The 51,526-nt window shown below is 35.2% G+C and overlaps 1 pseudogene across 1 annotated transcript; it reads left to right on the forward strand.

The window, feature by feature from the left end:
- The first annotated feature begins 13,796 nt into the window (after positions 1-13,796).
- LOC148939599 (uncharacterized) lies at positions 13,797-27,139 on the forward strand (annotated as a pseudogene). The gene is made up of 2 exons (XR_016143524.1): positions 13,797-13,878; positions 25,972-27,139. The product of XR_016143524.1 is annotated as an uncharacterized LOC148939599 (transcript).
- Positions 27,140-51,526: the final 24,387 nt, after the last annotated feature.

Raw genomic sequence — 51,526 nt, forward strand, 5'->3', positions numbered from 1 at the left:
CTATGGCCTTATTTTTATACAGAATAATTTCTGTTCGTTTTAAGTTTTAGTGTTGCTCCTTAGTTTCAGTTGAAAATTTGGTTATTTATATAATTTCTAATCACCTCTAATCTAGGAAAGATAAGACACCTCAACGAGCTGAACTAAGAGCCCGTACATGAATTGAAGGAAAAAATAAGTTTAGAATGAAAACAAAAATCCAAACATAGAGTTGTTTCTTTTTGTAAAAAAAAAAATAGATCTTTAATTCTTTGTTTAAAAAATTAAATTTAGCAACAGCCAGCAGCACTCCTAGGTTGAAATAGCAGCCTATCACGAAGTCTTCTTTGATAATTTCTTCACAAGCCACAATCTTCTCACACAGCTTCACTCACAAGGATTTAGTGCCACAGGGACTGTGCGTGAAAATTGCTTGAAGGGGTCTTGTCTCGAAAAAACCAAAGTTATGGAAAAGAAGGAACGCAGTTATTATGACTATAGGTGAGATGGAGTGGTTTTGACTGTCAAGTGTAAAGATAGCAAGGCCCTTTGTGTAGCAATCAACTACGACTCCATAGAACCGCTTCACCAGGCAAAAAAGTACTCAGTGGCGGAGTGCAAAAGTGTTCCAATTGGACAGCCAAGCCTTATTATAAATTAAAATCAGGGATTGGGAGGCGATGGCCTAGTCAATAGTCCTTTTCGGCATACAGGCCAATTTCGCAAGGAAAAAAGTGGTATTAAATCATAATCCAAAATCTTCTATGCACGCTCACGGTCGCAGCTTGGCGGTTCTACAGCTTGATTTTCTCCGTAAAGTAGTTCAGGGTCTTTTCATCAATGAAACCTACCGTCTAGGTCATGGTGGGAGCTCAGGATCTCTGAGGATCTACCCTAAGAAATCAACCGCTCATGTACTGGTGACAGCAGAGAAGCAGAGTCGATGCCAAGTATGCAAAAAAATGCACGGCTAGTTTGCAGAGAGTGTTGCGTCACCTTGGTTACACCGTTGGTGCGAAAAAATATTTGGCACCACAAAATCTTTAAGTTAGAACTCTATTTCACTGCACTAAAGCAAGCACCGCATAATTTTACCGTTAACTGGTCTTTGGCGTTAATGGGTTAAACTAAATCAAATTCACTATGTACATCCAAAATTTTCCAAAGAGCCTCTCTGTGATATCTCAGAAATATCTAGAGAACAATTCAGAGGAGCGCATAGAACAGTGATGCGAAAATACTTTATAGGCCGGAATGTCAGATAACTAGCCATCGAAATATACACCATTATTTAACTTACTAAATTTACTAACAGCTCAAATCTCTTTTTGGCTCCCAATATGACGTCTTGATTCCTTTTTTTAAGGTGAAAAAAAAAAAAAAAAACAGAAGAGAAGCTCAAAATGTAACCAAACGTTGATTATTATTTTGGCATGTACAGATTTTTCATCACAAATACTATAAGTAAGAGCAATCATATTTTTGGAAAAATTAAACACAAATACCCAACATCACAACCAAAAAAAAGAAGAATTTTTTAGTTAAGTTTATTGTTCAACGTATTTGAGGCATATATATTCTACATATAAATACATTATGTTTTAAACTAGATTGTACTTTGTCCTCGATCCTGTATGCCCCAATCTCCTAAGGATTCCCACGGAAAATTTATCTGCTGTAATTTCTGGTTGCATTTCAAAACCCATCAACTCCCATCTATAAATACCACGCCTCATGATCCCATTGAACACATTCACAACTACGCTAGGATGGTGTACAAGCTATTCTTAAATCGAAACGAGTTGCTGTTGTCGTTTTTGCTTGTTAAAAAAAAAATTCTTCCTTGTGCTAAAATTTTTCTTTCTTAGAAAATTATTCCTTTTTAGAAACTTACTTTAACACAATTTTCTAACTACACTTCAGTTAAAAATAAACACAGGAATTATAGAAGGGCAACTTCCCTTCCCCAATGGGCGTGCTGGAAAATGGACCCCAATTCACTAAACTAATGGAAATAGTTTAAGTTAAGAAAAAAATTAATTAGGTTATAGAGAAAAAAGGTCTTCATTTAGCAAAGATATAAGGTAAATAGTAAACACCAACGAAAAAAAGATATCTTATTAAATCGGTTGATTAATAACTTCAATTTTACAGAATCAATTTGAGGCTGAGTCCCTCGAAAAAGCTAAAAGCAATCCACTGTAAGCCAGGTCAAGTAGTTGATGATGAGGCTCGTCCTTTTCGAGTGAAATTGCAATACCATAGAACTTGTATGTATTTAAGTTTGTACACTTTTAAGCGCAAATAACGCAGTAGACTCTACACTTTTACAGTTAAGGAAGGGGGCAGAAGCCAACCATTTGCTTGTAGTGATTGTTTTTTATTTGATTTGCATATTCCATTTAAATTTTACTCGTTTTAAAGTTTATTTATTCATTTATATGGTACCTGTTGTACGTTTGTTTGTTTGCTATGATTGTTTTTTAATTTCTTTTTGTTTTGATTTTCATTTATTCTTTAATAGTAATTTCTGGTCGTTTTGAGTTTGAATTATTATGGATTTTTATTTATGCTGACTCATTTATCATTTCCCCAAACACCTCCAATCAAAATTTCGATACATCCATTTTGTTCAGCCTATCAGAAAGGCCTGGAAATTATTTCTTTGAGGATAACAAATCCCCACAGCCCTCAGGGCAAGGGTTGTAAGTTATGCCCTGGGGACATACAGGGTTTTTATACAAAGTGTGGTCACATAAACTTCAAAGGGGGCTCATTGAATTGGTAATCAGACGCTCTAGTGCTCTTTTTAAGAGTCGAATTGATCAGAGGGCAGCTACCCTCTACCCTCTACACATACGTCATATTGTCCTGAATTAGGTCTAATAGAAATTTTGAGATAGCCATTCTATTCAACATAGTCTAAATATCATATAACAAGACTTATGGGGCTGAAACAAACCCCAGATATTAGGGGCAATGGTTGTAAATTATGCCCGGGGGGTATTACAGGTTTTTATGGAAGGGATGGTTGTTTAACTTCAGAAGAGGCTCAGTCTTTCTCCCTGAAATATACTATGTCAACATAAAACGAACAGATATTAATCAAAAAATATTTTGCACAAAATAAATTTTTCAAAAAGAAAGTAAAGAACTCCATTAAACCAAAAATGAACAAAATTAGAATAAAATAATCTACCAAGCATACAACAACCACAAATCGGTATCAATAAATAAATGAAACCCAAAACAAACAGAAATTAAAATAAGTCTAACTCAAAACGAGCAGAAATTAATCTGAATAGGGTTCTAAACCCTATGCTTTCTAAAAGCCAGAATATAATTTGTACTTTACTGAAAAAAATTCTTTTATATGCTTTCACTTTTATAACTTTAAGAAAACAAAAATTAATTAAGATTTTAAGGAATAAATATCAGCATATGTATATTAAACTGACAATACACTTTTTTTCAGTAAATTCATTTGAATTTGTTTCAGTAAAGTACAAATTATATTCTGGCTTTTAGAAAGCATAGGGTTTAGAACTCTACTCAGATTAATTTCTGCTCGTTTTAAGTTTGACTTATTTTAATTTCTGTTTGTTTTGGGTTTCATTTATTTTTTTTTACTGATTTATGGTAGTTGTATGCTTGGTGGATTATTTGATTCTAATTTTGTTCATTTTTGGTTTAATGGATTTCTTTACTTTCTTTTGAAAAAATTATTTCGTGCAAAATTTTCTTTGATTAATCACGCTTACGGATGGTAGAATTAATAAAAATCACGTAGATATGAGTAATAGCTTTCAAATGAACCATTAAACGTCACTCTAAAAAGTTCTGGTAGCACAGTAGCCCTAGCTTTTCCGCTTAAGACAAGGAACCCAAAACGCCGTTTATTATTGCCATTTGGAACTTGCTGATGGTGAAATTTATAGGAAGCAAGGACGTATTATTGAGCAATATCTTTTATATGAGCTACAAAAATTTGTCTAAGATACAGCTGCGAAAAATAGTATGATAATTATCATATTATAATATGAGCTCATAAAATAATATGAGCTGCGAAAAACTCACCGGTAGGCCTACTTCCCCCCCTCCCCTAAACCCCAAAAAATAACAGTTTAAATATCGTATACGCAATGAAAACCAGGCTATGATTCCATTACTTTATAGCCGTGTTTTGAATTAACTCGTCAAAAACGGGATTTTCGTGACTGGTTTCCTTGTAACTGCCCATATAATGCCCAAGTACCTAAATTACTTAGTGAGAAGCACCATAGAAATTAATTTAAAAAACACTTCCCTAAAAAGTAGTTTTTCTAAGAAAAGTAAAAGATATATTAAAATTAAGATAAGAAGAAATAAAAATCTATAATAATTCAAAATCGAAACGACCAGAAATTACTTCTAAAGAATAAATGAAACCCAAAACGAACAGAAATTAACAAACAATCATAGAAAACAAACAAACGTACAACAGGTACCATATAAATGAATAAATAAACTTTAAAACGAGTAAAATTTAAATGGAATATGCAAATCAAATAAAAAACAATCACTACAAGCAAATGGTTGGCTTCTGCCCCCTTCCTTAACTGTAAAAGTGTAGAGTCTACTGCGTTATTTGCGCTTAAAAGTGTACAAACTTAAAAACATACAAGTTCTATGGTATTGCAATTTCACTCGAGTTTAAAAGGACGAGCCTCATCATTAACTACTTGACCTGGCTTACAGTGGATTGCTTTTAGCTTTTTCGAGGGACTCAGCCTCAAATTGATTCTGTAAAATTGAAGTTATTAATCAACCGATTTAATAAGATATCTTTTTTTCGTTGGTGTTTACTATTTACCTTATATCTTTGCAAAATGAAGACCTTGTTTCTCTATAACCTAATTAATTTTTTTCTTAACTTAAACTATTTCCATTAGTTTAGTGAATTGGGATCCATTTTCCAGCACGCCCATTGGGGAAGGGAAGTTGCCCTTCTATAATTCCTGCGTTTATTTTTAACTGAAGTGTAGTTAGAAAATTGTGTTCAAGTAAGTTTCTAAAAAGGACTAATTTTCTAAGAAAGAAAAATTTTAGCACAAGGAATAATTTTTTTTTTCAACAAGCAAAAACGACAACAGCAACTCGTTTCGATTTAAGAATAGCTTGTACACCATCCTAGCGTAGTTGTGAATGTGTTCAATGGGATCATGAGGCGTGGTATTATAGATGGGAGTTGATGGGTTTTGAAATGCGACCAGAAATTAAAGCAGATAAATTTTCCATGGGAATCCTTAGGAGATTGGGGCATACAGGATCGAGGACAAAGTACAATCTAGTTTAAAACATAATTTATTTATATGTAGAATATATATGCCTCAAATACGTTGAACAATAAACTTGAACTAAAAAATTCTTCTTTTTTTTTGGTTGTGATGTTGGGTATTTGTGTTTAATTTTTCCAAAAATATGATTGCTCTTACTTATAGTCTTTGTGATGAAAAAGCTGTACATGCCAAAATAATAATCAACGTTTGGTGACATTTTGAGCTTCTCTTCTGTTTTTTTTTTTCACCTTAAAAAAAGGAATCAAGACGTCAAATTGGGAGCCAAAAAGAGATTTGAGCTGTTAGTAAATTTAGTAAGTTAAATAATGGTGTATATTTCGATGGCTAGTTATCTGACATTCCGGCCTATAAAGTTTTTTCGCATCACTGTTCTATGCGCTCCTCTGAATTGCACTCTAGATATTTCTGAGATATCACAGAGAGGCTCTTTGGAAAATTTTGGATGTACATAGTGAATTTGATTTAGTTTAACCCATTAACGCCCAAGACCAGTTACCGGTAAAATTTTGCGGTGCTTGCTTTAGTGCAGTGAAATAGGATTCTAACATAAAGATTTGAGGTGCCAAATATTTTTTCGCACCAACGGTGTAACCATGGTGACGCAACACTCTCTGCAAACTAGCCGTGCATTTATTTTGCATACTTGGCATCGACTCTGCTTCTCTGCTGTCACCAGTACATGAGCGGTTGATTTCTTAGGGTACATCCTCAGAGATCTTGAGCTCCCACCATGACCTGGACGGTAGGTTTCATTGTTGAAAAGACCCTGAACTACTTTACGGAGGAATTCAAGCTGTGGGATCTTTCCAGCCACGTCACCATCATGCAAATGACGGTAAAACCGCCAAGCTGCGACCGTGAGCGTGCATAGAAGATTTTGTATTATGATTTAATACCACTTTTTTCCTTGCGAAATTGGCCTGTATGCCGAAAAGGATTATCAACTAGGCCAACGCCTCCCATTCCCTGATTTTAATTTATAATAAGGCTTGGCTGTCCAATTGGAACACCTTTGCACTCCGCCACTGAGTACTTTTTTGCCTGGTGAAGCGGTTCTATGGAGTCGTAGTTGATTGCTACACAAAGGGCCTTGCTATTTTTACACTTGACAGCCAAAACCACTCCATCTCACCTATAGTCATAATAACTGCGTTCCTTCTTTTCCATAACTTTGGTTTTTTCGAGACAAGACCCCTTCAAGCAATTTTCACGCACAGTCCCTGTGGCACAAAATCCTTGTGAGTGAAGCTGTGTGAGAAGATTGTGGCTTGTGAAGAAATTATCAAAGAAGACTTCGTGATGGGCTGCTATTTCAACAACAGACAATAGGTTTGTGACCACCCATGTACCTAGGAGTGCTGCTGGCAGTTGCTCACTTCTCCCGCAGTAAAGATCTATTTTGTAGGGATATCTAGGAGAACAATTTAGCACCCATGCTTTGTATTGAAATCGAATCGGTTTTCCCCGGATAAATAGTTTGCAGCTGTGACGACCAAGGAAAGGTATAATTTGTTTACCCACGGAAAGCTTCTGACGGACCATCCCATATTGCTGAAGTTTGGTGTTCACGGCATCTACAAGTGGCCCCACTTTAGTCATCTTGTCACTTTCCTGGAGCTCATTATTATTTGGAAAGTGCATGTTCTTCTTTATCTTCAGAAATCTGATGTGGCTTATGACTTTTCCAACTATAGGAACGACTAGATCGTCTAACCTGGACCAGTACATTCCCTCACCGGGAAGGCGATGATATCATGATACTAGCACAGTTCCCGAAAAATTGTCAAGTTCTTCAAAGCTCAATGTGAAGCTCATGCATTCCTGAGAATTATATCTGGTTGTTTCCCGTGTGGTCATAGCGTGAACTATTTCGTCATAAAACTGACAAAGAAAATTGAATTCAGACATGTTTATAATGTGACTGACCTTTTCTCCCAGTCTAGGTAGTGATTCTGATGGAAGATCTCTAGATTGTGTTCTTTTTTTCCATTTTGGCATATCCCTTTGGGTTTTTTTCGTAGGTACACATTTTTTAAAGGCGGGTTTTGAAGACTGTCCGTGCGATACTGTTGGGGCTGTTTTTCTATGGCGGCTTAGTGGGACGTCGTCTAAATAATCAGTATCCAAAGTAGAAGTGGCAGGAAGCCCGGATGTTATATCTCCAGCTAAATCCTCTGTTACGGAAGTATGGGTGATATCAAGCTCTATCGTCCCTGCAACATCACTTGGAAGATCATTCAAAAACTCTGTGTTGTCCTCGTCCCCTTCTTTTTCGTCGCTTACTACCCCCACATTAGGGTGAATTATGACCATATCAATCTCTTCCTCGTCATCAGTTAATTCGTCTAGTATAGCTACAGCTTCTATCACAGATGCACACCGTTTGGGAGCCATCTGCAAAATAAAATATACCGCCAGTTGCAGAACCGTAAAACCTTTTGTGGGGCCAAAACGCCCAACGCTCCCAATTGGGAACACTTTTGGTTATCCAATACTGCTTCCTTTCGCTGTGGTTATTTTAGTATAAGCACTCCATAGATTCTAAGGTTGGTGAGTACAGAGTTCTAAAACACCAAAACAAGATATTTCAGACACTCATCTTTGCTGGCATTTCGCCCGAAAGTGCTGGTTCCCAAAAACTGACTTTTAGCTAGATTTCAGAAAATCCTGAAAAGTCCCCTGATTCCAATTCAAGGCACAGAAAATTCGAGGAAGTTGCTGGTTAGCCTTAGATTTCTATGGTAAGCTTAAAACTTGCCCGAGCTGCTACCTTGTGGGAAAAAAAATAAAAATGAGACGTTCCCAAATGGGAACGTTGAGTGCTAATGGGTTAATAGCCCTAAAATTATACCGTGAAGTTTCAAAGTAATGCTTTTACTTTTACCTGGGATACAGCACAGACACCCTTTTGACAATCTAGATACACATCTAGGCCCACAACTAGATACACAAGTTAATCACCTTAGCCATCCCTGAGATATCACAGATATGGCCTTTGGACAAAATTGGATATACATGGTGCCTTTTAATTTAGTTTAACATAGCCAAAAACATTCCCAGAAGTTCCAACGTAATACTTTGACTTTTTCCTGGGATATAGACACGACACCCTTTTACAATCTAGATACACATAATTTATTCTGACTTAGTGTTACATCCCCTACAACTTTGCCGGAAAGTTTTGATTGAATACCTTATTTCATTTCTAATATATTCTATCTGAGTCATCTTGACAACCCGGACGCACATAAACTCTTTTAATTTAGCTAAATAGTAGTCGTAGCAGTAGTAGTGGCAGTAGTAGTAGTATTAATAGTAGTAATAGTAGCAGTAATCGTATTAGCAGTGGTAGCAATCACAAGCTAACCACAGTTGCAGTTACGAGTGTTCCAAAAATATTCGTGGTTCCAAACAGTCGCAGTAGCAGTAAAAAGTAGTTCCAGTCGCAAGTAGTCACACTTCCCGCTTCAAGCATTTGCAGTCAGAGTCGCAAATATTTGCAGTCAGAATCATAAGTACCTGTGGACATAAGAATATGTTGCAATTAAAGCCACTTGTAGTCACAATCGCTGTTCCAAGTAGTCACAGGTACAAGTAATAAGAGTCGCAGTCACCAGATGTGGGATCTGCAATTTATCACGTTCACAAATAGTCGCAGTCACAAGTGCAAATAGTCACATCGGTTAGACTAGTAAAAAGTGTCAATAGTAATATTGGTGATTGCTTTAGCAATAGACGAAGCAGTAGTAGCTGCCCTGAAAGGTTCAACTTAATACCCTCTGTCGTTTCTGAGATATTGCTCATATGAAATTTCGACAACCTGCATGCATATTGTGGGTTTGCCAAATATCTCGTCATCATGCCGAGAAAGTTTCAACTTAATAACTATATTTTTTCCTAAGATATCGCAAATACGCCCAAATAGTAAACTGGGATGAACAAAGAGTTTTTTGATTTAATTCATCAACCCAACAATATACTCTAAAGGATCCAATGTAACACCCCTAACTGGCATGTTCATACATGCCCTTTTGACAATCTGAGTAGAAAAAGAACGTTTTGTTTTATTTTTATATCTGCCCTGAACTTTTTCTGAAAAATCAAACTTATCATGTATCCTCAAAATATCCTTTTCTGTTTTTCGAGACATTGTATCATTGACAATCTGGATGCACTTAAGACTTTTTGGTTTTATTCAATAGTAGTGGTAGCAGTAGTAGTGGCAGTAATAATAGCTATTGCTTGAAAAATATCTTGTAATTTTTCTTGGAAAAGTAGTAACTGTAGGAGCAGTAGTCCTTGTAGCAATAGTAGCAATTACAACCAGTCACAGTAACAGTCAAAATAGTTTTAGTCTCATGTAGCCGCAGTCGCAGTTCCAAATAGTCACGGTTGCAGTCCAAAGGAGTCACAGTAGAAAGTAGTCACACTCACTGCGTCAAGTCAGAGTCGTAAATAGTTGCAGACGTAATCATGAGTAGCTGTGGATACATAAGTGTAGCTGTTGCAGTTAAAGTCGATTGTAGCCCCAATCCCTAGCAGTCATCAGTCGCAGTCGTCTCTGTCGACACAGAGTCGCAATCTGTATAGATACTATATGTTTTGTTTTATTTTTACATCCATCCTGAACATTTCCTAAAAATCAAACTTGTCCTATATCCTGAAAATATCCTATTGGGTTTCTGAGATATTGTACCAATACCATTTTGAGAACCTGAATGCACTTAAACCCTTTCGGTTTTGTCCAATAGTAGTGGTATCAGTAGTAGTGGTAGTAGAAATAGTAGTTGTTCGGAAAATTTCCACTGGATATGCTCAGCCTCTCTTAAGATTTTGCTGATGATTCCCTCTGAGAACCAGCATGAAGACACAGCCATTGGATTTAGTTTTAGAGCAACACCCACTTTCTCTGAAAGTTTCTATTTTATACCCTTTTACTGTCCTAACATATATCGTCTATGCCATTTTTACAACCTGATTGCACTTAAACTATTTTGATTTACGTCAATAGTAAGAGAAGTAGCAAAAGTGATGGTAATATGAGTAGTCCTGAAAAACTTAGCTTAATAGTCTTAAGGTGTTTTTTTATATAACCCATTGACAACCTGCGTGTACATAGTGTGTTTTGATTTAATTCAACACCCTCCTTTAAATAACTTTAAAGCTGCAACTAAATATTCTAAGCGCAACGAGATCAACACTCTATGATTGGGTCAATCTCATTCAGGGTTGCCACCCTGAGTGATTAATCGCTATTTCTAGTGATTTTTTTTCATTGCCTCGTGATTTTTTTGCTAGTGATTTCTTTCAAAAGCTAGAAACATTTTCCTGAACCCATGACGAGATTAAATTTAAAAAATATGTTTTTTCAACTGAAAGTAAGGAGCAACTTTAAAACTTAAAATTAACAGAAATTATTACGTATATGAGAGGGTTGCTCCCTTGTCAATGCCATGCTCTGTAGGCTTAAGTTCGAACTGTGTCCCAATTCCTTGAGAATAACACCTGAATCAAAAAGGCTGTTTAAATAGAATAAATAGCTCTTTTAAAAGTACTAGAAAAAAACTTTAGCGTCAAGAGGGAGTTATTGACCAGGGGGTAACCCCCTCACAAGCGTAATAATTTCTGTTAATTTTAAGTTTTAAAGTTGCTCCTTACTTTCCATTAAAAAAGAGCTTTTTATCTAACTTCTAATTGTTTTTTTAAATAATACTGGAAAATCCTGCTCCGCATCCATAGAAAATCCCCATACCCCATGAAAAACTCTTTTATGGAAAGATCCTCCCACGCAACCCCCCCCTGACTCCTTTGCCAGAAAATGTCTGTATTCTTCTCAATAACCAATACTAAATGCAAACAATGAGAAAAGTTCAAAACTTGCAGCCCTTCCCCTGGGGCCGGGGGGGGGGGGGTTGGGTGGGTTAAGTCATCCTCAAAGACAGAGTTATTATATTTTTCGACTATGCTGAATAAAATCGCTATCTCAAAATTTGATCGGGTAGTTTTGGGGAAAAATGAGCGTGGGAGGGTGCTAGCTGCCCTCCATCATTTTTGGTCACTCAAAAACTGCATTAGAACTTATGATTTCCGATCAAATGAGCGATGATCACTGGTTTGATATGATTACCAATGGAAAAAAAGAAAAAAAAACAACTAAGCACGAATTCGTGATCTATCTTCTGGCAAAAATACAAAATTCCACATTTTGTACATTTGAGCTTGAAACTTCTACAGCAGGGGTTACAGGTATCTGAATCTTATGGATTGATTTTTATTAAGATCACTTGATACTTTGGGGGAGTTTCCTCCTTTTTCAAAAATTAGACAAATATTCTTAGGATTGTAACTTTTGATGGGTACCATTAAATGTGATGAACTAGAAATATTTTGAATAAGCATCAAAATTCAATTCTTTTGATGTATTTATTGTTAGCAAGACGTATTCTTTCAGTTTCGGTCACTATTGATCCGCATCGCTCATTACTTACCGTTGGTTTCCACGAACTGTTCTACAATCAAAAGAATCTGAATCTGAACCAAATGACAAATAATATAAAGACTATTCTCTTTTTTTGAAAAAAAAGAAACCATATTCAATCGAAAATACATTAATCAAGTTTTACAAAGCCTTATTTTATGTGATTCTAGAAACCAATTTGCATTAAGCAGTATTTCTCAATTTTGTAAAGTAAAATTGCTAAGTAAGCATAACAAGGCAGATAATTAGCTACTTTACTTATGAACATTTCAATTGAATAGTCATTGATTAATATGCGTTAGTATTTATCTTTCTCTTTTTATTAGTATTCTCTTAATGAAAGTTCAATTAAAGTTTTGACACTTTATGGTCAACTTATTGGTGATTTAAACTGGGCCATTCGTAAAGTAGTTTTTTTTTTCATTTGCCTTTTATTCATTTTCCCAACGTTCACTTTCTCTCTGTTTCTTTGATTCTGATCTTCTTTACTCACTGGGTTTGTTGGAAACACGGAAAAAATTTACAGTTTACGATTTTGCAATTTACAAATGCATCTTATGCGTAGGTAATGTCCCTTATTTGGCTTTTTAGTGTTGTCTTCGCATATTTGCAAAAAACTAAGTGAAAACTGCACAAAAGCAAACTGCATCTACACAAAGAGGAGGTGCAATCCTCCTTCTCTACTCAATTCCTGAACTCGTGACAGCTTCAGTAGTACTTAAAGATCTTAAACTATTAAGCTTTGTGTAAAATCTATAGAAATAAGCTTTTTTGAAATCTTTTTTTGAAAAAAAGAGAGATTTGGGCTACCATCTTGTTAGTCTGAACAATAATTTTGTCTAAATCATTGGTGGTTAATTTTGGTTTATTTGAGTTATTTCTGGTCAACTGAATCCAATTATTGTGGGATGACATATCCCCAAGAGCACTTGCAGAGAGGGCTGCAAGTCTCGCAATTTGCATATTGTTTAAATACATTATTTGCTATTGGGAATTATAATAAAATCTTTCCAGAGAGAATTTTCAGCCGGGGGAGGGGGTCTATTTTCCATGGGGAGAGTTTTCTGTCGGGACGACAGTTCCTGGAGAGATTTTCTGGAATTCGTATGTGAAAAGCTTATTGATTGCCTTGCTTTCTCCTTTACTAATCAGTCTTTAATGTGGAGAAAATACAAACATTCTTTCAAAAGAAAATAAGGATAACATTCAAGGAGGAATTGTTAGGGGATTTTTTGGAGAGAAAGGATATTTGAAGGAGAATTTTCTAGGGGGAATGTATGCGGGAAAATTGTCGAAACGGAGAGTTTCTACACTAGAAAATTTTGTGAGGGAAGTTTTTTTAAGGGGGAATATATTTCACGGGGAAGGGGAGGTGTACTTTCCGTCATCATTTAAAGAAAGATCAGATATAAAAAAAACAAATTTTTTCAACTGACAGTTCGAAGCAGCTATAAACATTTTAAGCATTTTTATAGCACTAAAAACTGTAACGTAAAGAGGAAGGGACTGAGGAAGGGTCTTCCTCCTCATATACTGAGTAATTGCTGTTCGTCCTAACTTTTAATGTTGTTCCTTACGTTTAAGTAAAAAACTTGTTTATCCAAGTAATTTACAATCCTTAAATTAAAAAAAAAAATTTTAATCCTCAGTATTAGTATAGATGACAAACCCGAGTATTTCTACCATTTTTTATGAATTAGCACCACTGATACCTGTAGTTTCTATTCATAAATCTACACAATGGCGTCCATTAACGAAATTTTGAAGAGAAAAATCTTGGGAAGGCTGAGCATAGAATATCACCTTTGGAATGAATATACTTTAAAAATCTAAAAATTTTGGTGGCACCCTGAGTACAACCAAGTGGTATTTGACGTTGCACTTGTCTCATAAAAAGGACCAAAACATGGAACAACACTAACTAGTGAAATTCCCTTACTTTGTTTAAATCTGTCCTGCCATCTAAAAGAATTAGAAAACCTGGGTGATTTAGAATGAAAGGAAGATAAGCTAAATTTTCCCTTAGGATATTCTATTATCTATTAGGGCTTTTGAATTGTTTGCTGCTATTTACTTCAGACAGTAGGTATTGCAACTATTTGGTCGAACACACCGGTTTTTATATTACGTTCCAATGCTAATGGGACTCAATTCTTGGTGAAGGTCAAGGCTACATTAAGTGCCTAGACTAGCCTGCTAGAAATTAGTCTAGGCATAGTTATGTTAGTTTTTTGAAATTTGGTATACCAAAAAAACTGGTAAAATTCTACTTTACTTGTGGCTATTTCGGATAGAAGTTGAACGATTAAAATGAAACTTACAGGAATAGATATGCTTTCTATAGTTTGCCCTGGGACGGCCCTTTGACTACCCTACCTCCCCGCATCCCCCACCTCTATTGACTTCTCAATTTCTGAACCTTATTCGATTTTTGTCAATCATATTTGATCCTTTATTACTCTAATAAATATAAATCACTGCTGTAAAGTATCTTCCTGATTTAAATTGAGTTAATAGATTAGTCTAGCTGCCAATATTTTTGTTGCAACACAGCTTTGTCACGGAAACCAAGAGATTTCTTTGAATATAGGTTTAACGAGTGTTGTGAAGGGTGAAAGGATTCCTAGAACATATTGATTGATAAACCTGTAGAAAGACAAGTTTATGTTTGTGTGTTTAACCCTTAGATAGGGTGATTTGAGCGTGTGCATTGTACGTGATAAGTATTTATGGCTTTGATATAAATAAAGACTGTTTATATGAAACATATATGGACTTGAATATCTAGCTCTACAAAATGGTATATTAGTTTGTAAACACCATTGAATGGACTCGCCCAACTCTTGAAAAATAAAAAAAAAGCTTACAACATGGTGTCAGAAGTGCTGTAATTTTTCGAGCCCAGTCCATCCACAGCAGAGCCAGTCCGATGCCATTTTTTCTAAACAAACGCCTGAAATAAACAAGATCCTGGCCAGTCATATTGTTACACAGGGTCGTCTCAACTTCTAAATGTTTCTCAACCGACGCAGTTTTATCAAACTGAAGGTGACCGAAGCCTACCAATCTACGCACATCTCCTGTCGTGAAATCTCCAGCCGTTTAAGAAGAAACCTTGGAGGGATCTGCATCCAGTGAAAAACATAAAGAGTAAGTGTGAGCCCTAAAGTTTTGTGCGCATAGGAAAAAGTTAGGAGTGCATAGGCTAGCTATTTTCTTGTATCAATTTTTAGTTTTTTTTTAACCATGAATATCCCAGAATTAAATCCTGAAAATTATAATTTTGATGAAGTAAAAGCGAAAGCCTTCCTTGCACAGCAAGAATTACGAAACATAGAAATACCCCCTACCTTTGATCCAAGTAGCGATGATTATGACGAAGAAATAGTCACTAAGTTTTATTCTGACATAAGTCTCTGGGAAACAGCAGCACTGGCCCAGTATCTAAAAATTTCATCTAATCCCCAAAGTAAAAATTCACAGCAACCACATCCAACAAATAATCCCCCGTCAAGTGATAACCTTTCAATCAGAGCAACAACAGATTTAGGTTCCTTAATAACACCATTAACAGAAGTCTCACAGATAAATTAATTTATTAGTCAATTGAAAAGAATTCAAGATACCTTAACGTGGTCGGAAAAGCAAGTGGTTGCCACGAGCAGGCAAGCTAATGAAAGGGGAATTTTCTATTTTTTTTGATGATTTAAATAAGGGGAATTTAACACTTGATACATTATGGAAAAATCTGTTGGAGGCTTTTGTTCCTCAACGCAGCCCCGGGCAAATCTTACAAGACCTTGTGGGATGTAAACAATTTCCGGATGAAACAGTATATCAGTTCTTAAAACGAGTTGAAAGAGCCGCTAAGTCTTACGCGAATTCAATGGGCTATTGGGATGGGCTAAGAAACCCGGCAGTTCAACCATTGGCACTAAACACTTTTAGGGAAGGTGCATGCATAACTTTTAAAAGGGTACTGATGGAACAAGAGGATCAAATAGCAAACCTAGAAGATGCTTTTAAAATTGCGACCAAGTATGAAAAAATTGATATTGCGACTAAACCGGCGGATGAGTTTTTTTCGGCTGCCGTGTCAATTGAAAATAGGTTCCGCCTCCCCCAGAGAAAGACATGCTACGTTTGCGGTAACCGAAACCACGATAGTTCCGAATGCTGGTATAGAAAAGACCCAGACTCTGAACAAGTATCGGAAAACTAAATAGCCAGTCTAGACAGAGGGCTCCGACTGGTACAGAAAAAGAAAACCCTCAATCTTAAACTAAGTATATTAGCATTAACAGCAACATGGGAGAAGATAGAGTATCATTAATACGAAAAGATAGGGATGAGATGCCTGGTGAAAATTTGAAAGTGCTGGACATTTCTATGATACCACATGATACCACACAAAGTGTACCTGTGTTGAAGAGGCATCTACAGAATTAGCCTCACGTGATGGTAAGTGGGCCAGGTACAGAGGTGCCCAGCAGTTTGTTCCGCGAAGTGCAATGAGATCTGCTAATCCGGGGGACGTAGCTCGGTTTTATGTGGAACGGTTAAAGGAATACAGGGACGGGGCGATAGACGGGGCCTTGGAAGTTGCATGTATATGTAAATATATATTACGTAAAGAAGTGTGTGATGATGAGAAATTGGAATACAACATTCCTGTTTTTAAAAGATATTCTATTTTTTACAAAGGCGAGTTTGAGGAGTTGGTGGGGATTAACGAACACGAGATATCTGTGTTGCAGGATTACTTTCGTACCAACACGCACCCTAGTAGCGGGCGTAAAATGGCTAAGACGGGTCGGATAGGAGCGACAAGACTTGCGCCAACCAAGGGGAAGGCCCCATTAAAGAAACCTAAAGAGACAGTCCCTTCGATGTCTGAAGAGGAGAGGAAGCAGCGTGTTGCAAAACGGAAAGCAGCTTTACGCAGGATTAAAGAGAAGTTAGCTAAAACCGCTAACTCATATGGGTTATTACCTGCATCGGGTTTTTTCCTGCAACAACCTTCATCGTCGATAGTTAACCAGACGATGGAAAAAACGTGTACTGCGTCCGCTCGAGCTTTGGATGCTTACTCTTCTAGTCTGTTGGACTGGTTGTTGTATTGTCGTAGGGTGGGGTTATCAAAAAAACGGGCATTGTGGGGAACATTGCATTATATCATAGCGGACGTGGACTTATCCGCATTACCCGACAGCTGCTGGGTGAGATGCCTAGTGGACGACGGAGACGTAGAGTCTAACCCTGGGCCTATATGCAAGTCTATGGATGATGTTCGTTCGGCTTTGCCGAGCGGAGTTGTGCCATAAAAAAAAGGATCAATCCCTCCGTTTTGTAATTTTTCACCAGGTATTGAAATGACTAATATAAATACATACTTATGAAGTAACCTAAATTCAGATCTTAAAATATTTTAAGTTTAAGCCGTGTGTATAAATATTTTTCTAATTATTAAATGTCATTTTTTTTAACATCCCCTAAAATAGTTCATTAATGTGGTTAATGGAAACTATATATATATATGTATAAAATTTCTGCTGTTACCAAGATTTTCTCTCAATAAGGAGAGTAGTTATAATAAAAATTATGTTTAATTTTATGGCAGATTTTATAAAGAAAATTGGAATTATGTCCAATCCTCATTTCTAATTTTCTTTTTTTTTCTCGCAAAGATAGGCTTTCGCTACATTAAAACGCGATAAGATTTATTGATAAGTATATGTTTATATGTTTACGTGTAGGGACAATTGTAAGTGACTGCGCACCTAGTGAACAAAAAGGCTTTCACTTATAAACAGTGTCAACATTGCCAGTTTTGTGGCCGAGAAGGGAAGCACAGTTTAAAGACTTATCCTGCCAAAGTGATTCCCCGTCAAAACAGAACACTTTTATTTTCAGTGAATGTTTTTAAGTGCAGACCCAAATTTAGTATTTGCTGTTCGTTCTTTTATTTTTTTGTTTCCTAATTTTATGTTTGTTTCATGGATATTCTGCTCCGTAATACCAGAACTTTTAAGCATAGTTTAAAAATCTTAATTTTTTTGCTAGAGTCGGGATTTAAGTGATGTAAAAGATACTCTAAAAACCTTTTTTTTAAATAACTCAAAAATCTAAAGGGAAATAGCAAGAACTTTGGTTCTCTTTAAGAGGGGGGTGGATTGTAAAGTATCTTCCTGATTTAAATTGAGTTAATAGATTAGTCTAGCTGCCAATATTTTTGTTGCAACACAGCTTTGTTTGTCACGGAACCCAAGGGATTTCTTTGAATGTAGGTTTAACGAGTGTTGTGAAGGGTGAAAGGATTCCTAGAACATATTGATTGATAAACCTGTAGAAAGACAAGTTTATGTTTGCGTGTTTAACCCTTAGATAGGGACATTTGAACGTGTGCATTGTACGTGATAAGTATTTATGGATTTGATATAAATAAAGACTTTTTATATGAAACATATATGGACTTGAATATCTAGCTCTACAAAATGGTATATTAGTTTGTAAGCACCATTGAATGGACTCGCCCAACTCTTTAACATTAAAGATAAAGCTTACACTGCTTACCTTACACAACTTCTGCTTTTAACCTTGTTCATTAAAATATATTCTAAAATCCTATTTAAATCCTAAGCCATTTAATTTTCAACCCATGCCAACTTTCTTTATGGTATATGAAACCAAGTTTGTTGTGATGTCACACTTGTCTTATCAGAAACCCTTACCCTTAAGGGTAGCAGGCACATGCCAAACAACTCTGTTGATAAGACCATTTAAACTGTATTAATTAAGGAAAGGATTTGACAAGAGGGACCAGTAAAAATAACCTAATCCTTTTTAGAGGACAAATTATGTCATGGGAAGATGTTTTTGAAATTCCCCTTCCACCCAAACTTAAAATTTTCTAAAATTCTACTTTAGAAGCTTTTAAAATATTTATAAAGTACTAAAAGATAAAGTGCTAAAAACATCAGAATCGACTTCAGAGGAAACGTTATATAACGGGAAGAGGTTTTTGAAATCACCCTTCCCCCCAAACTCAAAAATTTCTAAAATTCTACTTTAGGAGCTTTTTAAATATTTCTAAAGCACTAAGACATAGAACGCTAAAAACATCAGAATCGACTTCAGAGGACAAGTTATATCACAGGAAGAGATTTTTAAAATCCTCCTTCCCCCCCCAACTCAAAATTTTCCAAATTTCTACTTTAGGAGCTTTTTTTAAATATTTCTACAGCGCTACGACCGCGAGATATAAAAAAAACACACTCAACTTGAGATGACAAATTAGTTTATGGGAATAGGTTTTTTAAATGCCAAGTCCCCCCCAACTCAAAATTTTCCAAAATTCTAGTTTATGAGCTTTGAAGATCTTTCTAAGGCACTAATAGATAGAGTGCTTAAAAACATCAGAATCGACTTCAGAGGACACGGTATATCGCGGGAAGAGGTTTTGAAAATCTCCCTTCCCCCCAAACTTGAAATTTTCTAAAATTCTACTTTAGGAGCTTTTTAAATATTTCTAAGGCGCTAAGACATAGAGTGCTACAGACATCAGAATCATCTTTAGAGGACAAATTATATGATGGGAAGATATTTTTGAAATCCCCCTTCCCCCCAAATTCAAAATTTTCCAAAATCCTACTTTAGAAGCTTTTAAAATATTTTTAAAGCACTACTAGATAGAGTGCTAAAAACATCAGAATCGACTTCAGAGGACAAATATTGTTACGGGAAGATGTTTTTGAAATCCCCCTTCCCCCCACACTCAAAATTTTCCAAAAGTCTACTTTAGAAGCTTTTTAAATATTTCCAAAGCACTAATAGATAGAGCGCTACAAATATCGAAATCGACTTCAGAGGACAAATTATGTTATGGGAAGATGTTTTTGAAATCCCCCTTCCCCTCAAACTCAAAATTTTCCAAAATTTTACTTTAGAAGTTTTTTTAAATATTTCTAAAGTGCTAAGACATAGAGCGCTACAAACATCAGAATCAGCTGTAGAAGACAAATTATGTTATGGGAAGATGTTTTTGAAATCCCCCTTCCCCCCAAACTCAAAATTTTCCAAAATTCTACTTTATGAAGGTTTTTAAATATTTCTAAAGCACTAAGACATAGAGTGCTAAAAACATCAGAATCGACTTCAGAGGACACGTTATATCACGGGAAGATGTTTTTGAAATCCCCCTTCCCCCCAAACTCAAAATTTTCTAAAATTCTACTTTAGAAGCTTTTAAAATATTTCTAAAGCACTAACAGATAGAGTGCTAAAAACATCAGAATCAACTAGGATATTTACATCTGTTAAGAAGCAACTATTTCAAATGCAGGGAAAACGCATACTAAGTTGACCTATCTTTCCAATATATTTATAACCCAATTCACTGTTATCTTTGTTTAACTATTCCCGCAGTTTAACAATGAAACAATTAATTAAAGCCGCAATAGATGTTACGAGTTACAGCTTCAGTCTGTAAATGACAATTATTGAGATATGTCTTGCAATTTTTGTGAAATAAATTTCTGCAATTTTCTACTGTTGAGGCAGTCTTAGAATTGTATTATAACCTTTGCATATTATTGAGAAGCAGGAATTGTGATATTTGTGACTAGATTTGCATGGAATATAGAAATTCACTCTGTTGCCAGGAGTCTAGGCTTATACCTACAAAGATGGCCGAGAATATTCTCAGGTAAAGTATAATTTTTCGAATTTACTCTATGACAAAATATGGATGGATTGTTCACACCTTTCTGAGTTACAAAATTTCCGTTTTTTGATGATTTGTCTTCAAATACTGCCTCCAAGGGAGGACTTCATGATCAACAATGTTACTTGTTTTAAACAAACCTTTGTGGATTGGAGCCAGTTCTGCAGAGAGGTTTGTTTGTACATATGTCATTCAAACTCCGCTCCTTTGGGAGGAGAAGGAGTCATTGTTGAGATAGATGAAGCCCAATTCAGGAAGTGTAAATATAATAGTGGTCGGATTGTCAAGGGTAAATGGGTATTTGGTGGAATAGAGCGAGGAACTGGTAATTCATTCATGGTTTCTTTGCCGGATAGAAGTAGTGCCATATTGTTGGGAATTATCCAAAACCGAATCCTGCCAGGGACAAAAATTATCAGCAACTGTTGGAGGCCCTACAATTGCCTGGCTAGCCAGGGCTATCAGCATTTACGCGTCAACCACAGTATAAATTTTGTTGACCCTGCAACATGTGGTCACAGACAAAACATTGAAAGACACTGGCGTGACGTTCAAGACAATATACCCAGATATGGCAGAAGAGAAGAACATATGGAAGGATATATGGCAGAGCACTATTTAAAAAAAAAAATATTCAATCTCCTCAAGAATGCACCATTTCATGAAATATATATCGGAGCTTTATAACCCCAACTAATTTGTTTTTTATGGGTATTATTTACTAATTAATGTTCACAACGTTGTAACAGAAAATTTGGCAATTTACGGTATCTAACCCCATTTGATCTTAAAGCAATTCAAATGTTTTTGTCCAAATAGTTGAGTATAGCAATGTTCATTCTTGAAGCTGCGAGACGTTATTATCGTCGAACTTGGGAGGGGGAGAGAGGGGGCAGAGGTAAATATTTCACTATAGGTTATTCGGTACTTTTGTATTATAAATAACCCATAACAATAAACAAAATAAGTTAATTTTTGTTACTTTTAATGAAGTAAAATAAAAATTTATGAAAATATAATAGTTTAGAAACAAATTTGTGCTATATATGGGTCTAATAGGGGGTGGGGGGTAAATCATAGTATAGGCTATATTAAATATATAACTTAGCCTAGGTGCTTTTGCCACTCGCTAAAACAAAAAAAACCACAGTTTAAATATTATAAACTCAATAAGAAATCAGGCTTAGTAATCCATTTGTCTAACAAATACCCATTTGTCTGGTTTCCTTTTACGGTCTATAGTGGTGGGTTATTTATAATGCACAAGTACCAAATAACCTATATTCGTTTTGATTATTTATTTTTGGAAACCCCTTAACATTTTGAGTTGGGAAACCACATGAAACATATTCAAATAGCTTAATCCTATAATGTTGAAAAATTTTGCTTTTCTTTTTTACATCCGGGATTTAAAATATGTAAAAAATGTTGGAACTTATATAAAAATTTTCTTTCAATGGTGCAAAGGTTAGTTGAAAGGAGATTTGATAGCGGGGGGGGGGGGGGGCGGGGGCAGGGGACAGCAACCTGCTCGCGGTGCTCCTGCTCATACTAATCTAAGCTGACCATTTCGTTGCAATGTTTTGCACCGGAATAATACTCTAAAATCTGGTTGATAAATTGCCTGTCTAACAAATTTGTCTGAGTTTCGTAAAAGGGGGAAACAACCCCTAAAAGTAAAAGATTTTAATAAAACACATACCATCAAATTTGTGGTTCTTGGCGAATACCCGCCGGAAAATACCCCCGGAAAATACCTCCCTGCAGAAAATACCCCCCCCCACGGGAAATACCCTCACGGAAAATCCCCCTCCCCCCCAAAAATACCCCCGTGGAAAATAAGGCTTTTCAAATTTCAAATTATCAACCGGATTTTAGAGTATGAAGGGGGAATGGGATGAATGGTAAGGGGGATTTCTAAAACTTTGAATAACCTTTAAAAATTTGTGAGTTATAGCAACAGAACCTTGCAAAATAGATCTTCTGTTTAAATGAAGTACAACAAAATTGTTTTCAGCTTCAAAAATTTGCTCAATCCCAACTTATAAGGTTTTAAATACATGCAAATACATTTCCTAAATTTTGGAAATAAAACATTGATATGGCTTAAAATTCTGCTCAAATAACTGAAATTGCATTTTCAGAACTAAAGCCAGAGAAAAAGAAACTTATTACTGAAAATTAAGGTAAAATGTTGTTTTGTCAATATTTCTATGGGTAATGGGTATTTCAAAAACATCTTCCCATGACATAAAAAACATCTTCCCGTAACATAAATTGTCCTCTAAAGTTGATTCTGATGTTTGTAGCGCTCTATGTCTTAGCGCTTTAGAAATATTTTAAAAGCTTCTAAAGTAGAATTTTGGAAAATTTTGAGTTTGGGGGGAAGGGGGATTTCAAAAACATCTTGCCATAACACAATTTGTCCTCTAAAGACTATTCTGATGTTTGTAGCACTCTGTGTCTTAGAGCTTTAGAAATATTTAAAAAAGCTTTAAAAGTATAATTTTTGAAAATTTTGAGTTTGGGGGAAGGGGGATTTTAAAAACATCTTCCCGTGATATATCGTGTCCTCTGAAGTCAATTCTGATGTTCTTAGCACTCAATGTCTTAGTGATTTGGAAATGTTTAAAAAACTCCTAAAGGAGAATTTTAGAAAATTTTGAGTTTGGGGGGAAGGGGGATTTCAAAAACATCTTCCCGTAACATAATTTTTCCTCTGAAGTCGATTCTGATGTTTTAGCACTCTATCTATTAGTGCTTTAGAAATATTTTTAAAGCTTCTAAAGTAGAATTTTGGGAAATTTGAGTTTGGGGGGAAGGAGGATTTTAAAAACCTCTTCCTGTGATATAACGCGTCCTCTGAAGTCGATTCTGATGTTTTTAGCACTCTATGTCTTAGCACTTTATAAATATTTAAAAAGCTTCTAAAGTAAAATTTTGGAAAATTTTGAGTTTGGGGGGAAGGGGGATTTCAAAAACATCTTGCCATAACATAATTTATCCTCTAAAGTTGATTCTGATGTTTGTAGCGCTCTATGTCTTAGCGCTTTAGAAATATGTAAAAAAAGCTTCGAAAGTAAAGTTTTGGAAAATTTTGAGTTTGGGGGAAGGGGGATTTTAAGAACCTCTTCCTGTGATATAACGTGTCCTCTGAAGTCGATTCTGATGTTTTTAGCACTCTATGTCTTAGCGCTTTAGAAATATTTAAAAAACTCCTAAAGAAGAATTTTAGAAAATTTTGAGTTTGGGGGGAAGGGGGATTTAAAAAACATCTTCCCGTAACAAAATTTTTCCTCTGAAGTCGATTCTGATGTTTTTAGCACTCTATCTATTAGTGATTTAGAAATAATTTAAAAGCTTCTAAAGTAGAATTTTAGAAAATTTTGAGTTTGGGGGAAGGAGGATTTTAAAAACCTTTTCCCGTGATATCCCGAGTCCTCTGACGTCGATTCTGATGATATTAGAACTCTATGTCTTAGCTCTTTAGAAATATTTAAAAATCTCCTAAAGTAGAATTTTAGAAAATTTCGAGTTTGGGGGGAAGGGGGATTTTAAAAACCTCTTCCCGTGATATAAGGTGTCCTCTAATGATTTTAGCACTATCTATTAGTGCTTTAGAAATATTTAAAAAGCTTCTAAAGTAGAATTTTAGAAAATTTTGAGTTTGGGGGGAAGGGGGATTTAAAAAACCTCTTCCCGTGATATAACGTGTCCTCTGAAGTCGATTCTGATGTTTTTAACACTCTATCTATTAGTGCTTTAGAAATATTTTAAACGCTTCTAAAGTAGAATTTTGAAAAATTTTGAGTTTGGGGGGAGGGGGATTTCAAAAACCTCTTTCCGTGATAAACCGTGTCCTCTGAAGTCGATTATGATGTTTTTATCACTGTATCTTTTAGTACTTTAGAAATATTTTAAAAGCTTCTAAAGTAGAATTTTTGAAAATTTTGAGATTGGGGGGAGGGGTCATTACAAAAACATCTTCCCGTGATATAACGTGTCCTCTGAGGTCGATTCTGATATTTTTAGCACTGTATCTTTTAGTACTTTAGAAATATTTTAAAAGGTTCTAAAGTAGAATTTTAGAAAATTTTGAGTTTGGGGGGAAGGGTGATTTCAAAAACCTCTTCCCGTGATATAACGTGTCCTCTGAAGTCGATTCTGATGTTTTTAGCACATGTCTAAGAATTTGTTGGTCTTGAGCAGGGGAGGGGGATGTATAGTGAAATAAGGGTACTCTTTTACTAAACGGACTCTTTTATATAGTGCTAGTTTGGTTACTGCTAATGAAATAAAATAAAGTTCGCAAGCTCGAGTAGCTACGTCTTGTGTTTCAAAGGGAATGATGTTTCGTTGATGACGTTTGCTGACGACTTGCTTAATCTGAACAGGTCCGCTGATCGACTATCAAAGAATTTTGATGCGTTGAATTGGAATACAATAATATAGGTTTGTCGTTTAATGCGTCAAAATCTGCCGTCTTATTTTTCAATGCGGAGCGATGCGAAGAAGAAATCCCTTTGGACGATTCAGTTGTGAAACCATCTGAGAATATTACATGCCTTGGTTTACCAATCGCTTGAAGCCTCCCCTCCACCGGGACACTGCTTGTACGCCACGCAGATGGGAAAATCTGGATTGCGTACGGGTCAATTATTGGTAACAGACATCGGCTCTGCCGTAAATATCTTGCGTCGCTGTATTATGCCATTGTCCTTTCACATGTATTGTATGTAGCACCTTATTGGAAATATATGTCATCCGCTCAGTGTGCAAAAGTAAGAGTTCTGTTTTTCAATTCGCGAAGTTCCTTCTGAGACTTCCACCACGGACGAGTAACTCCTATATCATGCCTAAGTATGGTGTATCCGATCCAACAGTCTGTATTAACCGTTTCGCCAAGAATTTTCTGAAAAACGCTAAGGGAAGAGTGAACCCATGGGTAGCCATCCTGTGCCAGTAGTTTTGCTAATGTATATCATGTGTAAATACGTTTGGTGATGTTCCGTAGTGTGAATTTTGTTTTCTTTCTCTTTTGTTATACTCCGTTTTAGTTCCAGTTGAGTTTTCGGGCAGTAAAATTGCTTACTTACTTACTTACTATCTTTTTAAGTCTCGATATTTTTTCGGGAAAATTGGTATCTTGGGATATTCTCGCATAAAAAAACGATCTAGATAGGTCAGAACTAAGAGAAAATTCGTTAAAAGCCTTAATTTTGGGAAAAAATATTTATGTGAATGACGTCATTCACACTTGTGTGGAAAAACTGAAGATTTTCATACATGGAAAAGTTTACATTAAACTGCTTTAAGAGCCAAAAATGGTGATCGCAAAAATATTTCTATATTTTCATGTATGGAGAAGTATGCCAAAATAAGGCATTTTTAATGAATATATTCGAAAAAAAGACACTCAAAATATATCTCATGTCAATTCCTTTTTATTACAGGGCTGAAGTTTCTACCACTCAACTGAGAAAACAATGGACGAATCTCCTTCAACTTTTATTACATTCTTAAACAGACTGACGAATATAGACAGTCCTATAGTTACTATACGGTGCAATGATGGTGATGTTAAAGCTAAGAAAAGCATTTTAACAACTGTAAGTGATGTTTTCAAGTGCATGTTTGAAACTGACTTTATTGAGAAGAGAACAAACTTAGTTGTAGCTAACGATATTCATTTTGAAACAATGCAATTTATCATACAATATTATGAAAATGGAACTGTTCATGATTACCAGAAAGTTGACAAGGAAGGTTTTGATTATATTGTCGAGAAATATAATTTTTTTGGTATAAAGGAAGATATTGCAGAAAAACTAATTGCTGAATTCAGAAAAGGTGAAAATTTCAAGGCCCTTGAAGCTAATTTTTCAATTTCCAACAGTCCAAATTCCAAGATGGGAGCGCTAAGAGAACTTGCGTGCGTTGCTGTAGCAGGAAAAGCAGTTCCAAATTTTGTCAATTTATTTACAGTTGATGATTTTATGAAGTTCTCGAAAATATGTTGTGATATGCTATACCAATCAAAGATGGAGAGTTGGGAAAGCTTTTTGAACATATTATTCTCCTGGACGTCAGAGAATCCTAAAGAAAGATCCATAGCATCGTTAAAAATCCTATCACTGATTAACTTAGAAAACTTTCCAGTGCCCCAAAACATTGTTTGAAAATTTGAAACTTAGAGAGGAGTTTACAACAATGAAGTTAGTCCTAGAAAAATCTTTGGGCTCTTTAATGAGAGTTGAAGAGCACAATCATTATTTAAAATCGGCCAAGCTTAAAAGTTATTGTGATACTTGTGAGCATTGTAATGAACCACCTTATCATTTTTCATCTAAGTGTACGGGAATACACAACTGTGAGAAATGTATGTTGGGCAAGAATGATTATTATGGCCCGGATTACTGCATTGGATCAAAATACTGCAGACCTTTTGATTACCTAAAAAGTGAAACAAATCTTTTTGGGGACTCAATTTCAAAATAATACCTTTTTATGTGGCTTGTAGTTCTCAAAAATACATTTTTATATGCTGCATCTATAAAAGATGGAGAATTGGGAAAGCGTTTTGAAGATATTTTCCAAGTGGAAGTCAATGAATCCTGAAGAAAAACCCGTGTCCCACACGGATGTAAATTTTCAGAAAAAATCGAAAAATTTCCTGTGTACCATGTTTTCAAATTATTTGAAAATTTATAGCTTAGAAAGCAATTTAGAACAATGAAGCAAGTCTTAGTGACATCTTTGGGCTCTTAATTCAAGGCTGAGAATTATGTTGAGTGTCTAAAATGGCTTCTATAAAGTATCTCCCTAAAAGTTAAATAAATATTTTTGGGTGCTACATTTCAAAGTAATATCTTTGTGTGTGGCTTTTATTTGTTTTTATACTAATCATACCTTTTTTTTCCACTGTTTTTTGTATTTGTCTAATTCATTTTTTTTAGACCACGTGTATTTTAATTGTTCGGGTGATATTTTTTGCATTCACATTGAAAGATTTGAAAAATTACACATACACACCCCCCGACCCATATTCTTAAAAACTTGTTTTCTCTTTGCTCCTTCGATATATTATTGAATTGATGAATTTGATGATATTGTGTCCAACTGCATTTTCTTCATGTGCTTATAAGGAGTCTAGATGCTAAAGGGCATACATTCATCTCTTTCCTGTCTCAATTTCTAGTAATGACAGGTTGTAATGTCAGCAATGACTACTGATTAAGTTTTTTTTTTAAAATGAATAGTATGTGGTGAAGATTATGTCATACACCATTTAATCTCTAATATGCATTTTTTTAAATTTATCATTAATTCTAATGCTAAGCCCCATTTAGAATTGGCCAGCTGACTCAGCCAAGTACTAGCTCTATTGAAGTTTCTGGCTCGAGCCAGTTTTGTAACTGCCTACCTGTAAAATTTACCTTAGAAATTGAACAATTTTAAATTATTTTCAGCAGTGAATTAAGAACAACTTTTAATATGTTGTTTTTGCTGATCATCCATTTTTTAACAGTATATTTGCATAAATCATTTTAAACTTTTATTCGGAATTGCAAAGAGAGGAAATTAAAGGAAGTTGTTGTTTAAAATTTGTTGAATTAATATCAAAGTAAGATACAGTTTAAAAATAAGTTCTTCAATGATGAGACGTCAGCCAGTAATGACTTTTCCTGAATTTTCCTATATTTGAAAATTCATATATAAAGCTCAGTCACGATCTATTAGGAATAAATGAAGAAAAAACGGATTTAAACCAAAATTGAAAGTGTACATTCCTAGGGGGTAAAATTTAAGTAAAAAAACACAATTTTTCATCAATTAAGCTGTAAAATTAGATTAGAATAATGACCCAATATTGTGCACTTCCTTAGGTTGCACTAGTACCGATATGTGACCTTAGATGACATAAGCAACACTGGTGGATTAATCAAGATTTGACCACCCTTATTTCATTTTCATCATTCAAAAACCTTTGCAATGAAATTCAGTAGTTTATTAAAAATTAGAGAAAAATGTTGTATTTCTTCAAAAAAAAGATAAATTTTACAAATTAGGCTTCTCTTTTAATTACTAACAATACGAATAATTATGTAATTATTAATGCTGGTGAGGAAATTATAGGCTAAACAACAATCAAGTTACAATTCTATGCTGAGCTCAAGTTTGATAAGTTAAAGTGTTGAACTCCTAATCTCTCAAAGTGCCAAATGTTAAAAGTTTAAATTTTGATTCAAAAGACGATTGTCCAATAGTTCCATTAAATACAATCTAAATCAAGAGTTTCTCAAAGGACTTAACTTAAAATGGGTTCTGAACAATTATTTCTAGGCTATGTTGAAATATGAATTGACGTTAAAATTCAATATAATTAGAGTTTCGTATAGTATAAGCATAATCACTTGAAAAGCGATTTGACCATTTTCTGTATTCTTTGTATTTTATTTTTGATTCGGTTATATATTTGAGATATTTGAACTTAGTAATAAAAATATTGCAACTACTGCTAACAATTCATTGTAGCACCAAGCTCGCTTTATGTCACCACATCTTTGATTGTTCTGTCTAGATCACACTATTAGAGCTACAAGGTCAAAGAGACTCCCTTTCATTTAGCTTTTGCTTTCTTTTGACTGTTTTTGTCCCATTTGGAGCGTCTTCTTCTGTCTTTTACCGGCAAAGACTGTCATATATTTATCTTAAACTCTCTTTCATAATAATGATAAATTTTTTAGATCGGACCACTTTTTTTTTCAAAGCTTATTGTTTAATTCCCCGCACCATTTTGTTGTTTTACTTGCCGTCTATAAATATGACCTATAATTCTGTGTGAACTATGTCATATCTGTAATTCTCTATAAGCTGACTCATGCAATTAAACTCTATGCATAACTCTATGAGCGTTTTACCTTGATATGTTGCCGGATAGAACGCTACAGAGAATATAAAATGGAATGGTTCCAAAATTACAGTATTTCGTCTAAATTTAATTTAGTTTAATCGAGACTAGTTAATAAATAACACGCAAAAGAAGTATTTCTTGCAAAATTTATTTTATAATTTAGTATATAAAAATATTTTTTTTAATGAAGTGTACTTTTTATAAGAAAAAGAGTAGATTTTAAATGAGGCACTACAAATCTCGAGGATTTTACTGCAGATTCTGTGTTTTTTTTTGTGTTGTTTTTTTTTTTTTTTTAGTACGATCCTTCCAATGGTACACAACAGTTTTAGATTACAAAAATCTTTCAGATGGTTCAAGGTCTTTTCCAATTTGTTTTGAAAAATTTGTTGTCATATATACTGTTTTCATGATATATTTACTAATAAGATAAGCCTACATAATATTTCTTGTTCTGGAATCGCTTTTAAACGCAGTTTTTATTCAAAACAAGGTTTTATACTTGTAATCATTTTGAAACGGTTACGAAAAAGTGGACTGTGTGATTTTTTTTTTCATTTCGTAGATACAACACTTGTAAATGCGTTCTAAGAATTGAAGGGTCGTGGCCTCAAAGTTTTAAATGATATAAAACCGATCATTGGCTTTTATTTCATCATTTCCGAGTTCCTTCTCAATTCTCAAAGCTCAGAGTCAGGAAAGCAAGATAACAGGAATGAAAAAATTCTGGGTAAAACCAAGACTCGTGTTATGTGAGAACGAAAAAATCCCTTCATCAAACAGTTCATGGTAACGAACTCTAAGTAAGGAGCGACGCGGCTCAATAGTAGCTGAAGCTCTAAAACAGGGAATTTATGTATGAGTAGACCTATCAAAAGGATCGGCTAATTATGCTGATTCAAAATAAATAAAATTTATCAAGTTTAATGTTAGTAGAGGTCTAAGTTATACTTTGCTTGGCTGTATAGGAATTCCCATGTTATTTTCTTGGCTTACGTTCCTTCCCATGCTATTTGCTTGGCTTATGTTCTTCTAGTGCTATTTGCTTGGCTAACATTCCCTCTTATGCTTTTCTAAGGGTTTACATCCCCTCCCATGCTTTTCCAAGGGTTTATAGTCCCTCCCATGCTATTTCAATGGTTTATATTCCCTCCCATGCTATTACAAGGTATTATGTACCCTCCCTTGCTATTATATGGGTTTATTTGCCCTCCCTTGCTATTTGATTGGATTATGGTCCCTCCCATGCTATTTGCTTGGCTTATGTTCCCTCCCATGCTATTCAAAGGTTTTATATTCCCTCCCATGCTATTCTAGGAGCTTATGTTCCTTCCTATGCTATTCTGGTCCTTTATGTTCCTTCCTATGCTATTCTGGGCCTTTATGTTCCTTCCTGTGCTATTCTGGTCCTTTATGTTCCTTCCTGTGCTATTCTGGGCCTTTACGTTCCTTCCTATGCTATTGCGTATTTAGGAATTATTTTGATTGACATTTTTGTAAAAAGGGATAAGGAATTCCCAAATTGGACACTATGAACGATATTAATTAATGTTTTGAATAATAGGAGTGTGATTGATTCTAATTAGTGATTGGATAATTTTGTAACATAAAATCTCTGAATAAAATATTTTTTGGGGGAGATGGGTTGATTGTGTACTGTATAATACACAAGTGATGTTTGGATAGTGTTGTCAATTTAAAATAGTTTAGAAATAAAAAAAATTAACAAGAAATGGCTGAAAAGTGTTTTGAGGGAGATGGGTTGATTGTGTACTGTATAATACACAAGTGATGTTTGAACAGGGTTGTCAGTTTAAAATAGGGTGTAACGAGGGCTTGTTAACTCAGGCAATTTGTTATAAATTTGGGACAACATACATCTATGAAAATGGTTAATGATGATAGAATGACATTGTGAGTTGACCTAGCTCTACCTCTCCAATGTGTTCTGTATAATACACAAGTGGTTTGAAACTTTTTTGTCTTCTTTTTAAGGAGGAAAATTCCTACAATTACTCTCCTCCTCCAAAGAGAGCTAAGGCTAATGACATTACTCCAATGCAACAAGTGGGGATAACTGGCACTGCTCTGTAGAAATAGTTATTTCCTTCAAAAAATGTCATTTCCCATCGAGCATTTAAAATGTGCTTTCTTTTCCGATGTAACTAAAAAGGCATCTGTCTTTGTAATTAGAGAAATGCTCCTTTTTGTAAAAACATTCATCGCAAGCTTGTGTTATCTTATAGAATAATGCGTAACTTGAGACACATTGGCAAATTTTTTTTTTGTCAAATTAAACGAGAGAATACAAACCCTACAATAGTAAAGTATACTTGCTAGAAAACGCAAAGTGAAAAATCCCAAGGTTTTGTGTACCAAGAATGGACCGGAGGTAGCCTCCCCTACATACACGAATGGATATCGCTAGAATATTTTAAGATTCAGATGTTTGTTAATTGAAAGCAATTGATTGCTTTTTGACTCATGGTATTTTGTGATTTGTCATATCGGGAACTGAGGGTTTGGTCTTTTTTTAGTTTAATTTATTTTGCTTTTATAAGTGTGCTGTCTTAAATTTATGGTTTTTTCATATTATAAGTTCTTTTCATATTATAAGGTTTGATGTGTCCGGAACTCATGAATTGGTCTTTTCTGAGTTTGTTTTCATAACTTTTCATGCGTGCTTTGTCTGAATGTTATGGTTTGCTATAGTAAATTTGAGGTTTTCGGACTTCATGTCACTGGAACTGTCTAGAAATAGCCTTTCATAAATGCATTATTCGAAAGTTTTGGTTTCAAATGTTAACTTTTGGTATTTTGCGGTTTGACTCGTCAGAGTATATGATTTTGTCATTCCTGAGTTTAGTTACTTATTCGATCACAAGTATGTTCTTGAAACTTATAATTTGCTATGTTAATTTTTGGTATTTTGTGTTTTGACTTGCCAGTAACTGATTTTCCGGCCTTTTCCAGCATTGGTTCTCAACCCTTTCATGCCCTCAGTGCAAGGTTTGTAAGTCCTCAGGGCGAGGGTTGTAAGTTAAGCCCTGGTGGTATATAAGGTTTTTATAGAAGGTGTTGTCGTAGAAACTTCAAAAAGGGCTCATACGGTTGAAAATTGAGAGGATTAGTGCCCTTTTTAATATTCAAAAATAATTGGAAAGCAACTAACCCCCCTCCAACGCCCAACATTTCCCCAAACACATCAAATTAAAATATTGAAATATTTATTTTGTTAAATTTATTAGAAAGATCTGGAAATTATTTTTTTGATGATAATCCTCCCAAACAGTCCCCAAGGGCAAAGTTTTTAACTTATGCTCTGGGGACATATAAGGTTTTTATAAAAAATGTTATAGAAACTTCAAAAAAGTATTATTTAATTGTAAATTGGGAGGGATACTGCATTTATTAATATTTGAAGGTGATCGGAGGTTGACTGTAATAAGTTGTGCTCAGGGGGTATATAAATTTTTTATAGAAAACGTGGTCACATAAACTATGGATGGGGCTCATTGGATCGGTAATCAGAAGTTCGAGTGCTATTTTAATCAGTCAAAGTGATCAGAGGGTAGATACCCCCTCCCAAACGTTGTTTTGTCTCTAAATTTATCTAAAATAAATTTATTTGATAGACATTTTATTCAAAACAGCCTAAATGTCATATAACAAAGCCTTTTGGGTCAAAACAAACCCCAAAGCCTAGGGGCAATGGTCGTAACTTATGCCCAGGGTGTTTTTAAGGTTTTTAATTGAAGGGAAGGTTGTATAAACTTTGTAAGAGGCTCTGTTGCTTAGAACTTGGAATTTCTAGTTCCCTTTTAAGAGTAAAAAGTGATGGAGGGTAGATAGCCCCCCCCCTTCTGACAACCTTTCGTCACACAACATATCTAATTAAAATTGTTAGATAGTGATTTCTCTCAAAATCGTCCAAAGAACTAAAACAATGCCTCTAGGATTGACGCAACCCACCAGTGCCCTGGGGAAGGGGTTGTAAGTCATGGCCTGTCATATAAGGTTCTTATATAATGGGTGATCGTATTAACTTCAGATGGGGTTGATTTGAAACTGAAAGTTATAATGCTTTTTTAAGAGTCAAAATGATTGCAGGGCGATACACCCCCCCCCAAGTTAATCATTTCCCCCAAAACATCCCATCAAAATTTGGAGATAGAAATTTTGCTCATTGTAGTTGAATTGTCTGGAAATTATATCCCAAGGTTATGTGTACCAAGAATGGACCGGAAACAACTTCAACCGTGCCCAGCCCCCCGCGATCAGAAATTAAATTATAAAAAAGTTTCCTCAACTGAAAGTAAGGAGCAGCATCAAAACTTAAACAGGCAGAAATAGAGGCTGTTTCCAAAGATTTAGGATTCATTAACTTTAATGTTACCAGTCAAAAGCTATGAGCTTGAGAAAATTGCCTGATTATCGAAAAATGGAGAAACACCCTCCAAAAGTTGACAGGAATGGGATTGTCTTGAGGGGTGAATTTTCCATGTAAGAGAGGGAGGGTATTTTCACGTGAAAACAACTTCAACCGTGCCCAGACCCCCGCGATCAGAAATTAAATTATAAAAAAGTTTCTTCAACTGAAAGTAAGGAGCAACATCAAAACTTAAAACGGGCAGAAATAGAGGTTGTTTCCAAAGATTTAGGATTCATTAGCTTTAGTGTTGCCTGTCAAAAGCTATGAACTTGAGAAAATTGTCTGATTATCGAAAAATGGGGAAACAACCTCCAAAAGTCGACAGGAATGGTATTGTCTTGAGGGGGAGGGGGAAATTTTCCATGGAAGAGGGGAAGGGTATTTTTACATGAAAACAACTTCAACCATGGCCCGCAATCAGAAATTAAATTATAAAAAAAGTTTCTTTAACTGAAAGTAAGGAGAAGCATCAAAAATCAAACGGGCAGAAACAGAGGATGTTTCTAAAGATTTAGGATTCATTAACTTTAGTGTGTAAGTCGTCACTTTGTGTGTGCATCGTCTCTGTGTATGTGTGTCCTCTCTTTGCATGTGTCGTCGCTATGTGTGTGTGGTCTCTGTGTGTGTTCGTGTGTGTGTGTGCGGGTGTGTGTCGTCTCTGTGTGTGTCGTCTCTGTGCATGTGTCCTCGCTGTGTGTGTCTGTATCAGCATAAATTCCATTATTTAATACCCCCCCTCGAGCGCCGGGGGGGGGCATTAAATAGTGGAATTTATGCTGATGCACACACACACAGAGACGACACACACATAGCGAGGAAACAAACTCTATTTCTGCCCGTTTGAGTTTTGATTTTGCTCCTTACTTTCAGTTGAAGAAACTTTTTTATAATTTAATTTCTGATTGTGGGCCACGGTTGAAGTTGTTTTCATGTAAAAAAACCCTTCCCCTCTTCCAAGGAAAATTCCCCCCCCCTCAAGACAATACTATTCCTGTCGACTTTTGGAGGGTATTTCCCTATTTTTCGATAATCAGGCAATTTTGTCAAGCTCATAGCTTTTGACTGACAACACTAAATTTAATGAATTATAAATCTTTGGTAACAGCCTCTATTTCTGCCCTTTAAGTTTTTATAAAAAAAAAATAGCGCACGCCATGCTGAATGTGCTTTCAAAAACCCATCTGGTCGAAAACATGTTTGTTATCGTTAACAATTTCCAAATATGTAAGAAAATTATGGAAAATACAATTCTCTGGTTCAAATCAGAAACTTTAGTCAATTTTCGGATTGAAAAATAAAACTATTTCTATAAAATCTGAGCTAATAAGGGTTTTTGGCCGTAAACTATAGTTTCTTGTAAGAAAATTATGGAAAATACAATTCTCTGGTTCAAATATGAAACTTTAGTCTATTTTCGGATTGAAAAATAAAACTATTTCTATAAAATCTGAGCTAATAAGGGTTTTTGGCCGTAAACTATAGTTTTTTTTTGTAAGAAAATTATGGAAAATACAATTCTCTCGTTCAAATCTGAAACTTTAGTCTCTTTTCGGATCGAAAAATAAAACTAATTCTATAAAATCTGAGCTAATAAGGGTTTTTGGCCGTAAAATCCAGTTTTTTGTAAGAAAAATATGGAAAATACAATTCTCTGGTTCAAATCTGAAACTTTAGTCTATTTTCTGATCTAAAAACTAAACTATTTCTATAAAATCTGAGCTAATAAAGGTTTTTGGCAGTAAACTGTAGTTTTTTGTAAGAAAATTATGGAAAATACAATTCTCTGGTTCAAAACTGAAACTTTAGTCTATTTTTGGCTCGAAAAACAGTCTGCTTGAAAAACGAACGTTTGATATGCTAGCTTACTCTAAAAATAATGAACACATAACAATGTAATGCATAATAAATTTTTAATGAAATAATGTCAAGTAGAATATTAATACAAAAAATATATATCATTATACATTATTAATATCAATGAACAACTTTGGACATTTTGGATGTGTTCCATAAAATAGTTTACTATGTTCTCTCTTGATATTATAGCTATTGTCTTCTCTTAGCTTGTAATCAGTAGAATAATCATTATTCCATTTTGAATCACACACAATTTTTACTGATGTGTCATCGACAGGCTGAATATGTTTTTCGTCTTTGGTATTATTTGATTCATTGACTGTTTGATCAATGCCAGTAACGTTTGCTGGTGCTTTGTTTTTCATCGTTTCATCTTTATATTCCGTGGTAATATTTACTGAAAATGTCCTTTTTATTTTTCTGACAATTTCGCTGTCTATTAACACATTATTTTCACATAGGTAACAGTTTCGGCACGTAAACAAGATATGGTTTACGATATTAGTATTAGAGTAGGCCTTTCATTTATTAGCCTTCCGTTGAATGCTAATACCCGAAAGCTGATGATTGGATGTATCCGTAGGTATTTTGTTACCTGCAGCAGTAGCAAGGAGTTGTCCTCTATCATCAACAATTATTTTTATGTTGGCATTCTCTTTGAGTGTAATCATCTCTGGAAATGATACTTTCCCATATCCAGCATTTGTATAATGGAAATTCTTGGGTACTCCAAAGAAATCTAAACTCTCATGTCATGACAACGCACGCATACGTTTCCGATAGTGCTACCACTTGTACTTGTTTCATAGTTTAAATACTTCTCCTTGTTGGCATTCAATGCTACAATAACCTTGTTATGTGAACACACTCTATTAAAATGTTCCATTTTCACTTTTTTTTTTTAAAGATATGACTTATGTGTTTATCGTTCCACTGCGTAAAAAATACTGATTTAATACATGCAATAGACTAGGTAGTGTCGATAACCGGTCATAGAATATCAGTGGAAAAGCCACATCACGTCTCTGACCAATCATAGAGCACAATTGTTAGAACCATAAGCATATTTTGAAATTTTAAGATATGCACAAAAAGAAAAAAATAAATACAGTTGAAAAATTTCGAAGTTAAAAAAAAGTTTGTTTTTATGAAAAAAAAAATATTGAATTATCAGTTCAGATTTTACGGGTATAGTTTTATTTTTCAATCTAAAAATAGACTTAAGTTTCACATCTGTACCAGAGAATTGTATTTTCCATAATTTTCTTACAAAAAAAAAGTAGAATTTACGGTCAAAACCCTTATTAGCTCAGATTTTACGGAAATAGTTTATTTTTATAGGTTTCAGACAATACACGCCTATGAGAGATTAATACCCACCCCCAACCCCAAAAAAACACTTTTCAGCCATTTCATGTTAAAAATGCGGGGGGCTGGGCACTGTTGAAGTTGTTTTCACGGAAAAATACCCTCCCCCTCTTCCATGGAAAATTCCCCCCTCAAGACAATCCCATTCCTGTTGACTTTTGGAGGGTGTTTCTTCATTTTTCGATAATCAGGCAATTTTCTCAAACTCATAGCTTTTGACTGGCAACACTAAACTTAATGAATCCTAAATCTTTGGAAAAGGCTTCTTTTTCTTCCCGTTTAAGTTTTGATGTTGCTCCTTACTTTCAGTTGAAGAAACTTTTTTTATAATTTAATTTCCGATCGAGGGGAGCTGGGCACGCTTGAAGTTGTTTTCACGTAAAAATACCCTCCCCTCTTCCATGGAAAATTTCCCCCTCAAGACAATCCCATTCCTGTCGACTTTTGGAGGGTGTTTCTCCATTTTTCGATAAACTAGGAATTTTCTCAAACTCATAGCTTTTGAATGGCAACATTAAAGCTAATGAATCCTAAATCTTTGGAAACAGCCTCTATTTCTGTCCGTTTAAGTTTTGATGTTGCTCCTTACTTTCAGTTGAAGAAACTTTTTTATAATTTAATTTCTGATCGCGGGGAGCTGGGCACGCTTGAAGTTGTTTTCACGTAAAAATACCCTCCCCTATTCCATGGAAAATTCCCCCCTCAAGACAATCCCATTCCTGTCGACTTTTGGAGGGTGTTTCTCCATTTTTCGATAATCAGGCAATTTTCTCAAACTCATAGCTTTTGACTGGCAACATTAAAGTTAATGAATCCTAAATCTTTGGAAACAGCCTCTATTTCTGCCCGTTTAAGTTTTGATGCTGCTCCCTACTTTCAGTTGAAGAAACTTTTTTATAATTTAATTTCTGATCGCGGGGGGCTGGGTACGGTTGAAGTTTTTTTCACGTAAAAATACCCTCCCCTCTTCCATGGAAAATTCCCCCCTCAAGACAATCCCATTCCTGTCGACTTTTGGAGGGTGTTTCTCCATTTTTCGAAAATCAGGCAATTTTCTCAAGCTCATAGCTTTTGACTGGTAACATTAAAGTTAATGAATCCTAAATCTTTGGAAACAGCCTCTATTTCTGCCCGTTTAAGTTTTGTTGTTGCTCCTTACTTTCAGTTGAAGACACTTTTTTATAATTTAATTTCTGATCGTGGGGGGCTGGGCACGGTTGAAGTTGTTTCTGGTCCATTCTTTGTACACAAAACCTTGGGATATAATTTCCAGACAATTCAACTACAATGAGCAAAATTTCTGTCTCCAAATTTTGATGGGATGTTTTGGGGGAAATGATGAGCATGGGGGGGGGTGTATCGCCCTGCAATCATTTTGACTCTTAAAAAAGCATTATAACTTTCAGTTTCAAATCAACCCCATCTGAAGTTAATACGATCACCCATTATATAAGAACCTTATATGACAGGCCATGACTTACAACCCCTTCCCCAGGGCACTGGTGGGTTGCGTCAATCCTAGAGGCATTGTTTTAGTTGTTTGGACGATTTTGAGAGAAATCATTATCTAACAATTTTAATCAGATTTGTTGTGTGACGAAAGGTTGTCAAAAGGGGGGGCTATTTACCCTCCATCACTTTTTACTCTTAAAAGGGAACTAGAAATTCCAAGTTCTAAGCAAAAGAGCCTCCTCTAAAGTTTATACAACCTTCCCTTCAATTAATTAACATTAACATAGCAAATCATAAGTTTCAAGAACATACTTGTGATCGAATAAGTAACTAAACTCAGAAATGACAAAATCATATACTCTGACGAGTCAAACCGCAAAATACCAAAAGTTAACATTTGAAACCAAAACTTTCGAATAATGCATTTATGAAAGATTATTTCTAGACAGTTCCAGTGACATGAAGTCCGAAAACCTCAAATTTACTATAGCAAACCATAACATTCAGACAAAGCACGCATGAAAAGTTACGAAAACAAACTCAGAAAAGACCAATTCATGAGTTCCGGACACATCAAACCTTATGATATGAAAAGTTTTTATAATATGAAAAAACCATAAATTTAAGACAGCACACTTATAAAAGCAAAAGAAATTAAACTAAATAAAGACCAAACCCTCAGTTCCCGACGTGACAAATCACAAAATACCAAGAGTCAAAAAGCAAGCAATTGCTTTCAATTAACAAATATCTTAATCTTAAAATATTCTAGCGATATCCATTCTTGTATGTAGGGAAGGCTACCTCCGGTCCATTCTTGGTACACAAAACCTTGGAATTTTCATTTTGTGTTTTCTAGCAAGTGTACTTTACTTTTTTAGGGTTTGTATTCTCTCGTTTAATTTGACAAAAAAAAACAACTTTGCCAACGTTTCTTAAGTTACGGATTAATCCCTCAGATAACACAAGCCTGCAATGAATATTTTGCCAGAAGGGAGGATTTCTCTAATTGAAAAGACAGACGTCTTTTATTTACATCGGAAAAGAAAGCACATTTTAAATGCACGATGGGACATGACATTTTTTGAAGGAAATAACTATTTCTACAGAGCAGTGTCAGTTATCCCCACTTGTTGCATTGGAGTAATGTCATTCGCCTTAGCTCTCTTTGGAGGAGGAGAGTAATTGTAGGAATTTTCCTCCTTAAAAAGAAGACAAAAAAGTTTGAAACCACTTGTGTATTATACAGAACACATTGGAGAGGTAGAGCTAGGTCAACTCACAATGTCATTCTATCATCATTAACCATTTTCATAGATTTATGTTGTCCCAAATTTATAACAAATTGCCTGAGTTAACAAGCCCTCGTTACACTCTATTTTAAACTGACAACCCTGTTCAAACGTCACTTGTGTATTATACAGTACACTATCAACCCATCTCCCCCAAAACACTTTTCAGGCATGTCTTGTTAAAATTTGTTATTTTTTAACTGTTTTGAGTTCACAACATTGTTGAAGCATCACTTGTACATTATGAAGTAATCAATCAACCCATATCCCCCAAAATATATTTTATTCAGAGGTCTCATTTTAAGAAATTACACTATGTCGCATTAGAATCAAACAAAACCGTATAATACAAAACGTGAATTAGTATCCTTCATAGTGTCCTATTTGCGAATAACTTATCCCTTTTCGCAAAAATGTCAATCAAAACAATTCCTAAATACGCAATAGCATAGGAAGGAACGTAAAGGCCCAGAATAGCACAGGAAGGAACATAAAGGACCAGAATAGCACAGGAAGGAACATAAAGGCCCAGAATAGCATAGGAAGGAACATAAAGGACCAGAATAGTATAGGAAGGAACATAAGCTCCTAGAATAGCATGGGAGGGAATATAAATCCTTAGAATAGCATGGGAGGGAACATAAGCCAAGCAAATAGCATGGGAGGGAACATAAGCCAAGCAAATAGCATGGGAGGGAAAATAAGCCAAGCAAATAGCATGGGAGGGAACATAAACCCTTAGAATAGCATGGGAGGGAATATAAACCCTTGGAATAGCATGGGAGGGAATATAAATCATTGTAATAGCATGGGAGTGAAAAAAAATCCTTAGAAAAGCATGGGAGGGACTGTAAGCCAAGCAAATACCACTAGAAGAACATAAGCCAAGCAAATAGCATGGGAAGGAACGTAAGCCAAGCAAATAACATGGGAATTCCTATACAGCCATGCAAAGTATAACTTAGACCTCTACTAATGTTACCCATCAAAAGCTGCAAGTCTGAGAAAATTTGCTTAACTTGGAAAAAGGGGGAAACACCCTCTAAAAGTCAAGGAATCTAAAGGAAAATCACACCATCACATTCAGCGCGTTAAAAAACCTACTGTAGAAGTTTCAAGCTCCTGTATACGAAAATGTGCAATTTTGCATTTATTGACAGAAGAAAGATCAAGGATGCACATTTATTTGTTGTTTTTGTTTTGTTTTTCCAGGGGTGAGCTTATCAAACCAATGGTCTTAAAAGATCGGGAGAGGTTGCATTTGAATGGAAATTAGAAGTTTTAGTGCCTTTTTTAACCCTACACAGGCAATTGTTGTAAAAAAACAAATCTGTACTTTTCGAGCTTGGACTGCCATCTTGCTGTAAAAAAATACTGCTTTTATCAACATCTTTCGTTGGGGCTGAAAGATGGCAGTCGAGTGATACCTTCGGGGAGCTGCTGTGTGACATGTGGCCTAAACAGTGAGTCACCAAACCAAGGGATAAGAAAAACGAATAAAACGGTAGGCATTTTCTAAGCTAGAAACTGGAAACAAAACGAAAAGGTGGGAGATTCCTTGCATGTCATATGCGTATAAAATATATACTGTTTAGAATTACTGTAGTTGAAATTCACGAAATAAGCAAGAATTTGGATCAGTAGCAAGATAAACTTCCTCCTGTTGTAAAAATACAACATCGGACGATCGTGGCTCAAAATTATGAAACAAACAACTAAATAAGAAAATAAACAGGGTGAAGAAAACAATATAATTTTACACCAGCTATTATGTAGGAGGAGTCCCTCCTACATAGTAGCTCAAAGGACCCCTCAGGAATGGTGGATCATTTAGTAGCCAGGGTGTTTCATATGTCTAATTTTTGTTTTCTTTCTAGATGGCGGAATCTTACGACAGACTAAGAAAACGAGCTCAAACTCGCCGAATTGACGCAGAAGAGGCGGCCAAGTATATTTTTGACATTCGAGAAGACATGTTGTCTGATTTGTCCGACGATGATGATGACAATGATCCAGACTTCCTGTCTCCAGAAGATCTTATCGATGATCCTGATGCAGACTTGTCGCCTCTACTGGACAATCTCCACTTCTTCTTGGAACAGGATGACGTGGAGGCTAACACTGAACCCAGTGACGATGACTCGGGGAAAACTCCACCCTCCAGTCAGCAACAGCAACCGGTAACAGCACGTACTGGAAAATCAAAGAAGAAATCGAGAGTCCAAGAAAAATTCGACTGGAGAAAAGCAGAGACAGAAAAAGTTGATCAGTATTGGAAAGGAGAGCCTCGCCAAGTTCAGGGCATCTTGGAGACTCCACTGAAATACTTCCAAAAATTCTTTGACGATGAACTTCTTGAGCTGATAGTTGAACAAAGTAACGTCTTTGCACTTCAAACTGAGGGATGCAACCTCTGCCTCACTGGCGAAGAGCTAAAAGTTTTCATGAGCATTATTCTATTATTTGGAGTGATAAAAGTTCCCTATTATCGAATGCACTGGGAAGCAGCCACCAGATACCCTCAAATTGCCGACAAGATGGGCCGACAAAGGTTTGACAAGATCAAACGTTTTCTTCATTTCAACGACAACAATAAAGCTAAGAAACCTGGTGAACAAGGATTTTACAAGCTATACAAGATTCGACCCGTCTTGAGTCATATCCGTTTCAAGTTTCTTGAAGTCAGCCCCAAAGAACACCAGACAATTGACGAGCAAATGAGTCCTTTCAAGGGGAAAAGAGACTTGAGACAATCTCTACTAAAAAAGCCGACGTCGAGGAGACTAGAACTGTTGCCAAAAGCTGGTGTGTCAGGTTTTATATATGATGTTGAAGTTTACTAAAGGGAGGGCGCTTGTGTTGAAGATGACATAGAGCCAGATCTTGTAGTCGGAGGCAACATGTTTTTACGTCTGATGAGTACCTTGCCAGAGAAAATGAACTACAAGATTTACTTTGACAACTGGTTTTCGAGCTTGAAACTAATGAGTTTGCTCAAAATTAAAGGATTCCCTTGTATTGGTACGTTGAACAAAGCACAACTGAAGAGCTGCCCGCTCCTCACAGATGGTGAAATGAAGAAACGAGAGAGAGGAGCGTCAGATTACACGACTGACATTCATTCTGGCGTTATTGTAGTGAAATGGTTAGATAACAACACGGTTTGCTTGGCTTCAACGTATGCAGGAATAACGCCACAGGATACGTGCAGACGCTGGAGCGTTAAGGATAAATCCAGGGTTGAAGTTTCAAGGCCAGCCATTGTTTATGAGTACATACTTCATATGGGTGGCGTAGATTTAGCAGACATGCTGGCGGAGATGTGCCGAACTAATCTTCGGACACGAAAATGGTATATGAGAATCTTCTGATGGCTTATTGACACAGCAGTCTGCAATAGCTGGCTTCTTTTCAGGTCAGACGTCAAAGCGCTGACTTCAAGGACAGACGAACCGATGATCTTGAGAGCCTTCAGGTCTGAAGTTGCTGCAGGGTTGTATGCCTCGGCGCGTGATATACCCCAACGTAAACGTGGTAGACCATCCGCAGATGTTGAAGATAGTCCCAGCCCCAGCCCCATTCGAAGTCGCAATCGAATCCGACCGGCAATATCTGCTCAAGCCAATGGACTTGATCACTGGCCAAAAAAGACTGAAAAGCAGAGCCGCTGCAAAGAGTGCAAATCGGGATATACCACTTTTGAATGTGAAAAATATGACCTTCCACTGTGCCTTACTGCCAAAAACAATTGTTTTAAAGCCTTCCACACCAAGTGAAAATGCCCCATTTTTATATATTCGAGAGGCTAATGTTGTATTTTTACAACATGGTCTAAAATTGACAATTTTGAATAAATCATGCAAAAATAAAATTTTTCGTCAATTTTCTGACCTAGAGATTACATGGGAAGCGTTGTAGATTTTTCCTGGTATTCGTTCATATAGTGGCCTGTCAAGGGTTAAGTGACCAAAAAGATTGGCCGGCAACTAGCCCCCCTGTTAAGCCTCTTTTTTCACCAACGTCGTCCGATCAGAATTTTGAGATAGCTACTTTGTTCAGCATAGTTGAAAGAAAAAAAAATTATAGCTTTAGGGGTAACATGATCCCCTACAACAGGTGAAAGGCCTGTAAGTAATGAAACTTGCCAATTGTTTGCTGGGAAGCATACAGACATTGGGGGGGGGGTCCATCGAAAGAATTTTCCGTAGTGAAGGAGATTCCCGGGGGAGAGTTTTCCCAGGGGAAATTTTCTCTGTGAGGGATTCTCACAGAGAATCCCTATGCGAAATTCCTTTTAATTGTCTTTACTTTCTTTTTGCTAACTCAATTTTGCAAGTGGAGATCTTCCTGGGGAATTGTTTAGTGGATATTTTCAACGAATTTGGATTTCCAGCAAAAAATTTCTTCAGAATAGAGATTTCCGGAGTGATCGGAGAAACTACTAGAAATTAAGTCTTTTCAAATGAAAATATGCTAAGGAAAGTTTTTTAGGCCAAATCGTCCGCAAAAAATTTTTACGCAGGGAGGGGGAAACGTTCAGCGAGGATGGAGTTCGACAGGGTGTGTGCGTTTTATATTGGAGGAACTTTCTACGGAGGAGTTTCTCGGGGGGAGAGTGAATTCTTCATAGAGTGTGAGCCAGATTTACCGGCATTATTTGAAAAACCATCAGAAATTGAATAAAAAACTAGTTTTTTTCAACTAAAAGTAAGCAGCAACTCTAAAACTCAAAAGGAACACATATTACTCCGTATGTGAAAGGGTTGCTTCCTCCTCAATACAATGCTCTTTACGCTAAAGTTTGACTGTTTGTCCAAATTTTTTAAGAACGACTCCTAAAACACATAGGCTGTTTAATTGGAATAGGAAGCTTTTTTAAAAGTGCTAAAAAGTTTGATCGTTTCACTTTACATATCCACTTTACGTCAGACCTGTAACCAATTAATATTGCTTGTATACTGGTTGCAGGGTTGCTAGAAAGTCAAACAAAAAACAAGCCCGACCCTTTGAAAAACAAGCCAAAATACGCCCGAGCCTTTGAAAACCAAAACTGCCATCATGGTCAGTTCATAAATTTCTAAAATTGCCCAAATTTGTGTGTTATACAACAATTTTCGGTGCTAAAGTAAAATAAAAATTTTACGCGTATCACGGCTTGCGCCGCGACACGCCCATGGCCCGATAAGTGTAGTTGGATTAGTTCTAGATCAGTTTTTTTGTCCGGTTATTTCAAACTTAGCACCAATCGAAAAAAACACGGCAAAAAGGTGGTCCTGGTTAAATAAAACTTTGCACAAATCTCTCAAAACAAATACAGAAAAATGCAGTCCAAACTTTTTGTTAATTCCTTCACCTTTTTCAAAATCCTTATCATTTCGTCAATGAGAAACTTAAGAAATTGTATTACGAAAGTACTACAAATTGAAGCACGTGCTACAGTGCTACACATGATAAAATAGTGCTAAAATAGTTATTTCGTGCTAAAGTCAGAAAAAGTTTTGCCCCTAATCTAATTCTACTTTTACCTTGGTTGCTTACCCTTCGTTCATCCTGCTCCACTTTTACGGAAGAACATCGATTTATGTGATCCGCCAAAATTCATCTGTTTTTAGCTGCAGTTTTATGCGTCATAATGGTTAAACAGCTGTGAACTCTTTTTATTAACTTTTAGAATTGAATATGACTTATTCCAATGAATACGCTAGTAACAACCACAAGCCAAACATATACAATATCTTTGGTCTATTATCAAATAAAAAATTTTGGTATAAGTTACTTGGTAGAATTGAAACACAATATTTAAAGATAAGTTTATGATTAAAGTCAGGCCTCAAAAAAAAAACGTGGGACCGGAGTTAATATAAAAACCTTCGATATCCCAAGATGAAATAATATAGACAGATAAAAAACAAAAAAGAAATGCACTTACATCCAAAAGGCATTAAGAGATTTAAAACTTAAAGGAGGCTAAGGCATTATCTGGATTAACAAGGTTGGTAATTCGGTTAAGGTTTATTCTGTTAAACCCATTTATGATCTAACTCTTGACAAGACCTAAAATAACTAATCATCTTATAAATGAAGAGCAGAAATTAGTGATGGGAAGGAATGAGGCAATATGGAAGACATTCTAGCCCAAATTAATCAAAATTATTTGTGAGATCAGCAAAGCATACAACCACTACCTGGCAACCATCAGAAGGTTGGGATGCAATTTTTATACATGGGAATACCACTGGAAAGAATTGAATTGTACGTTTGGTAAATACATGTAAGATTCTATATCAGAACAAGGGACAAGAGGAAAACTAATAAATACCTTTTACTCTTTCTAATTGTAATACTTGTCTCACTAAAAAAATGTATTCCTTCAACTCTCATAGTCCCAAATATAGGCATATGACATATGTTTATACAGGACAACAAAAACGCACAAACCACATAATTATTTCTTTACAACATACAACATGTTTTTATCAATCAAATTATAAAGTTCATTTTCAATGTTATCTATATTTATAAATCTGTTTAAATAATGTTTCATATGCACTATATCAGAAAGTCTTCTACTATCAGATATAGATCAAATGGTTTTGGCAGGTCAATAAACTTGGGTAGAAGATGTATACAATTCAATAGTTGATACAGGGATGGGTGAACATACTACTTGATTTGGTATTAGCCTATAGTTGGGGCTATTGAGAAGGAAACATTTTAAGACAGCAGTAGAAAGGCCTCAATTGAGCTCCCACGATGACCACGTGGTTTATGGTTTTCTCAGTGAGAATGAAAAAACAGGAATTTTCTCACTTGAAAAAAAATGAATTTTCTCACTTTTATGAATTTTTTCTTGGATGGTTATGTGTGTTGGTCAATTTATTTGATGTTTTTCATGGATGTCAACAGCAATTCATGTCTGTTTTATGGTTTTTTTCAGTGAGAATGAAAAAACAGGAACTTTATCACTTTGACTGATGGTTTATGGTTCGTTCTCACTGAGAATGAAAAAACAGGAATTTTCTCACTTTAAAAAACATGAATTTTTTCACAATTATGTTTTTTTTGTTGAACGGTTATTTGTTTTGGTAACTTTCTTTGATGCTTTTCATGTATGTAAAACGCAATTCATGTCTTTCTTATGATTTATCTCAGTGAGAATGAAAAAACAGGAACTTTCTCACATTTATGGATGTTAACAGCAATTTATGTCTGTTTTATGGTTCGTTGTCAGTGAGAATGGAAAAACAGGAACTTTCTCACATTTATGGATGTCAACAGCAATTTATGTCTATTTTATGGTTTTTGTCAGTGAGAATGAAAAAAAAGGAACTTTCTCACATTTACGGATGTCAACAGCAATTTATGTCTGTTTTATGGTTCGTTGTCAGTGAAAATGAAAAAAAGGAACTTTCTCAAATTTATGGATGCCAACAGCAATTTATATCTGTTTTATGGTTCGTTGTCAGTGAGAATGAAAAAACCAGGAACTTTCTCACATTTATGGATGTCAACAGCAATTTATGGCTGTTTGACATAATCGGTGGGGGATAATGTATTGATTTACAAAAGGGGGATTAAGAAACAAACATGGCTTCTTTGATCTTTAGGCTAACCTAACCTGAGAACTTGATTTACATAATCGCTAGGGGAATGTATTGGTTCACGAAGGGGAAATTAAGAAACAAACATGGCTTCTTTAATCTTAGGTCTGAGGGATAAACGTTCTTTAGGTCAAAGAGAAAAATTAATATTCTATTTTTAAATAGGGCTTCATTGATCTTTAGTGTCAGTTATTAGAAATGACATCACTTGTTATCTTGGAATTATGCGGGAGTCTAAAGATATAGAAATTCTATATTTAAATACGGTTTCACGGATCTATAAGTTGGAGGGATAAAATGATATTCTAACGAAACCTTAATAGTGTAGTCAGGAACATTTATGAGATGAAGAGATTAACGTAGGAAAGGGTTTCCTAGAAATTTGAAATGTGACAGCGCAGGGATGCCAAAAAAAAGGAACACACAGAAATTACTTTTAGGGGATTATTTGGGTGAAACGGTTTTAAACATTTTAGGGAATTATTTCGGCGAAACAGTTAGAGACATTTTAAAAGATGATTTTAGAAAAGATTTTAGAAGAGGTTTTGAGTGTGGTCGTTATAGTAAACAAGTTCCATTTGAACAGTGTCATGAGGTCCCCTACCACAACCCCAAAGAGTCCTCATACCCCACCCCAACCCCGAAGGGTCCTCATACCCCACCCCAACCCCGAAGGAAACCCCCGGTCCTCAACGGTCCACCGGGCTCCCAAAGGGCCACCCGGCCCTCAAGGGTCCCCCAGACCCCCAAAGGACCCCCCAGGTCCCAATGTCCCCCTCCCCCCTTGGCCCCCAAAGGGCCCCCTCCCTATCCCTCCCTCTCCTCTCCCCTCCTCACCTTCCCCTCCCCCCTCTTCCCCCTCCCCTCCCCTTCCATCCCCCATTTTTTAATATTTTTTTGTGCATTGAGACACAGAAGGACAGCCTCCTCCCTCCCCTCCCCCCTAAAGGGCCCCCGGCGCCCCAAAGGCTCCTGAGCCTCCATTTTAATACGTTTTTAAGGCTTTATTATATCTTTTCAGAAGAAATTATTATTTTATGGAATTATTTCGGTGAAACAGTTAGAGACGTTTTAAAAGATGATTTTTAACAAGATTTTAGAAGAGGATTTGAGGATGAAACACTAAGGTCATCATAATAAAAAAGTTCCATTTGAAAAGTGTTGTGAGGTCCTCTATCCCCAACCCAATGTGTGTAATTTTTTGAGTGGTTGTCTTTTTTTGTTTGTGACTCAGTTTTTGTTTGTGCCAGTTTTTGTGTGTGTGTAAGTTTATGTTTTTGTGTAAGTTTTTGTGTGTGTGTAAGTTTTTTTTGTGTGTGTGTGTAATTTTTTTTGTGTGTGTGTGTTATTTTTTGTGTGTGTGTGTGTGTGTAAGTTTTTGTGTGTGTGTGTGTAAGTTTTCGTGTCTATGTAAGTTTTTGTGTGTGTGTGTAAGCTTTTGTGTGTGTGTAAGTTTGTGTGTGTGTGTAAGTTTTTGTGTGTTTGTGTAAGTTTTTTTGTGTGTGTGTAAGTTTTTTTGTGTGTGTGTATGTTTTTGTGTGTCTGTGTGTAAGTTTTTGTGTGTGTGTAAGTTTTTGTGTGTGTGTAAGTTTTTTTGTGTGTGTGTGAGTTTGTGTGCGTGTGTAAGTTTTTGTGTATCTGTGCAAGTTTTTTTTGTCTGTGTTATTTTTTTTTTGTGTGTGTGTAATTTAGTTTTTGTGTGTTAGTTTTTGTGTGTGTGTGGAAGTTTTTGTGTGCGTGTAAGTTTTTGTGTGTGTAATTTTTTGTGTGTGTGTAAGTTTTTGTGTGTGTGTAAGTTTTTGTGTGTGTTTGTTTGTGTGTAAGTTTGTGTGAGTGTAAGTTTTTGTGTGTTTGTGTGTGTTTAATTATTTTTTTGTGTGTAAGTTTTTTTTTGTGTGTAAGTTTTTGTGTGTGTGTGTTTAAGTTTGTGTTTTTGTGTTTGTCAGTTTTTGTGTGTGTGTTTAAGTTTTTTTGTGTGTGTGTAAGTTTTTTTGTGTGTATGCAAGTTTTTATGTGTGTTTTAGTTTTTATGTGTGTGTGTGTGTAAGTTTTTTTGTGTGTGTGTGTATGTTTTTTTGTGTGTGTGTATGTTTGTGTGTGTGTGTAAGTTCTTATTTTATTTTAAGTTTTTTTTGTTTGTGTGAGGATTTGTTTGTGTGTAAGTTTTTGTTTTTGTGTAAGTTAGTGTTTGTGTGTATTTACTTTTTTTATTTTAAGTGTTTGTGTTTTTTCTTTTTTTTGTGTGTGTCTGTAATGTTTGTTTGATTGTGTTATTTTTTGTGTGTGTGTAAGTTTTTGTGTGTGTTTGTTTTTGTGTGTGTGTAAGTGTTATTTTGCGTGTATTAGTTTTGTGTGTGGGTGTCTTTTTTTTTGTGTGTGTGTAAGAGTTTTTGTGTGTGTTTTGGTTTTCGTGGGTGGATGTTTTTGTGTGCGTGTGTTTATGATTTTGTATGTTTGTAATTTTTTGTGTGTGTGTAATTTTCTTTGTGTGTGTAAGTTTGTTTGATTGATTATGTATTTGTGTGTGTGTATGTTTTTGTGTGTGTGTTTGTTTTTTTGTGTGTGTAATTTTTTTTAATTGTGTAAGTTTTTTTTTGTGTGTGTATGTTTTAATGTTTGAGTTCTAGATCCTTTGTGTGTGTGTATTTTTTTGTGTGTGTGTAAGTTTTTTGTGTGTGTGTAAGTTTTTTTTGTGTTTTTAAGTTTTTGTGTGTTTAAGTTTTTGTTTGTGTGTAATTTTTTGTTTGTTTGTAAGTTTTTTTGTGTGTATAAGTTTTTTTTGTGTGTGTGTAAGTTTTTGTATGTGTGTTAAGTTTTTGTGTGTGTGTGTGTAAGTTTTTGTGTCTGTTTAAGTTTTTTTGTGTGTGTAATTTTTTTTGTGTGTCTAATTTTTTGAGTGTTTGTTTAAGATTTTTTGCGTGTTTATGTTTTTGTGTGTATGTGTAATTTTTTTTGTGTGTTAATTTTTTTTTTGTGTCTTAGTTTTTTGTGTGTTTGTAATTTTTTTTGTGTGTTTAATTTTTTTTTTTTTTGTTAGTGTTTTTGTGTGTGTGTATGTTTTTTTGTGTTTGTTTAAGTTTTTTTTTGTGTGTGTGTGTGTAATTTTGTTTGTTTTTGTTATTTTTTTTTTGTGTGTAAGTATTTTTGTGTGTGTAAGTTTTTGTGTGTGAGTGTGATTATTTTGTATGAAGATAAAAAGTTTCACTTTAATTTTTAATTTTCTTAAATTCAGTTCCGACTTTTCTCAAAGAGATGAAAAAATTTTAAGTTCGGTTCCAAATAATTTCCCGGAAAAAGAAAAGTCCCAAGACATAAAAAATTTAAAGTTCACTTCTAAATTTTTCCGTAGAAGATAGGAAAAGTTATACTATGATTGTGATTATTTTCCATGAAGATAAAAAGTTTCAATTTAATTCTAAATTTTCTTAAATTCAATTCCATCTTTTCTCAAAGAGATGAAAAAATTTAAAGTTCTGTTTCAAATATTTTCCCAGAAGAAGAAAAGTTCAACTTCGATTCTGAATTTTCTCAATGAAAATGAAATAAGTTATTGATCAATTCTGTTTTCCTAAAATAATATAAAATTTTCTACTATAATTCAGATTTTTCTCAAAGAGATGAAAAAATTTAAAATACTGTTCCAAATTTTTCATAGAAGATAGAAAAGTTCAAGTTCTCTTCTAAATTTTACCAAAGAACATAATTCAATTCTAATTTCTCAAGAAAAAATAAAAAGCTTCCACTTCAGTTTTAAGTTCACCAAGACATGAACAATTTAAAGTTCCCTTCTAAATTTTTCCGTAGAAGATAGGAAAAGTTATACTATGATTGTGATTATTTTCCATGAAGATAAAAAGTTTCACTTTAATTCTAAATTTTCTTAAATTCAATTCCGACCTTTCTAAAAGAGATGAAAAAATTTTAAAGTTCTGTTCCAAATATTTTCCCGGAAGAAGAAAAGTTCAACTTCGATTCTGAATTTTCACAATGAAAATGAAATAAGTTATTGACCAATTCTATTTTCCCAAAATAATATAAAATATTTCCACTTCAGTTCAGATTTTTCTCAAAGAGATGAAAAAATTTAAAATA

This window comes from Artemia sp. Qi Xiang Cuo, chromosome 21 (genome assembly GCF_049724085.1).
Source record: "Artemia sp. Qi Xiang Cuo chromosome 21, ASM4972408v1, whole genome shotgun sequence".
Classification (NCBI taxonomy): Eukaryota; Metazoa; Arthropoda; class Branchiopoda; order Anostraca; family Artemiidae; genus Artemia; species Artemia sp. Qi Xiang Cuo.